Source organism: Moschus berezovskii, chromosome 14, assembly GCF_049115385.1.
Source record: "Moschus berezovskii isolate FMDL1 chromosome 14, NW_MosBer_1.0, whole genome shotgun sequence".
NCBI lineage: Eukaryota > Metazoa > Chordata > Mammalia > Artiodactyla > Moschidae > Moschus > Moschus berezovskii.
Window position 1 is genome coordinate 60,112,653 of NC_142473.1, and position 72,089 is coordinate 60,184,741.

The following is a 72,089-nucleotide window of genomic DNA, read 5'->3' on the forward strand; positions in this document are numbered from 1 at the left end:
TGGGTGCTATTTGCAACCTTGCCTTAACAGATGAGAAGACTGAGACCCAGAGAAGAGCAGCAACTTGCCTAGCCTCTCTCTCAAGGGCACAGAAGAGAAGGGAGCGTCCAGGTTCTTCTCATCAGTGCTCAGGCTTGTTCTGGGATCGATACCCATAACGAGCTGGTTAGCTGTCATGTTAGCAGTCACTTGGCCTCGGAGAAAGTGGCATTCCATGCTGTGGTGGTCAGACCATGACTGTACAATAAACACCATGACATCTGAGCTCAGAGTGGTGAAGTGGTTTGCCCAAGGCCCCACAACTCCCAAGTAGCAGCCCTCAGGCTGGGTCTCCTCACACCAGACTTCTGCCCTTTCCCCTGTTCCTATGGCCGGGTTGTCCAACCTTCTCTCACTAGTTCCAGAGATGTCCAACATCTCTCACTCTGATGTTTCCAGGTCTTGGCCAGGCCTGCCTCCACTCTCACCAGCAAGAAAGGGACAGCAGCTCTTCCAGGCACCCCTCAGAGAATGAGAACCCACCCCCCTGCTGTCACTGATGTCTCTGGGGCTGTGGTCTGGCCGTCCCCCGGCACGCACTGCCCATCAATGATCTAACTCTTCTACAGTTGGGTTTGAATCCCGCATCCAGCACAGTAACAAGCACGAGTCCCTGCCCAAGCCCCAGACTCCAAAGCAGAGGGCAGTAGGGCTGGAGGAAGTCCCCAGGTTGTCATGAAGACTGAATTGACAATGTCTGTGAAGACTCTTGGTGCAATCTCAAGTGCTACGGCAGGGTTGGGGCTGGCTGTGCAGTTTGGACAAGGACACAGGCTCTGGCTCTGGACAGACACTGACCCTGTGACTGCAGGCAAATAATGTCTTTGAAATTCAGTTCTCTCATGGGGATAAAATACCAACCTCATCAAAATATGAGTCTAAATGAGATTATACACATAAAGCATCTTACACAGTGCCTGGCATATAGGAGTCACTAAATAAATATTAAATTCCTCCCTAAGTATAAGCGTCATTACATGAAGCACAGCAGAAATCAGTACCTTAATTCTATTATTCTTAATCACGCTGACAAACCTTATGCTATGCGTAGGGACTCTAACCTCAATGAGAACTGAGATAACTAATGACTAAAGCACCAGCAGCCATCTTTGTGTTTAGTAATCTGTCTTTCAGGAGGAATGAGAAGCTGGAAAAGGAATTGCAGCCCAGAGGAAAATGCCACTATGCAATGGAGGTAAATGAACAATGCACATCTCCTTCCACACTGTTTCACAAGCAGGTTCCAAAGAGGGCAATGAAAATTATATGGGCTGTGGTTTGAGAAGGGAAGGAAGAGAAGAAAAAAACAAGGCAAAAATTACTTGACTTGGAAAGGAAGGGTAAGATGGGTGATAAACAGAAGAGTATTATATGGCAGGGGAGGGTGGGGAGTCACATGCCGAGGCTGTTATTGTGGCAGAGTCTGGGGGGACCAAAGGGATCATGTCTCAAGACTTGGAACACTTTGGAAGAAAGATTATACAAATCGCAGACACTATTAATTATGATTAACAGTGACCAGTGTGGGATTTGCCTTTGAGTTCAACCATGTTCTCTTTTTCTAAACATGCCCAGAAACTGCAGGCCAGACTTTACCACACACCTCACCTTTGAAAGGCTCCATTCCTATGGCCAGTTCACAGAGACAAGGGATTGAGGCTCAGCATCTGTTGAAGGATTCCTCTGACCAGAGGGTAACGGCCAGCTCCTAAGCAGAAATTTCAAGGGTTTTCATTGATTGGTCCCTAATTGCCTTTACATCTTTATCTCCAGTTTCTTTCCCCTCCCCTGAATCTTCCAGCCACTCTGAATTTTCCACTGATCCTAGAACACATCATTTGTGCATTCATTCAACAAATCTGGAGCACCAGCTACACGTCAGGTACTACTAAAGGCAGTGGGATACAACCACAGCAAACACTACCATCTCCCAGCCCTTGTAGAACTTATATACTAATGTAGAAAGTCAACTCATTTCTAGAAAAAGGTAGGCTAGTTTCAAAAGGGTCATCAGAGAAAGTTGCACTGTGGAGATAATATTTAAGCAAAAATCTGAATAATGCAAAAAAAGAGCTAGGAGTTAATTGGGCTAACAGCTTTCAAGGTTCAGCAAGTGTAAAGGTTGTGAACAGGCTTCTCTGAATGAGCCTGATGAGTGATCATCACAGCTGGGCAGAGTGAACAAGAATCAGACTAGAAAATTGATCAGAGGTAGGCAGGCACCAGGGCCTTAGGGTCATGGTCAGAGTCTAGATTCTGGCCTAAGACCACTGGAAGGGTCTGAGAAGAGGAGGTTCATGATAACTCTGCCTGTTACATGGAAAATAGACTTGGAGAAAAAGATAAGTGAGAGGTGATAGGGGTTTGAACTGAGGTGATAACAGAGGTCATGACAAGTAACTGGGAGCAACTGATTCGCTTGCACTTGAGCTGGAACTTGAAGAATCAGAGGTCTAACAACGGGCCACCAGGTCAATGACTTATATTTGTAGACAAAACACCTGGTATAATGCTTGTTATGATGTGTATTAAATGGAACTGGAAACGGCAACAAATATTTTGGAAGAAAAATTTTCATGTAACAACTAATCTTGAGTTTTCCATTTCAGAATGCTACACAATCCTTCAAAGATGAGAAAAATAAATATGTTGTAGAAAATAAGGAAAAGATTTAATTCCCCATAACCTCACCATCTAGAAACAAATATTAGTAATTTGATGTACTTTCTTCCACCCATCTTTTCACACCCACTCCTTTTTTTTTTTTAAAGGTGAGGATTTCCATTCTGAGAAGCAGCCTGCTCTACCAGCATCAGTTGGTCAGGATTTGACTCTCACTCCACAGCTGAATGGCCTTTTACAAGTCACTTTCAAATCTACAAAACAAGGATAGTAACACCTACTGCCTCAGGTTACTGTGAGCCTAAATAAAATGATTCATACAAAGTGCCTAATATGACGCTTGGAACATAGTAAGTGCTCAATAGAGTTGCTATTAATAAAAGGAAGTCCAAATCCCACAGGACACAATTATAAGGAAAGTTTTCAGCATCTCAATTTTTAGGAAAATGGCTTTGCAAAGCCACAATCTAACCGCATGTACCATTCCAAAGAAAAATAATCATACCAAGAATAGGAACTTGCCAAATAAGATGTAAGCAATACCAAATATTTTTAAAACCAAAATTTTACGGTAACACAAAATAGCAATGTGCCAAGAACTAACCCCAGGCTCTGGCCTGTATAATAAATCTCTCTCCTATAAAGCTGACATACTTATGGGATTACCGTTTACATTAATAAGTTTTAAGGGTGGACACTGCTCACCTGCCAAGAAACGGTTCTTTCAGGCTTTCCATCTTCAGCTTTGGCTGTGTGGCAGGACAGACCACAGCACTGTCAGGCACTTCTGCTCTCCCTGGCCTCTGCCACCACCGAGTGGTGTGATCTTAAGCAAGCTGTCCTGTTTAGTCATCTGTAAAATGAAGTGCTGTCTATACAATTCTGCTGCTGTAAAGCTTCTACAACCATGCAGATTTTAAATGTATAATACTGGTTTAAGTAAGAACTATCACTTCTTAATTAGCAATCTTGAAAACCTTATATAGCATACTGAATATCAGAATGATCATCTGGGGCTTTTTTTTTTGCCAGGGAGGAATCACATTATATGGATTTATTTCTATACTAAAATAAAATTGTCACATTTTCTTTGAGAAGTGAGAAGTTAACTTAAAAAATATTGGGGGTTATGTGGTCCCATGGTACATACCATTTTCAAAGGTGGATCTTCTCTTAGCAAATGTTACTTTCTCAGTGGCTTCAAACTTATTCCAAATGGACCTCTTATTATGTTAGTGGTCAATGTGGCTTACTTTTACATACCATTATCACTCATTAACTGGATGAGGTAATATGAGAAAATAAACGCTGCTGTTTTTGTAGATTTCTGCAAAAGCTGTTGCCTATCCTTTGAATTTCTATACTCAACGTTGACCATCTGCTCTTAGCTATATTCAGGGAGACGTGCTGGCCCCACACAGGTCCTTGCTGGGCTTAGTGGAAGATCCATCCAGGCAAACGTGAGAGGTCGTGTAAGGGACTCAACTCAGATTTCAGGGGAGGGGAAGGCCCTAGGGAAAGTGATTCTCAGCTGAAGTCTGAAGGTGATGACTGGAGACAAGAGCACATCTCACTCTCTTGTAGGTCTAGCTAGGGCATCACCTCCTCTAGCTGCTCAGTGCCCTCCCTTCACGCTGTAGGTTTTCCTGAAGCTGGGTGCCTAAGTCCTGGTTTGTTCCAGGCAGTCCTGCTCTGTCGTTCTGGCACTAACTAGTGAGAGTGACCCCTTACACTTTCAAAAGTGCCCTGGCTGGGATGATCAATGATAGGATTACCCTATCCTAGTCCTGCTCCTGGCTTGAATGTCTGGCTCCCAGACATGACTGAGCTCCCTGAGGATATGGGCTCCATCTTACTCTAAATCCATGGCATGGGCTTCATCTCATTCATCTTTGCATCCAAGACCCTAGTCTCATGCCTGAGGCTCAATTCAGATTGAACATCACAGACATTCAATACAACATTTGAAATAAGAATGAAAAGCAAATACGAAACAAAGAATTAGACTTGCAAATCTTTACATCATGTTAAAATCATGGTTACATCTTTCACTAGCTGTGTGGCCTTCTAATCCTTAGGTTTTCACCTGAAAAATTAGGGATATTACCTTTTTCATAGGTAGAAAAGTTTAAAGGAGATAATTCAGGTAAAGTGCTTGAGCACAGCACTGAAATTCAGTGAGAACTCTTGTTTGCACCAGCTGCTACCGGACAATGATGAGCACAGTTCCTGCTGCTGCAACCCTGCTCTAAGAAAATTAAACTAAAACTTAATGAGTATCCAGTAGGCACTCAAAAACTGTGCACTAAACAAATCTTGGCCATATGCTAGACCAAGCTGGCAGCAGACCAGATTCTTGGATTACAAAATGCATTAAATTACAATTTAGTGAGACTACCCCAGTAGTGGTCCAGTCGTTAAGATTCCATGCTTCCACTGCAGCGGACACATGCTTCCACTCCAGGGTTAGATCCCTGGTCAGGGAACTAAAATCCCACAGCATGGCCAAAAAAGATTTAAAAAAACTACAATTTGGAAGTCAAAAGATTGGACTCTTTTAAGTTCAGTTTAAATAATAACATAAGAAAAACCCACCTCATATCCACAAGCACAGAACATAGAATACCGAAGCACTACCTGGCCACATTTTAGACATGTTAATTAACAGCATTTAAACTTCATCTTTGTTAGAACCATGCCCTCTTTTAAAAGTTATTTGTCTGTAAGCATGCCAACTTGGATATTTGGGCCCATCTCCTCTTTTTGAACTGTCAGCCTCTCAAGTTTTATGTGATTAATGTATATAGAGAAAATTAGAAAAGGCTTCAGACTGAGTCAACAGTAGTTTTCTTGATCCCTCAATTATAATATCCTTTTTGCAGTATATCCTTGTTGAACATTTGGAATGAATTAAAACTTTTAAACTTCCAGATGTTTAAACTACTACTGTAAATTCAAACTCATTTAAAAGTGCAGATTTACTACCTCTACTTAGTTTTGAAGTCTGTTGTTCACCCTGTCCAAATAATTTATGAAACCAAATACAGTGGTAAGTACTGTATTCTATTTATATAGTATTCATGGTGAGAAATAAGGGGCATGTAAAGAGGTCTGGAAATTAACTGCCATTTTAGCCAACCTATAGATCACACTTATTGTTGTTTCTAAGCTAGTAATTGTTTCCTGAAACTGATCTAGAAGATTTTTATGCTAATCTGTACTAAAAATTGCCTTGCTTTTTCTGGCCACAGAAAGCTGGCTACAGAAGAACATTTGGTTACAGCAGAAGACAGCTGCACCCACTCTCACGAAGTAAATGGACCTGGGTCTACATCCTTTGTGGTAGTGCCTTGGCAGCCAAACAAACGTGGCAGCATTTCTACACCTAGTTTGTAAAGTCTCAGAAGTTCTGAGCTTCACTTTTTTTTTTTTTTAACAAGGAACCCATGTTGACTATAATGAGCACATTTTTAGAGATGCTGTGCTGAATGTTGGCAATGGATAAAGCAAGAACATGAAAGAAGCCCATTCCTAAAGCAAATATTTCTTTTACAAATCTTAAGAATGAAGTGGCTTTCACAATCAATTTTAAGACTGAAGGACTGGATTGAAGTACCTAGTTCTGGCATTTATTAGCTATATAATCTGGGGCAATTCATTTACCTCTGTGAGCTTGATTTCTCAACTGAAAAATGGGGACAATTCTTGCCTGAATTTTTTTTTTAGAACTTGAATGATATATAATCAAGGTGCTTTATAAGTTCTAAAATATATAAATATTAAAAAACATTCCAAGTACAATTTTTGTATGTTTAATGAATTAAACAGCACTTAAAAATTAGCTATCTCTAATATGAAACAAAAACGAGATCCAACCAAGTTACTACAGAGGAACTGGTCTCAAGAGGGGTGGGAAGTGGGGTCTCTTTCAATTATCACTTACTTCATGGGGTAATTGCTAAGAGTTAAACAAAAATTACAAAAAATTATCAACAAAGTTCTTTGTTCCCATTAATTTACAGGTAACAAATCCTATGCTAGGCTTTAACTTTTTATCCCCCAAAATAAGAGTGGATATGTCAAAAGCAAAAATTCCTCCAATTATATATGCTAAATCTTGAATATATTTCCTAGTATCTTTTAAAAATTGTTTCGATATAGAATCTTTTAAAAATCACACAAAGCTTTTATGAATACCGTGTTATTTTCTTTTAACTTGAGTAATACGATCCACTTAACTCTGTGAAGTATGTTTGTGTGTGTGTGTGCCGTTATAAGTACAACTGTAGTCCCATGGGCCAGCTCAAGGCTATAAGTTCTGTAAGAAAGTACATCTGTTATTGCCAGCAGTTAACCCAGAAGCCTGGCACACAATAAGCATTCAACTAATATTTGTGGAATAAATAGTGACTACAAAGGCTAATAGAGTTTTGTCAAGAGAATGCACTGGTCATAGCAAACACCCTCTTCCAACAACACAAGAGAAGACTCTACACATGGACATCACCAGATGGTCAACACCAAAATCTGATTGATTATATTCTTTGCAGCCAAAGATGGAGAAGCTCTATACAGTTAGCAAAAACAAGACCAGGAGCTGACTGTGGCTCAGATCATGAACTCCTTATTGCCAAATTCAGACTTAAATTGAAGAAAGTAGGGAAAACCATTCAGATATGACCTAAATCAAATCCCTTATGATTATACAGTGGAAGTGAGGAATAGATTTAAGGGACTAGATCTGATAGATAGAGTGCCTGAAGAACTCTGGACGGAGGTTCGTGACATTGTACAGGAGACAGGGACCAAGACCATCCCCATGGAAAAGAAATGCAAAAAAGGAAAATGGCTGTCTGAGGAAGCCTTACAAATAGCTGTTGAAAAGAACAGAAGTGAAAAGCAAAGGAGAAAAGGAAAGATATAAGCATCTGAATGCAGAGTTCCAAAGAAAGCCTTCCTCAGTGATCAATGCAAAGAAATAGAGGAAAACAACAGAATAGGATAAACAAGAGATCTCTTCAAGAAAATTAGAGATTCCAAGGGAACATTTCATGCAAAGATGGGCTCGATAAAGGACAGAAATGGTATGGACCTAACAGAAGAAGAAGATATTAAGAAGAGGTGGCAAGAATACACAGAAGAACTGTACAAAAAAGATCTTCATGACCAAGATAGTCACGATAACGTGATCACTGACCTAGAGCCAGATATCTTGGAATGTGAAGTCAAGTAGGCCTTAGAAAGCATCACTAGGAACAAAGCTAGTGGTGGTGATGGAATTCCAGTTGAGCTATTTCAAATCCTGAAAGATGATGCTGTGAAAGGGCTGCACTCAATATGCCAGCAAATTTGGAAAACTCAGCAGTGGCCACAGGACTGGAAAAGGTCAGTCTTCATTCCCATCCCAAAGAAAGGGAATTCCAAAGAATGCTCAAACTACCGCACAATTGCACTCATCTCACACGCTAGTAAAGTCATGCTCAAAATTCTCCAAGCCAGGCTTCAGCAATACGTGAACCGTGAACTCCCAGATGCTCAAGCAGGTTTTAGAAAAGGCAGAGGCACCAGAGATCAAATTGCCAACATCCGCTGGATCATGGAAAAAACAAGAGAGTTCCAGAAAAACATCTATTTCTGCTTCATTGACTATGCCAAAGCCTTTGACTGTGTGGATCACAATCAACTGTGGAACATTCTGAAAGAGATGGGAATACCAGACCACCTGACCTGCCCCTTGGGAAACCTGTATGCAGGTCAGGAAGCAACAGTCAGAACTGTACATGGAACAACAGACTGCTTCCAAATAGGAAAAGGAGTACGTCAAGGCTATATATTGTCACCTTGCTTATTTAACTTATATGCAGAGTACATCATGAGGAACGCTGGGCTGGAAGAAGCACAAGTTGGAATCAAGATTGCTGGGAGAAATATCAATAACCTCAGATATGCAGATGACACTACCCTTACGGCAGAAAGTGAAGAGGAACTCAAAAGCCTCTTGATGAAAGTGAAAGAGGAGAGTGAAAAGGTTGGCTTGAAGCTCAACATTCAGAAAACAAAGATCATGGCATCTGGTCCCATCACTTCATGGGAAATAGATGGGGAAACAGTGGAAACAGTGTCAGACTTTATATTTTGGGGCTCCAAAATCACTGCAGATGCTGATTGCAGCCATGAAATTAAAAGACGCTTACTCCTTGGAAGGAAAGTTATGATCAACCTTGATAATATTTTAAAAAGCAGAGACATTACTTTGCCAACAAAGGTCCGTCTAGTCAAGGCTATGGTTTTTCCCGTGGTCATGTATGGATGTGAGAGTTGGACTGTGAAGAAAGCTGATCGCCGAAGAATTGTTGCTTTTGAACTGTGGTGTTGGAGAAGACTCTTGAGAGCCCCTTGTACCGCAAGGAGATCCAACCAGTCCACTCTAAGGGAGATTGATCCTGGGTGTTCATTGGAAGGACTGATGCTAAAGCTGAAACTGCAATATTTTGGCCACCTCATGCGACGAGTTGACTCACTGGAAAAGACTCTGATGCTGCGAAGGGTTGGGGGCGGGAGAAGGGGATGACCGAGAATGAGATGGCTGGAAGGCATCACCGACTCTGTGGACATGAGTTTGAATGAACTCCGGGAGTTGGTGATGAACAGGGAGGCCTGGAGTGCTGATTCATGGGGTCACGGAGAGTCGGACGCGACTGAACTGAACTGAACTGAACACCAACTAAAATCAGACTGATTATATTCTTTGCAGCCAAAGATGGAGAAACTCTATACAGTCAGCAAAAACAAGACTGGGATGTGACTGTGGCTCAGATCATGAACTCCTTATTGCCAAATTCAGACTTAAACTGAACAAAGTAGGGAAAACTACTAGACCATTCAGGTATGACCTAAATCAAACCCCTTATGATTATACAGTGGAAGTGACTAACAGATTCAAGGGATTAGATCTGATAGACAGAGTGCCTGAAGAACTATGGATGGAGGTTCCTGACACTGTAGCAGAGGCAGGGATCAAGACCATCTCCAAGAAAAAGAAATGCAAAAAGGAAAAATGGTTGTCTAAGGAGGCCTTACAAATAGCTGAGAAAAGAAGAGAAGCCAAATGCAAAGGAGAAAAGGAAAGATATACCCATTTGAATGCAGAGTTCCAAAGAATAGTAAGGAGAGATAAGAAAGCCTTCCTCGGTGATCAATGCAAAGAAATAGAGGAAAATAATAGAATGGGAACAACTAGAGATCTCTTCAAGCAAATTAGATACCAAGAGGACATTTCATGCAAAGATGGGCACAATAAAGGACAGAAATGATACGGACCTAATAGAAGCAGAAGATATTAAGAGGTGGCAAGAATACACAGAACTACACAAAAAAGATCTTCATGACCCACATGATCACGATGGTGTGATCACTCACCTAGAGCCAGACATCATGGAACGTGAAGTCAAGTGAGCCTTCGGAAGCATGACTACGAATAAAGCTAGCGGAGGTGATGGAATTCCAGTTGAGCTATTTCAAATCCTAAAAGATGATGCTGTAAAAGTGCTGCATTCAATATGCCAGCATATTTGGAAAACGCAGCAGTGGCCACAGGACTGGAAAAGGTCAGTTTTCATTCCAATCTCAAAGAAAGGCAATGCCAAGGAATGCTCAAACTACCACACAATTGCACTCATCTCACACACTAGTAAAGTAATGCTCAATATTCTCCAAGCCAGGCTTCAACAGTACATGAACTGTGAACTTCCAGATGTTCAAGCTGGTTTTAGAAAAGGCAGAGGAACCAGAGATCAAATTGCCAACATCTGTTGGATCACCAAAAAAAGCAAGAGAGTTCCAGAAAAACATCTACTTCTGCTTTATTGACTATGCCAAAGCCTTTGACTGTGTGGATCACAATAAACTGTGGAAAATTCTTAAAGAGATGGGAATACTAGACCACTCGACCTGCCTTCTGAGAAATCTGTATGCAGGTCAAGAAGTTAACAGTTAGAACTGGACATGGAACAACAGACTGGTTCCAAATCGGGAAAGGCTATATATTGTCACCCTGCTTATTTAACTTACAGGCACAGTACATCATGAGAAATGCTGGACTGGATGAAGCACAAGCTGGAATCAAGATTGCTAGGAGAAATATCAATAACCTCAGATATGCAGATGACAGCACCCTTATGGCAGAAAGCAAAGAACTAAAGAGCCTCTTGATGAAAGTGAAAGACGAGAGTGAAAAAGTTGGCTTACAGCTCAACATTCAGAAAATGAAGATCATGGCATCTGGTCCCATCACTTCACGGCAAATAGATGGGGAAACAGTGGAAACAGTGAGAGACTTTACTTTTTGGGCTTCAAAATCACTGCAGATGGTGACTGAAGCCATGAAGTTAAAATACACTTGCTACTTGGAAGAAAAGTTATGACCAACCTAGACAGCATATTAAAGAGCAGAGACATTACTTTGCCAACAAAGGTCTGTCTAGTCAAGGCTATGGTTTTCCCAGTAGTCATTTATGGATGTGAGAGTTGGACTATAAAAAAAGCTGAGTACTGAAGAACTGATGCTTTTGAACTGTGGTGTTGGAGAAGACTCTTGAGAGTCCCTTGGACTGCAAGGAGATCCAACCAGTCCATCCTAAAGGAAATCTGTCCTGAATATTCATTGGAAGGACTGATGCTAAAGCTGAAACTCCAATACTTTGCCCACCTGATGAGAAGAACTGACTCATTGGAATTGATCCTGATGCTGGGAAAGATAGAAGGCAGGAGAAGGGGCCAACAGAGGATGAGATGGTTGGATGGCATCACTGACTCAATGGACATGAGTCTGAGTAAGCTCTGGGAGTTGGTGGTGGACAGGGAGGCCTAGTGTGCTGCAGTCCATGGGGTCGCAAAGAGTCAGACACAACTGAGCGACTGAACTGATTCATCGGAAGGTCTGATGCTGAAGCTCCCATACTTTGGTCACCTGATGTGAAGAGCTGACTCAGAAAAACCCTGATGCTGGGAAAGGTTGAAGGCAGGAAGAGAAGGGGATGACAGAGGACAAGATGGCATCACTGACTCAACGGACATGAGTTTGAGCAAGCTACAGAAGAATGTAAAGGGCAGGGAAGCCTGGCATGCTGTAGTCTACGGGGTTGCAAAGAGTCAGACACGACTGAGCACCTGAACTGAACACTAACCTCTATCTAATCTTGCAAAAATGATAATCTGTTTTCTATGGAGAGACTACCATACTCAATCTACCTTCCAAGACCAGAGTTTATGAAGATGCTTAACAAATCAGGGTTTTCAAGCTTTTTATAAATTCCCCAATTAACCTGGAGAACATACATAAATTATGAAAACATTGGTGGGCATCTTAAAAGCTTAACCAATGCTTGCTGCATGAATGTTTTGGATGAATTATTATAGCACACTGAAAACAGGGCTCTATTTTACAGTTCTGGTCATAAGATGAGGAGTCTATTATCCTTATCCCTTCTGAGCCAGCCCTGTGACTTGTCTTAACCAAAATATGTGGTGAAAGTGACATTTTGTGAGTTCTGGAGCCCATGTTTTGACGGTATTGCCTTTGTCTTCTTGTACTCGTAGACCAGAAGTGTTAGTAGCTCAGTCGTGTCCCATTCTTTGCGATCCCATGAAATTCTCCAGGCAAGAATACTGGAGTGTGTTGCCACACTGGCTTCCAGGGGATCTTCCCAACCCAAGGATTGAACCTGGGTCTCTCGCACTGCAGGCAGACTCTTTACTATCTGAGCCACCAGGTAAGTCCCTATAACCATGCCACAGCCCAAAATAAAAGACCACATGGACAGGCCCAGTTGTCCCATCTAGGCCACCAGCCAATCTGCCAACTGAATGAAGAGCCCAGATGAGACTTGCAAAAGAACTATTCAAAACTAGTGGTTTAGCTTTTTTTCTTTTCTTTTTAAGCCACTAAGTTTTTGGATACCGTTAGTCAAGGCTATGGTTTTTCCAATGGTCATGTATGGATGTGAGAGTTGGACTGTGAAAAAAGCTGATCACCGAAGAATTGATGCTTTTGAACTGTGGTGCTGGAGAAGACTCTCGAGAGTCCCTTGGACTGCAAGGAGATCCAACCAGTCCATTCTAAAGGAGATCAATCCTGGGTGTTCATTGGAAGGACTGATGCTACAGCTGAAACTCCAATACTTTGGCCACTTCATGCGAAGAGTTGACTCACTGGAAAAGACTCTGATGCTGGGAAGGATTGGGGGCGGGAGGAAAAGGGGATGACAGAGAATGAGATGGCTGGATGGCATCACCGACTCAATGGACATGAGTTTGAGTGAACTCCGGGAGTTGATGATGGACAGGGAGGCCTGGTGTGCTGTGATTCATGGGGTCGCAAAGAGTTGGTCACGACTGAGCGACTGAACTGAACTGAAGAAGTAATAGATGACTGATGATACATTACCTAACCCTCATAGCGCAGGGTGTGGTTTTACAGTTGAGGAAATATATCCAGATTACACAATCTGCCAAGGTTAAACCACTACTTTAAGTGTCCTAAGAACTAGATGCAACTATTAAAAGGTCTGCTCTGTGTCTCCTCTGTCATCCTGCCATCGTGAACCTGAAATGAACAGTTCTGTCAAGGACAGAGGCACCTCTTAGAGCTCTGGATAAGAAAAACCCTGTTAACATTTTTATAGCCTGCATGGGTAATGTGTCCTAATTTGACACATCTGCCCTGTTTGTCTACAAGAAGAAAATGCACTACTATCAGTAAGACCCAGCAATCGGCAGATACACTCTCATCCTGTTTTCTGAAGCTTAAACAGCACTAACTTATCCCATCATAAACAATTCAATGTCTCTGCAATATTCATTCATTTACATTTTAGCCAGCAACAATTATGCAAAAATTAACTATATCGGGGTCATACAACATATAATATTTTAAAAGTTAGATAAATCTTACATTTAATAACTTCACAATTAAAATGTTTTTTTTAATTCCCAAGTAGTAAACCATATACCAAAGAAAAAAGAACTTATCTTCAATGGTGAAGGTGGTATTTTTGAAAAGAGAATTTTACCACAAGAATCTGTTTTGTCCCCACCAAAAAAAATGTATCTGAACTCTACACAAAATTCACATTTTATTTAGGTTGAAATAAACTATACAAAATTGATTTTCTTCACCAAAAATAACAGCAATATTTTCTGTATTATTCCTAGATAAACTACAAAACACTTATTTTTGTAGGCTTTCTAGGCCTTGCCTGTAAATCAAGATGAGGCAGTAGATACAGTCATGGAAAAAGACAGAAGAAAACAGACAAATCAGTTTTCATTATCCATGGCCTCTGATCCTTTCTTGACCATGAAACTGAAGTGTTCAACATATACCTGCCAAAAAGCTTACGAAGACGTAGGCTCAATAAAGGAATGTAAACAGCAATAAGATGTGGAACAACAATGGCAGGCTCTCCCAATCAAATTTTAACTTGTTGCTTTAACTTCATTTGATAAAGAGAAAATCTACACTGAAATCCTTGTCTGACAAGTTTACACGTTTCTCTTATAGTCTGATAATTTTCTTAACTGTCCTTTACAGATTTTTAACAGCACACTTATAACTCCTACTATTCAAAAATCAGTCATGAGCTTCACTGTAACATTTTACAAAATGCATTCCTTCCTCCCATACCTCCTCTAATTTTACTTTTTCAAAGATCTGATAACTTAATACCTGACAATTTGATCCACAGTGATAAACGTAATGTCTAAAATCACTTAACTAAAACAATTCCAAAGTGCCATTAGCAGAGATCACATAAAACTGTAATATGGTACTTTCAATTCTATCTTCTGGAAGAACAGTTAAGTCTCCAAAGCATGGGCATTCGAACAGGCCATTTAAACAGGCAGATTATCAATGACTAATGTACTCAATGGGAGGCCTACAGGTCAAGATATTCAGTGATTAAGCGGCTTACCCTTACAACTTTTCTGTAAGATATTTTTAAATTTCTTACAAGTTTTTTTCAAATATCAAATATAAGAGAAAGTCTAGGTTAAAAGTCTCTTAGGTATTTTCAATGGTTTCTGAATTATCTGTAGGCAGCTCTGACTTACTTGTATAGAGTTTGATATATGTATCCACCATTAAATCCAAATCATGTTTTATATCAAAATTTATGTTAAGCAAAGCCAAGTTACTTGACCTTTGATCTGTCAAAGTGTTCCTCAAGTATGCTTTGAGACGCTTTCGCCCATTTTCATAGCGTTCATTCTCAACTTTCATCACAGGAAGAATACATAGGACCTTCAGCAATGCATAAACATTAGGAAAAAACTTGATGTCTGGTAGATGAAGGGCTTCATAAATAGTGGATGGAAGTTCTATATCTTTCCCTCTGTGTTTCCATTTGATTCTCCAACAATGCAGCTCAGCAGAGAGTGTGTCAGGATTAGGTAAGTCACTTCGGTACATGTCAGCATGGTGCTCCTCTGATGTATTGAATTTGAGCTGTCCCATGACAGAGGGTACCAGGGATAAGCATTTAAGAGCTTTGAGGTGCTGTTCTGAGAATATATCTTTCAGTTCCTGAATAATGTGTTCCACAGTTGGAACACTTAGAGCTTCTTTATAGTAACTCTCAGAGGTTAGCTGAGATTCCAGGTTACTCTGCTGAGCTCTGCGAAATTTCCCTGGGAGTTTCATCTGAATATCAAGTTTGGTTGCCAAATTTGTGGCTTCCTCAAACCAAAATTCATGATAAACTTCAATATTTTCCATCACTTCATTTAGTGAATGTAACACTGCAGTCAAGCTACTGGCTGCAAAAAAGACATCAGAGGTTTGCCCTTGAAGATTTTTCCCAAAGGCTCTTGTAAAAGATAAAACATTTTTAAGAACAACAATGGTAACGATGAAATCAAAATCTGTTACTGCACTACAGAGCACGAATGCTCGGCCAGCTATACAGTTATTCCATCTAACATTTGTATCACTATTTATACCATCTAAACATAAAACAAGTGCTTGTAGGAGGTCCACTAAGATTTCAAAAGCATCATGCCTGCCTGTCCACTGAGAATGGCAAATTTCCTTCAGTTCTTTGCCCCTTTCTTCATTGTTCTGAAAGAGGACAGAAATTACATTTTCAAGCTCTAAAAGCAGTTGTGGTGATCGATGAAAAAAAGAACAAACTTCCTCAATTGTTCCTAATGCAACAGATACTCCCATAACAGGCACTGATTTTGCCAACCACATATTTAAGGCACAGGAAGAGCAGAGTGTGTAGATAGCTTGGGGATATTTCTCTAAAAGTCTAGAAGCAACAACTTTCATTTTGGATGAAAATCCACTAGATACAATGTAAGCCTGGCCACGACAGTACTCCATGTTTAATCCCCATTTCTCAGTTATTGTAGTGTGAAATTTCACAGCCAAAATTTCTGCATCAGCTTCATAAGGCAGGAAGCCTACAAATTCCTCTCTCAGGTTGTGAGCTTCGTCGACAAACCTCACCAACACAGGCAGGTGCTCTTCCCCTGCTATGTCCACCACATCATCAGTGATGATGGAAAAGAAGTGAGAATCTCTCACTTCCCTGAGGGTTTCTTCCCGAATGCAGCTTTCACAGATCTCCAGCATCTGTTTCTGCTGTGTTTTGGAACAGAACAATGTGTTAACTGCTGTTGTCTCAAAGCGCTTTCTCAGAACCTCTTCACCAGAATTGATCCGGCACTCTAGCAGTGCTTGAAAGTTATCAGGAGTAAAAAGACCTTCTGGGATTTCATCAGCTTCATGTCCATCCAGAGGTATGTTTTGTTTTCCCATAAGAATCAAAATTTCAAATAAAGATTTTAAATATTCTTTGTTTTCCTTCTCTTCAAGAGTTAAAGGTAAAATGTCTTCATCCTGCTCTTCACCCGCTTCTTCTGCACTGGGATTCTGAGCATTGCTGTTGTTTATTTCCTTATGTTTTGGATCCTGTTCAGAAGTTTCATCAACTGGAAAACAAAGAATTAATTTTATAAACAGGTTCATAAGGAATCATACAAACAATTACATATTTGACTGGTTAAATATTTAAAATCCACAAATTCATTCATTCAACACTCACGAGGCACCTACTAGACCACAGACTAGGATGCAGAGATTAAATTAAGACACAGAGGGAGGATAAAGGGAGGAGGGAGGTGGGAGGGGGGTTTAGGAGGGGGAACTTATGTAAACCCGGGGCAAATTCATATCAATGTATGGCAAAACCAACCAATATAATATTGTAAAATAATTTGCCTCCAATAAAAAATAAATTAATTACATAAAAAAAAATAAAATAAAAAAAAATAAAATACTTTCCTCCAAGGAAAAAAAAATAAAAATAAAAAAATAAATTAAGACACACTCTAGTGAAGGAGATAAACACTGTGAATGAATATATATTCATTCCACATGTCAATGCTATTATGAGAGGAACAATTTCTTATAAATTTAAGAAGGCACATTACATATACAGAGTAATAACGGACAGTCCATGCCTCACAAAAAGGACAGGAAGGACTAATATTTACTGAGGCACTGTGCTGTCCTCTTATACGTAGCATACTGCTCCCTCTACAGGCATGTTATCAACCCCATTTAACAAATGAGGACAGTAAATAACTGCCAAGGTCACAGATAGAGGTGAAAATTCAAATCCAAGCTTGTGTCTGGCTCCAAGGTCCATGCTGACACTTTTAAGCAATACTTTTATATGGGAGATGAGACAATACACTACAAATTGCTGCTACTGCTGCTAAGTCGCTTCAGTCGTGTCCGACTCTGCGACCCCATAGACGGAAGCCCACCAGGCTCCCCTGTCCCTGGGATTCTCCAGGCAAGAACGCTGGAGTGGGTTGCCATTTCCTGCTCCAAACACTACAAATTATATTCATGCAATTTCTAGGGCTCTATTAGTATATTATTAATAGAAATCTCAGCATAATCTCTTCATATGTGGATGGGAGAACTGAGGCCCTGAGATTAAGGGTTCTGACCATAGTCATACTCACAACCCTATAAGTCCTGGCCCTTGTGACCCCTTTTTTAACCATCATTTTTTTAACCATCATGGGTTCGTCGAGGCTCCAACAACAAAATGAATGTGTAGTTCCCCAAATATGGCACCCTGCTTCAAGGCACAGAATATCCTTCGCTCCTTTCTTTGCCTGACTCCATGTCTCTTCATCTATAAAGGGGGAAAATAATAGTACTTACCTCAGGGCTACTGTGAGAATTACATGAATTAATATATGCAAAGCTCTTAATGACTTGGCACACAGTGAGCACTCAGTAAAAAGTTATGTTAATAATAATAGCAGTAGTAGGAAGAGATAGGAAAGGAAGATTAAAAGCAATAATTGATAAGAACAAAAACCCCTCTAGTCCTCATTCTTTGGTGACACAGCTCAGGCATCAGCACCTGGAGAACAGCTACTGTGACTCCTACTTTCCGTAAAGCCAAGTATCTCAACGGCACTTATTCTTTAAATATTTACCAAGAACTTAGTATGCGCCACAGGTTGCATGGACAGAGATTCAGCCCCTTTCCTTCCCTACAGTGAGATACTCTGCCTTGTGCCCCACCACACTGGGAGCACCCGGTGGAAAGAGAGAAGGCCACCTGCTTGGCATAGTGGTACTCAACAAAGACTAACTAAGATTTTGTCTCACAGACAATTCCAGACCACAGGACAATGCCTACCACATTCTTACATCACTCTCACAATAGGTTTTTGGACATAAAACATATTTATTAGTCCTTACCAGGTCAAGGCCTTTTAAAAAGGCATTCAGAAGTTGAGTCATTAACACTATCACTTACTTTTTTTCTGTTTCAGTGTCCTGATTTCATCTTCACTCTAAATGATAAGAAAAAAAGAAAAAATTATCTTTAAGAAAACTGAACTCCAATATATCATCACAGACTCAAGTAAAAAGCATATTATGAATCAAATTTAATTTTTTTTGGCCATGCCATGCAGCATGTGGAATCTTAGTTTCCTGACCAGGAATTGAACCCGTGCCCCCTGCAGTAGAAGTGTGAAATCTTAACCACTGGACCACCTGGGAAGTCCCAAATTTAATTATTTCAAGAGCATAAATTCTTCATGAAGAATACATTCTTCAAACAGACAGATGACAAGAAAACTAGAATAATCTGCTAATGACTCCCAGTTTATAATAAAATACTAGAAGGTAAAGAATACATCATTTAACTTACTTTATACCTAAATCATCATAATGTGGGGTTACAAGTATGTGCTGGCTAATAAAAGGCATGAACATATATGATGGCATTTGAGGTCAAACTCAAGGTCCATAAATCATGCCCCTCTCCCCCAGTCTAACCCTAGGGGATGTCATGTAAAAGGGAGTTGCTGGATCCCAGAACCTAACACAAAAGCTGTGATAAATTTCTGGGAAGCAGAAAGTGACAATGCCAAAATTGAAGAGAAAGCCAAGTGGTATATTCAGGCTTAGACTGAGGAGAACTTTCCAAATGTGTCCTTTTCTCTCTCTAACCCACTATAATTATTAGATCACAACCCACCCCATTACTATTGTAGGGCATGAAAGCAGCAGTACCAGGGACAGCTAGAGACAGCAGGGTACCTGCTGGGCAGCATAGGACATGATACTGATAAAATGTCAGCAGGTTAGCCAGTTTGGAACATTTCTGCCTTATCCTATGGGCTGTGGAGTTACAAGGATGGTAGATCTGGAAGAGTGTGCCTGCTGTAAGATATATGAGGTTCCTTGAGGGGCAGAGAACAGGAAATGATAGCTACAGGATTGAGCTCCTCACCCCGGCTTCATATTACTAAGAAGAAAGTTGATGTGCAGTGTCAGCACTCATCTATGAGAAGTCCCAGGAAAAAAACAGAGCGGAAGAAAAGCATGAAGAAATAAAAACTAAGGATTCCTCAGAACTGTACAATATAAGTCTGGATAAGAAAAAAACCTCACATTCAGATACAGTTTAGTCAAATTTGAAATATCAAATATAAAGAAAATATTTAAAGGAGAAAAATGCATTCACCTAAAAAGCAATAAGAATGAGACTGGCATTGATGTCAACAGCAATAATGGATGAAAAAAAATTACAAAGAATATCACACAGACTATACATACCCTCTATGCATCAAATATTTGGGGGCAAAAAGTTTTAAAAAATAAACCCATGTCTAGAAACTAAAAACAAAAACAATCTTATGTTAAAGAAGTAGGGGAAATTACAAAACATTCACAGTTGAACAATGAAAGCACTACATGTCTAAAATAGCAGGATACAGCTAAAATATAGACATTAATAGCTTTGAATACACATAAATAAGTTAAACATTCATGAAGCTAAAAAAGAGCCAAAAAATAAATTCTTCGAATCTAGCAGAAACCAATAAAATTGCTCATAAGTATGGCAATCAGTGATAAAACTCACTACTGCTTCTTTGAAAAGACTATTAAAGTAATTTTAGGACAGAGAAAGGCAAGCAGCCTAAAACTCTAGGTGAAGCTCATAAAGTTTTGGAAACATATAAAGCACAAGAAGAAAGAGAAACAAATAAACAAACAGAAATGGTAATCAAAATATTCCTTCATCCACCCAAAGTCCTCTAATGGTTTTACCAAGTTCAACCTACTTTCAAGAGCAGACAATATGTACCTTATACAAGTTTTTCTAGGAAAATAAAGCGAGAAAAAAAGAAAAGTTATCTAACTCACTTTATGAGGCCAACGGATCCCTGATATCATAACTGTGTAAGAATACATGAAAAGAAATTATAGGCCAAGACTTATAAATGCAAAACTGACCAACTAAATCAAACAGTATATGAAAATGAAAAGAAATATACTGCAATCAATTAGGCAAAGATGGTTCAACATCAGCAAATCCATCAATGTTATTCACTAAGCATTAAAGATGGCATCACTGACTCGATGGACATGAATTTGAGTGAACTCCAGGAGTTGGTGATGGACAGGGAGGCCTGGCGTGCTGTGATTCATGGGGTCGCAAAGAGTTGGACATGACTGAGCGACTGAACTGAACTGAAGCATTAAAGAAGGAGGAAGAAAAGAACAGATACAATAAAAATATTGATAAGTTCCATTAAGTTAAGACCAAAAAAAAAAAATCTCTGAATATGAGGACTAAAAGAAAATAAAGGATATTTCTTTAACTTGATAAAAAAAATTACCTAACAATACCAATGGAAACATCACACTTAATGGAACAAGACAAGTGTACCAGCCATGACATTACTGGGACTACTCAATACAGTACTAGAGATGATCCTGACCAAACAATAAGACAGGCAACAGAAAACATTAAAATTAGAAGACTGAAAGAAGAGGCAAATCTGTCCTTATTTATAGATGATACAATCAACTGCAAAGAAAACCCAGTAGACTATTAGAATTAATCTAAAAAAAAAAAAGTACTAACGCATATATATGGAATTTAGAAAGATGGAAATGACAACCCTGTATACAAGACAGCAAAAGAGACACATATGTACAGAACAGTCTTTGGGACTCTGTGGGAGAGGGTGAGGGTGGGATGATTTGGGAGAATGGCATTGAAACATGCATATTATCATATGTGAAATGAATCGCCAGTTCAGGGTCGATGCATGTTACAGGATGCTTGGGGCCAGTGTGCGGGGATGACCCACAGGGAGGATAAAGGGAGGAGGGAGGTGGGAGAGGGGTTCAGGAAGGGGAACTCATGTACACCCGGGGCAGATTCATGTCAATGTATGGCAAAACCAACCAATATAATACTGTAAAATAATTAGCCTCCAATAAAAATAATTTTAAAAAATAAATAAAATAAAAAATAAACTTAAATAATAAAAAAAATAAATTAATTTAAAAAAAAGGATCTTCAAAATTGGTGAAGGGACTTTCCTGGTGGCCCAGTGGTAAGAATCCGCCTTGCCATGCAGGTAGCACACGTCTGATCTCTACTTGGGGAACGAGGACCCCACATGCCACAGGGCAACTAAGCCCTTGTGCCACAACAACTGAGGCTGCACACCACAATTACACAGAGTCCATGAACCACACTAAAAGACCCCACATGATGCAATGAAGATCCCATGAGCCTCAACTAAGACCCAACACAGTCAAACAAATAATTTTTGTAACTGGTGGAAACAATCTCTTAACCAGAAAATCTTACTGTAACTTAGGAAGTAATTAAGGAAGGCTGTACACATTCTCTTCTAAAGAACAACAAAAATCCTGAAAATTTTTCAAAATTTTTACTTTCTGCACTTCTAAATTATTATAATTTTCTGTGTGTGTGTGTTTATTTACTTGGCTGCACTGGATCTTAGTTGCAGCACGCGAGATCTTTGATCTTCACTGCAGCATGTTGTTTAGTTGCTCAGTCGTGTCCAACTCTTTTCGACCCCATGGACTGTAGCCCACTAGGGTCCTCTGACCATGGGATTTCCCAGGCAAGAATACTGGCATGGGCTGCCATTTCCTACTCCAGGGGATCTTCCTGACGTAGGGATCAAACCCGAGTCTCCTGAAAATCTCCTGTATTACAGGAAGATTCTTTTACCGCTGAACCACACTGCCACATGCAAAATCCTTTAGTTGCATATGGCGTGTAGGATCTAGTTCCCTGATTAGGGAGTAAACCTGGGGCCGCTGCTTTGGAAATGAGGAGTCTTAGCCCCTGGACCACCAAAGAAGTCCTGTTTTGAAAGTATTTTAATAGTCTTTTCAAAGAACTAGTAGCTTTGTCAATGACTGCTCTGCTACTTGATTGCTATTTTATTCGTTTTTTTTTTCCATTCATGGATATGACTCATTAACATTGTAAAAATGGGTATTAATTAATTAAAAAATTAATTCAAAGTATGTATAATGAAAATCTCAACAGAATTTCTAGAATATGACAATAGGATTCTCAAATTCACATGGCAGAATAAAAGTCTACAAATAGCTAAGACAATTTTGAAAAAGAAGACTTAAGAAATCACTCTATTTGAAAATGATATAAAGCAATGTAAGGGGCAGCATCTTATCCAGACTGATTAACAGACTATGTTGGGAAAACTTGATCCCTATAAATAGAGAGGTAAATTAGATCTCTACTGGACACTACACAAATTCAAATGGATCAAAGATCTGATTATGAAAGGTAAATACAGAAGAAAATAAGGAAAATTAGACAAATGTTATCATTAAAAAGCACATAGCCAATGGACTGAAATGACGCATTAAGTACAGGAGCACGGATACAAAATGGAGGAAGGTGAGGAATGGGAATGGTTATAAGGAAAAACAATAAGGGGCTTCCTGGTGGCAATGATGACAGAAAGCCACAGTCTGAGGAGTCTGAGTAATTTCATTTTTTCATTTGAGGTCAACAAAAAACAGGTAGGTTTTAAGGATATCAAAGGTTTATAAAAACATGCACAAAGATGCCACACAGAGAGACTTAAAACCTTTTATAAACCCTGTCAGAACTTAATAGTGATGGAATCCTTATCTCTAATAAAACTACTTTCAATCTTTCCTTTTCTTAATCCCTTTGTGCCAAAATATTCTAGAAATATACCTCAGTCCCACTTTCTTTACCACAAAGGAAAAGGTGAGTTTTTTCTCCTGCTTCCCTGGAAGAAAATGATTTATTAGCCCATAATTAATAGCATGAAATTAACATGAAATTAAAAGATGCTTACTCAGAAGGAAAGTTATGACCAACCTAGACAGCATATTAAAAAGCAGAGACATTACTTTGCTGACAAAGGTCCATCTAGTCAAGGCTATGGTTTTTCCAGTAGTCATATATGGACATGAGAGTTGGACTATAAAGAAAACTGAGCGCCAAAGAATTGATGCTTTTGAACTGTGGTGTTGGAGAAGACTCCTGAGAGTCCCTTGGACAGCAAGGAGATCCAACTAGTCCATCCTAAAGGAAATCAGTCCTGAATATTCACTGTTACGACTGATGCTGAAGCTGAAACTCCAATACTTTGGCTACCTGATGCGAAGAGCTGACTCATTTGAAAAGACCCTAATGCTGGGAAAGACAGAAGGCAGGAGAAGAAGGGGCCAATAGAGGATGAGATGGTTGGATGGCATTACTGATTCAATGGACATGAGTTTGAGTAAACTCCGGTAGTTGGTGAAGGACAGGGAGGCCTGGCATGCTGCAGCCCATGGGGTGGCAAAGAGTCGGACACGACTGAGCAACTGAACCGAACTAAACTGAATTAACAGCATAGTTTGGCTCAAGTCAACAAGTATCAACTGGCTAAATTTGAGGAAGATTTTCCAAAGCAAATACTAAAACAAACTAAACATCTTAGGTCCACGCTACTTCAATAACCATGGCATTAATCCCCCATAATGCTACACCTGATATAGAAAGTAACTTGGTTCAATGTTAACATGAATGAATCTTTACTAGATTTCATAATATTATAGAGGATAGAAAAGTTGGAAGCACACTGACATACCAATTCTTTTATTCGTTTTCTGTGTCTACTATGTGGATTATTCAAATGGCTGGTAAGATCAAATATTGTTGGTATGGCATTATCTCGGAGAACTGTCCTGTAAGGACTCTGAAAAAGAAAAATGTGTTAATGCAGAAACAATCCTTAAGAATACATTACACACAAACAAAATTGAGTGTTAATGATTTCCCCAGTACTACTTCACCTCCAATTCTAAAGTGTAGAGACTTGCAGAATTGATGATGTCAGTCCAGATCAGCTAATTATTTCTAACTCTTTTTACATTTGTCCTTCTGGCAATCTTACTATTATAAATGAAGGAACTGAACTGATGATAAGCATAAAAAGTAAAATGTATTTGTATTTTATATATATTTTTCTAATTCAATCTTCCAGCTACTTTTCTGTTCTTCCATGAGCCTACAAAGCAAAGCAGGCACAGAAGTTTCTCAAATAAGCTATCCTCTTATACATTTCATAATAACTCTTCCCTCCTTTACCTGTCATTCACTTCTCTTTTGCTACTATTACTGAGAAGCATTAAGGCACTGTGAAATAATACTGACGAGGACTCAAGAGACCAAGAGCTTCCCTGGTGGCTCAGACAGTAAAGAGTCTGTCTGCAATGCCAGAGAACCAGGTTTGATCCCTGGGTTGGGAAGATTCCCTGGAGAAGAGAATGGCTACCAACTCCAGTATTCTTGTCTGAAGAATTCCATAGACAGAGCAGCTGGCGGCCTACAGTTCATGGGGCCAAAATGAGCTGGATGCTACTGAGCCACTAATACTTTCACAGAAGGCTTAGGGCCTGGTCCTTATTGTACCAGTGACTCACTCTGAGACCCTGGACAAGTACTTTTCCTTTATGGACTCAGTTTCTTCTTTTGAATAAACTCAGGTATTGAATTAGATGAAGTTATTCACACACTAATGATCAAAACGCTCACATTTCAGTGACCCAACCACCTATACTTTTTCCTAATTGACTCACTTTTTTAACAAAATCTTAAGGAATAAAAACTATAAAATAATGATTTGATGAGCTAGTTATATTTTTAACATATATTACAAAATTTAAGAAAAAAACTGATTCATGTGCCACTTGATATCACTCATATGCCACAAGTTATACACATAATCACATTTTTGCAAACACTGAACCAGGTATTTCTAAATTTCCTTCTAATTATAATATTCTTATCACTGAAGGGTGACTATTCTCTATCCTTATAACCTAATTCAATCTGACTAGAAGCTGGATGCAAATTTAGATGGTGACAGTCTCCCACAGCCAGACAGACCAGAGGTCAGGTAGGGACAAGAAGTTTATTAAGAGGTAGAGTAACAGATGAATAACTGCTACTACATTCCCTAAGCTAGTCCAAAGAAACTGCGCCTTTAATGTCTTCCCAAATTTGCACTGATAAAAACAAAACACATTTCAGTTTAAAAAGCTTCTGTGGGAGCAATGATTGTTTCAAAGCTAATAAAGCACATTCAAAGTATATGTCAAACAAAAGTAACAATCCCCATATTTTTTTAACTCAAGGAAAGAAGGTTAGGAAAATATGATGGAAAAATATATAATTAAAGAGAACACACTTAAGTTTTATCTAAAGAACTGTTAAACACATTTGGGAAGAATTTCTATTTCTATTCAATATTTTCTAGTTCAGTCACAAGCCTCAGGGAAAACACAAAGAAGAAAATCTATTTCTTAATGCCATTCAACTTCTAGTGCTGGGCCAATTATCCTCAGTCTACTATGGAGTTTGAATCAGGGATTGATATGGTACACAATCACTGAAGGGCACAAACACAGTACTATACCCTAAGTGCTTTAGCTTTCCTGCTTCGCAAACATCTCAAAAAGCAAAACCATATCCATATACAAGTCTTGATATCTTCCAATTAAATAAACAGAGGAGGGATAAAACACCGTGAAGAACTTTAAAAATACATATAAAATTAATCTTCTATAAAGCAAAGGTATTATAGACCGAAAAACAATACATGAATGAAAAACACACAATATTTTTACACCTACTCATAAGTACCCATGCCAAAAAAGGCTACATTCTATTCCTGTGCATGACAATTTTTATTCAGTATCAAAATTTAATCTTTAACTGCTGAATGAAGGCTTGAGTATAAAGTAATGATCTTACTTTAGCACCAAAGATAATATTTGGCTTTGGTTAAACTAACCAAAACGTTTACTGATGAGATCTTAAATGCCAAACGAATGAATTCAAAACTCTTACAACATTTGGGTATAAACATTAAATAATCCAGCTTTTAATAGCAATATCTTCTATATGTGGAGAATGAAAATCTCTCACATTTGCAATAACTGATTCAAGATTTAAAAATTATGTGGAGATTTAAAAAGGAAAAATAATTCCGTTCTATGCTCTGACTAAACAAGAACAGAAGTGAACTATATATTTTATATTTCTCACATTAATCTTGTTGGATTTAACTGATTAAGAAATGGTATTTATTAATAAAATCAAAATTTTAAAATGCATATGGCGTGTGTATTCAAAATAATTTGGGATATTTTTATTTAATGTCAAGAACATAAAGTTTGCCTTTTAAACATATGAAATCTTTTATTTTGATCATTACCCTGTTAACAAAGCAAGGCAAAAATATCCCTCAAATATTTGTGATTAAACTGTTGAACCGGAATAGGCTCACCTCCCAATGACTTCACAAGTATCTGCTTCAATTAATTTTGAGAAATAAAATAACCCAATCATTCTTTAGTTTTCTGATGCCTCTGCAAAATGTATCTGAAAAAAATATCAAAATAAATTGCTGCATAACAATATATAGTGTATCTTCAAATTAAGTTTATGTTTATCCCAATAACTGATGACAGTTATGCCTAAACAAGAATATTTGTTTTCATACCTAAGCAAGAATACTTAACAAAATTGTCTTCCGAACTAGTTTTTAAAGTGTTTCTAATCTGCTTCATTTCAATCAAAACTGTCTTATCTGTGCCTTTTATGAATCAAAGCAGTAACAGAATCACAGATGGTTAAAAATCTTAGATCTCAGAAATTATCTAAATTCTTCATTAGAAACTGGGGCCATGAGAGGAGAAGTGACCTGGACAAATTTACAGTTAACTGTAATAAGACTGAGAGATTCAGGTCTTGATATGAAATTGCAAATTACTGATGAAAATGTTTGTGTCACATGAACTGTAAGATTTGCTTCCTGTTGTATCCAGCACATAAAAATTAAGGGTAGGTTCTAACAGAACACACAAAAATTTGCAAAGAGCTCTATCCCTTGATGAAGATTTCACTCATATAAAAGCTCCAGAGAAGCTGTTCCAAATAAAAATGCCAAATTCACCTTAAACATATACATTTATAATAATCTAAAATTTTCTGAAGGCTACAAAAAAATTTAAAAAGTGGTGACCTTTGATAAAATGGGAATGGGGCATCAGAAATAGAAGGGTTAAAACACACACACACATATACACAAAGGTTTTTAAGAACAAAATAGGTACTATTAAGTTCCAAATCTGTCATCTTAAAGGAAAATAAAGTGGCAGGGTGTAAGGATACTCTCCAACACTAATATATAAAGATTTACATTTCCAACCAAATAGTGAGTAAAAACAAAACAAAAAAAACAAACCCTCTGCTTACTTACAGTTCTGCAGATCATAGAAGTTTCAAAGTGTTTGGCACACAATCGATAATGTTTATTTAGTTGATCAGGTGTTTTATCTTCTAAGTCTGCTCTCCTACAGTTCTCCACCCACTTCTGGCATCTACAGAAATAAAGCCAACATAAAACTATGGAATATGTGCTTAACATTTAAATTTCAGCATTTAGTTTTAAGGTAAATATCTGTTATGGATCATAGATTTCTGCTCCCCTAGACCCAAAAAATATAACATAATTTGGAGAAGTTGATTAACAACAAAATGAGAGCTAGAAGAAACCTCAGAAATCATTTAGTACATTCATTTACAGACAAGGTTAAGAAGTAACTTGTTACAGTCATGTACAAAATTAGCAGTAAAACTAGAACTTAAACTTGAATCTTTCAACTCCCAGGACATCCTAGCATCAGAGAGGACTTAATAATCAGCAGTACAAGCAAAAAACTGCACAACCATGAGGCCAATGGTTTAACATTCCCCTTAGGATTTCAACTTAAGCATATGAAAACACATTGTCACTGTAGAAAATTACTAAGTAGATGTTCTATAAATAACTAGAGTTTATTATGGAAGTATGATGGCTATATTCATTTGCTTTATTATAAACATGATTATCTACAATGATATGTGCAAACTAGATTGTAAGCTCCATGAATGCAGGGATTGTGTCTACACAATCCAGTACACAGATGGTGTTAAAAGAGAGATAGTGACTGAGACAAAGTCCATGTCCTCTTGGTGCTTAAGTATCTGTAGGAAAAAAATTAACATCATCTTCATCATAATGCTTATTACGCACTTATTAAGAGCCAGCTGCTGCTGCTGCTGTTTAGTCACTAAATTGTGTCTATTTGCGACCCCATGGACTGTACCAGACACTATTCTACATTGTTTCCAAAGAGGATAGAAATGTTCTATGCACCTAAAAGAGCAAAACTAAGCTCTTGGCAGAAATTTCAGGAAAACAAAATCACCATGGTGAAATGTTGATTATCTAACCTAAAATTGTAAAGCATTTCATTTGACCAAGAGGTATTAATTACTATACGCAGTAACTATGCCTAAGATGTCTGTATTTTAATCACATTCTTACATAGTTGTAGAATGTGATTATAAATATTTTGATTTCAACATCTAAATTATTTGGTATAAAAACTCACTATAAAACAACTGCCATATTGCTAGAGTTAAATTTGTTTTTTAATTCTTAAATTTCTGGAGATCTTCCACACAGAATATCACTGTCTGTATTATTTCTGAACCAAATTGAAATAGCTTTCTGATAAAAAGAACACTCAGATTCAATCAAGAATAAGTTGAGCAGAGGGCCCAATTAACTACACCTACTTGTTCCCCATCAAATACCCAGAAATAAATCTAATGAAAGATGTATAAGACTTCTAATAGAAAAAACTTTTAGTTTTTATTGTTTCTTTTAGAAAAAAATTTTAAATGGAGTGATACACAAGTTCATGGACTGGTACACTGAATCCTAAAGATATCAATTCTTTTCAAAATGATTTATTGACTTAATACAATCACAATCCCAACAAGTTATTTTATGCATGTCTCTTTGTGTGTGAGAGAGAAATGACAAAGATCATTCTAAAACTTTTTATACAGAAATTCAAAGGATCAGCATAGTCAAGACAATCTTGGGGGGAAAAAGTTGAAAGACTTATATTACCAGATAGACTTATTATAAAGCTTATTAAAACTGTGGTATTGGACTTCTCTGGTGGTCCAAAGGTTAAGACTCCGAACTTCCACTGCAGCGGGTGTGGGTTTCATCCTAGGCCGGGGAATTTCCACATGACTCAAAGTGAAGTCAAAAAAATTAAAAAAAATAAAAATAAAAATGCATAAATCTTTAAAAAAAAAGTGTGATACTGGCACAAAACAAAAAAACAGAACAAAATGGAGAGCTGTGGATGCTTAAGACAAAGGAATCATTGCACAGCGGTGAAGTTAAAAAGTTTTTCAATAGTCCTGAATTGGCCATCCATATGGGAAAAAATGAATCTTGACCTGCACTTTCATCTACGGAAAAATAAATTCCAAGTGAATTATAGACCTAAATATGAAAGGTAAAACAATATATAGTTTCTAAAAGATAACACAAAAGACTATCTTAATCACCTTGACACAAAGAACTCTTAAAAAGGCAAGAGAAAAAAAGTCTAGAGGAAAAGATGATTAATCAGGCTACTTTATAGTTAATAACTTATTCATTAAAAGAATCATTTAAGAGTGAAATGGCAACCCACAAAGTGGAAGGAGGGATCTGTAATATACCAATCTAACAATGAACTCATATCCAAAATATGTATTAAGAACTCCCTACAAATAATTCAGACAATCTAATATAAAAATGAGAAACTTGAATAGGCCAATACACATGAAAACAAATGCTCAGTAAAAAGAAAAATAAAATTTTTTAGAAAGCTCAATCTCACTAGTCATTAGGAAAATACTAATTAAAACTGTAACTAAATTATTACCACATACTCCTAAGAATGACTACAGTGGAAAATAAATAATACCAAATGGTTGATGAGAAGGTGAAACAACTTTGCCCATCAAGGATAGAAAGGATAAACTGTGGTACACTATTATATACAGACTACTATTTTAGCAATGGAATCAATGAACTAGATAGATCTCACAAATGTGTTGCGCAAAGTAAGTCAGGAGTACATACTATATGATTCCTTTCATATTAAGTTCAAGGGTAGGCAAAACTCATACATGGTGATTGTACAGAAAAAGAGTTATTTAACACAGCAGGCCTCAAGTTGCTATCTTCAGAAAGATTCGTTTCTAAGGCTGGTCTTTTGGCTGATGTTGGAACTTGGCTTCTCTACACTGATATAAAATTTTCCTCTAACTGATAAGGTGATGTTTAGTGCTTTGACTGTTCATGCAAACAGTATGACTTTTAATGAAAGTCTGTCATTTTTCTGGGAGTCCAGAATTTTAGCATATGCTAAGCAGAGAGTGTCTAAACCCAAAAACTTTGGGCACTGGGTCTCTAAGGGCTTCTCTGACACAAATGTCGCATTTTCACTGCTGCGGAAAAGTGGACTCTGAGTGACCAGACACGAGAGGGAGAGAACATAAGGAAGACTACACAAAGACCCTTCCAACTCTACCTCTGTCTTGTCCCTCTCTTAGGAGGCAGATGTGTGCTCTTACTACACTGCTGTAAGAAACCTTAGCTGTGAGCACGGCTATATACTGAGTATACACAGCACAGCTATGTACTGAGCTGTGAGCACAACTATATACTGAGTTCCGTGAGTCTGAGTGAATCTCTGAATATGGGGGTGGCTTGGAGATCCCCTCAACACAGTAATGATAGTGAGAACAACGGATACTTAGGGAGAGATTAACAACCAGGAGTGAGTACTTTCTGAGGGGCTGGTAATGTTTTCTATCTTGAACATGATCTGTGTATATTTACCTTACAAACATTCATCAAATTCTAGACTACCATTTTTGCACTTTTCCCTATGGATGTCATATACCAATAAAACAGCTTCCCATCACTCTTCCCCTTCCCATCAATAGCCAACTAACCTAATGTGCATGTAGTCAAACAGCGCCTACCATGGGGGAGAGTAGGATAATAACTGAAAGGACCACAAGGGAGAGGAAGTTTAGGATATTAGTAATATTCTTTTTTTTTTAATCTGGGCAAGTTTTTCAAGGACATGTTACTCTGAAAATCTAACAAGCTATATACTTATGATTTGCAATCTTCTGTGTATATATGTTTTACATCAGTAAGTTATAAAAATTACATATGACGTCTTTTTTTAACACACATACATAGATTTGTGCACATGTTAAAATGCACATACATACTTCTACAGTTCTCTCTCAACCTGTTTTTAAAACTAATGTCTTCCCTGTCCTAGCTCTCCCTGTCACTGTTCTGTGTCCTTTTTTTCCTTTGGCACAGTGGAATGATTCCCAAATCCATCAACTTCCAAACTGGTCTTACCTTTCTGTGACCTCTTCTTCAAGTGGAAAATGCTTTAAAAAACCAATTTGAGAATACTATCTTTCTCTGATTAAGATCCTTTAGTGACTTCTCTTGCCTGGAGAATCCCAGGGACGGGGGAGCCTGGTGGGCTTCCGTCTAAGGGGTCACACAGAGTCGGACACAACTGAAGTGACTCAGCAGCAGCAGCAGCAGTGACTTCTCATTACTCTTAGGATAAAGAACCAACTCATATGTCTCACAAGATTCTGTACAATCTAACCCTTGTTTTCTTTTCCCTCTTCATATCACACCACCCTTCCACTTTGCCACCTCACATGCCTTATTTCAGTTTCATGAATGCACTGTGATTCCTTTTACCATAGGGCTGTTTCCCATGCTTTTTATTCAACCTAGAATACTCTTCTTGTTGCTTTTTTTCACTTCCTTTGCACAGGAAAATCTATGCAAAGATCTGTCTTTAGACCTTCACTCAAATGTCACTTCCTGAGGAAAATTTTTCAGATTTGAAAAGAGTATGTACATCACACACACACACACACCCAGGTAGGTAAGACTATTCAACCTCCATGTATAGTCTCCCCCTTATCCATGGGGGATATATTCCAAGACCCTCAGAAGGGGCCTGAAACCACGTATAGTACTGACCCCTATATATACTATGTTTTTCTAGTACCAATGGGTAGGTAGTGTATACAGTGTGGATAAGCTGGACAAAGGGATGATTCACATCCTGGACAGGACAGAGTGGGCCGGTGTAAGATTTCATCATGGCTGCCCAGAACAGCTAAAGGTTATGAATTTCATCCTGCCAAATCCAAAGATCACTTCCTGTCTTCAACTTAATCACCCTTTCAGTACTAGTCAATCATCACTGACCACTCCTTTTTAAGGTTTGAAATTTTTTCTTTCAATGGCCTCCTACTAATGCAAGATTTCCAAAACATATTCCAAAGAACACTAGTCAAAGAATTGCTCCAATTAAAAAAAAAGGAGGTTTCATGGTCAAATTAATTTGGATAATATTACATACTTTATCCTACACTTGGGGTTTCAGATATTTCTCTGGGATCTTGAATAATTTAGCTAACCTCTCTGTGCCTGCTTTTCTCATCTGAAAGCAGAGACTATCTCAAAATTTATTGCAAGGGTTAACTGAAATAGTCTACATAAAACACACAGAATAGTGCCTGACACACAGAATATGAAGTATTTTATAAGTATTATTGTTATTATTACAATTCGCAGCATTGTTTGGAGGATTAAATAAGATCATATGAAAGGACTTTAAGACTGTATCTTATAGAAGTGATTCTCAAACATCATCGTCTCAGGAGCCCTTTACCCCTTAAATTATCGAGTAACTAAAGAAATTTTGTTTACATGCATTTTATCTATCAATATTTATGACTATACAAACTACAACTTAGAAATTTAAAAATATTAGTTCATTAAAAATAGCAATTCCATTACATGTTATCATAGATAACATTTTAATGAAATAACTATATTTTCCAAAACAAAAACCATTGAGTGAAAAGAATGGCACAGTTCACCATCTTGGCAAATCTCTTTTATGTCTAACTTTATAGAAGAAAGCTACAGTCTCACATCTGCTTTTGCATATAATCTGTTTCCATACATTGTTTTGGCTGAAGTACAAGAAAGAAATGACTTCTCAGTGATATGCAGTTTAAAAGATTATTACAATATTCCCGTTTCCTACATAATTGTGGATGCTCTTTGATAGGACACCGAAACTCCACAAGCAGTGGTTTCTTAAAGATTAGCTGCAATGTGGAATTTGAAACCAGACCAATGAGCTTTTTCATACTGTTTGATTAAAATCCACTAGTCTAACTTGCACTTTGAATAGAACTTTTATCCATGTATGTCTTTGTAAAATCATGAATTTATCAGTTTGGAAAATATTAGTTCAGTAAGTTTGGCATACTGGCTAAATGGTAACATACTTCATTATATGATATATTTTTTAAAAGTCACATTTATCAATATCACCACTGATCTCATCAGAAAAGTCTATTAGAGAGTCGTCTAGCTCAAGGTAACGAATATAAATTTTCCAAAATTCTAACTTTTCCTTGAATGCTTGGCTGTCAGTTGTTTTCCTTTAAGTGGCAGGTTTATTTTGTTCATTTCCAAGAAGATGTCTACTAAACACCTATATCTGAAGTTATACTTAGAAAATTTTATAAAACACAATATATAACTTATCTGAGTAGTGACTTCATAATGTTATAAAGTCCCTGAAAAACTCCATGGTACACTCCTGAGATAATGAGCAGAAAAAAGGCAAATAATGTCAGTGTTATTATGAAGTAGTTTTCACCTTTTTGACTCCCTGAAAGGGTCGTGGGGACCCTCCTGCATGCCTAGAAACCACCATTTTACATTTTACACATTAGGGTATATCAACTCTCAGTTAACTTTGATTAAACTACCAAAGAATCTTACAAGACCTCACTACCTCAGGGGAAAGTCAGTACTGTCTGAGAAGAAGGAAGAATGTTTCAACTGCCCAATTCACTCTAATAATAAGAGCAATTCATTAGCTCTACTTGTATCTTCACCTGATCAGTTCTACTAAGCTTGGGCAATAATCAAGCCACTCTGGGACAATCATGATTTAGGCATTTTTTTAAAAAATTTTAATTTTAGGTAACTTATCTTCCTGCCACTGCCCTAAGGTGAGTTCATTATACTATATATATATATATATATACTATGTATATATTTAAAGTGCACTAATGCTACTTTTTCTAAACCAATATGAGGTGTTAGGGTATGAAATTCCACAGAGTGCCATGTATTAATTATACTCTTGAATTTTAAGTTATTTCTAAATAGTTGTTTTTAAAAGTGTGCACAGGGACTTCCCTGGTGGTACAGTGGGTGGGAATCCATCTGCCAATGCAGGGAACATGGGTTTGCTCCCTGATCTGGGAAGATTTCACATGCCACAGGCAACTAAAGCCAGTGCACCACAACGAGTGGAGCCCGCATGCTCCAGGGCCTGCGAGCCACAACTAAGGACCCCCTGTGTCACAGCTACTGAACCCTGTGTGCCCAAGCTCTGCAACAAAAAAAACCACAATGAGAAGCCTGTGCACCGCAACAAAGAGTACCCCTCACTCACTGCAACTAGAGAAAGCCTGCGTGCAGCAACAAAGACCCAGGGCAACCAAAATTTTTTTTTCATGTGGCAATGGCAAGCCACTCCAGTACTCTTGCCTAGAAAATCCCATGGACAGAGGAGCCTGGTGGGCTACAGTCCATGGGGTCGCTACTAGTCGGACAAGACTGAGCAACTTCACTTTCACTTTTCACTTTCACACGTTGGAGAAGGAAATGGCAACCCACTCCAGTGTTCTTGCCTGGAGAATCCCAGGGATGGCGGAGCCTAGTGGGCTGCCGTCCATGGGGTCGCACAGAGTCGGACACGACTGAAGTGACTTAGCAGCAGCAGCAGCATGGAATTTATAAATATAATGAATGGGAAATATACTATTTAACAGCATTAAATATATTTATGGTTAGTTAACAATGTGAGTTAACTTTTGAATAACAGATGGGCTGGCAATGTCACCTTTTATCAACCCTCCCTACAACTCATTTACAGGAGGAAAAAAAAAAAACTATAACCACTAACCCTAAGAATACAACTATTAATTCAGTAAGCAACTCTGGAAACTATTTCTTTATTATAATAAACTCTGAGCACGGTGAAAAATTGTCAAATACAGTAGAATTTGAAATCCTATAGTACTGATTTTTGGTTCTGATACAAAGTTAAGACCTTTAATACATTAAGCAAAATTTGACAGACGTAAAAGGACTATTACTGTGTGACTGACTTAGATAATATGAGTATAAAGTACCTAAAACAGAAAAATTAATGAAGACTGAAAATGGACTGGGGTAAAAAGTTACTGCTTAATAGTTAAGTTTTTGCTCAGGATAATGAAAAAGCTGTGGAAGTAGACAGTGGTGATGAATGCAGAACACAATGAATGGTAACTAATGCCACTGGATTATACACTCAAATATGCTTTAAAAAAATGATTAAAATGGCAAATTTTACACTACTGCCATTTACATAAGGGACTTGAGCATATGTGGATTTTGGTATCTACAGGGGTTTCCTGGGAACAATCCTCTACAGGCACCAAGACACGCCTACATATTTTTATCAAAAAAACTTTAAATAGCCTGATACACCAAAAATCATTTAACTGCACATTTTAAAAAGGTGAATTGTATGGTATGTGAATATCTCAATAAAGATGTTTTAAAAAGAGTTTTTAAAAAGCTCATAATTTGGTCATGAAATACTCAAAAGGCTCTTACATACAGGTTGGTGCAAAAGTAATAGCGGTCTTGCATTGTTGAACTTTGCTGTTTGATAGTGGAATACATTCTTATATAAATGTGGTTATACATCATTTTAATGCTACCCATGTGATCCACTACAGCTTTCTGAATCCTGGTGAAACTATTACATCTGAGAAATATGCTCAGCAAATCAGTGAGATGCACCAAAAACTGCAATGCCTGCAACCGGCATTGGTCAACAGAATGGGCCCAATTCTCCTCCACGGCACATCACACAACCAATGCTTCAAAAGTTGAACAAACTGGGCTACGAAGTTTTGTCTCATCCGCCATATTCACCTGACCTGTCATGAACCAACTACTACTTCTTCAAGTATCTGGACAACTTTTTTGCAGACAAAACGCTTCCACAACCAGCAAGAGGCAGAAAATACTCTCCAAGAGTTCCTCGAATCCAGAAGCACCATTTTTTGTACTACAGGAATAAACAAACTTATTTCTTGTTGGCAAAAATGTTTTGATTTTAACTGTTCCTCTTTTGATTAATAAAGACGTATTTGAGCCTAGTTATAATGATTTAAAATTCACGGTCCAAACAGGGCAGAAGCAGTGCCAGTCCTTGACAGTCCAGTGGTTAAGACTCTGTACTGCCACTATAGGGGGCACGGGTTCAATCCCTAGTCAGGGAACTAAGATCCTGCATGTCACAAGGCCAGGCCAAAAAACAAATTAAAAAACAGATAAAATAGGACACAGCTTTGTTCATTGTCACCTGAGAACAAAAGTAGGACCTCCAAAGCATAAATTATAAGGGGGAGGCACATTTCCACTCAATACAAGGAAGAAACAAGTTAATGCTGTCCAGAATCCTCAAGTATCCCCTCACAAAGCAAAGGAACTGACACAAGAGGTATGTTTTAGCAAAGGCCCACCTGTCAGAAATGTGCAGAAGCCTCTTAAGGGTCCATAAATAACTTGATATGAAATCATGTCTATGTCTTTTCTTAACAGTCCTTACATTAGATTCTCAAAAGGAAAAGAGACCCCAAAAAGTTTAAAAGCCACCACTCCTGAGGGAATTCCAACACTTCAAAGGATACTGCACTAGATCTACAAACTCCTTCCAAATCTGACTATAAGCCCCTACAGGCCATACTCCTCAACTATGGAGTATAATAAAGAGCATTCGCTACCTATAAAGATTAACAACCTGTGGCCCAGAATTGACTAGTGGTGCCTTCATTATACTGGAGAAGGAAATGGCAACCCACTCCAGTGTTCTTGCCTGGAGAATCCCAGGGATGGGGGAGCCTGGTGGGCTTCCGTCTATGGGGTCACACAGAGTCGGACACGACTGAAGTGACTTAGCAGCAGCAGTAGCAGCAGCCTTCATTATGCAAGTAAAATATACTTCCAATTGGGCTCAAAGGAAGATAATGCTTAACAGAGCAAGGCCCAGTCAGACTAAGATGCTCCTCTCTCTGCTCCCACAGAACCCAGTGGCTATTCCTCACTCTCCTGAACTAGTAGTTCCTTCTTATCTCACTGAACTTTAAACACTAAGAATACTCCAGGGCTCAATCCTCAGACCTAGTCTACTTCACTTATCCAGTTCCATGGTTTTAAATACCCTCTATAAACTGAGAAAGCCCGTATTCACAATCTCCAGTCTGGAAGTCTCTAAATTCCAGACCTGTATATCTTTTAATAGTTTTGGTTCTTAAATATTTAGGTCACTGATCTAAATATGGACAATTTTGAGTTCATTTATGGATATGTATGAAGAAAGACATCTATTCCTGAATGTCTATGAGGCCTCTCAAACTTCACAAGTCCTAAACCAAATTTTTTATAGTCCTCCACTGAACCTGCTCCTCCCAGTCTTCCATAGCTCAATAAAGGCTCAGGTTAAAAATCTTAAGAGTCATTCATCATACAGATGGCCGACAGGCACATGAAAAGATACTCAAAATCACAAATCATTAGAGAAATGCAAACCAAAATCACAAGGTACCACCTGAGTCAGAATAGCCATCACTAAAAAACAAATAACAAATGCTGAAGGGGGTGTAGAGAAAAGGGAGCCCTGCTACACTGCTGGTGGGAATGTAAGTTGGTGCAACCACTATAGGAAACAATATGGATGTTCCTCAGAAAACTAAAAACAGAGTTACCGTATGATCCAGCAATCCCACTCCCGGTCATTTATCTGGACAAAACTGTAATTCAAAAGATACATGCACCCCCATGTTTATAGCAGCACTATTCATAATAGCCAAGACATGGAAACAATCTAAATGTCCATCGAAAGATGGATAAAGAAAGTGAGGTACATATCTATAATGGAATAATACTCAAGACATAAAAAAGAATTTAATAATGTCATTTGCAGCAACATGGATGGACTTAGAGATTACCATACTAAGTAAGTCAGAAAGAAAAAGACAATACCATATGATATCACTTATATGTGGAATCTAAAACATGACACAAATGAACCTATCTACTAAAGAGTTAACAGACTCACAGACACAAAGGACACACTGTGGTTGCCAGCAGGGAGTGGTGGAGGAGGGTTGGACTGGGAGTTTGGGGTTAGCAAATATAAACTATTATACATAGAATGGATAAACAGCAAGGTCCTATTGTGTAGCACAGGGAACTACATTCAGTATCCTGTGATAAAACATACTGTAAAAGAATTTTCAAAAGAATGTATGTACTGGAAAAAAATTTTTAAAAGAATGTGTGTATATATATAAAACTGAATCACTTTGATGTATAGCAGAAATAATACAACATCGGAAATAAACTATACTTCAATTTTTTTTTAAAGGCAAAAAATCCTAGTCATTCTTCACTTGTTTTTCTCTTACAACCTATATCTACACCATTTAAAATCCTGCTGGCTTCACCTGCCAAATAAACCTCAAACACAACTACTTACCACCTCCACCTCTATAAACTTAGATTACTGCAATTAAACCTGGATTACTGCAACTGCCTTTAACTGGTCTTTCTGCTCTCACCTTTGCTTCCCTACAATGTACTCATCAAGTTAGTCAGTGATTCTGTTAAACGTATAAGTCTCTCTCTTCTAAACCCTTTGATGACTTCCTATTTCACTCAGGATGCCACTGTGCTTTCCACAGCCTACAATAACCTACACAATGTGCACCTACCACAAACACACAGACATTCTTCTGGTCTCATCTCTTCCTCTCCCACATCCCTTTGGGCTTCCCTGGTGGCTCTGAAGGTAAAGAATCTGCCTGCAATGGGGGACACCACGGTTTGATCCCTGGGTAGGGAAGATTCCCCTGGAAAAAGGAATGGCAACCCATGCCAGTACTCTTGCCTGGAGAATTCCATGGACAGAGGAGCCTGGCGGGCTACAATCCATGGGGTGGAGAAAAGAGTCACATGCGACTGAGTGACTGACCTTCCTTAAATCAGCTTGAGGACTCCTGCTTGTACCTCTAACAAGCATGCCCTGCCTTTACATTTACTGTTTCTACAGACTGAAATGTACTTCCCCTGGATACTTCCACAGCTGACTCCCTTACCTACTTCGGGTCTTTGCTCAAATAGACTTAGTGAGGCCTTCTCTGATAATCCTATTTAAAATAGCAACTGTGCCTCCCCTACTACTCCTATTCCCCTACCCTCCCAGCCCCCTCCAGTCAAACATTTGCTTTTTCTCCATAATATTATGACCAACTTAGATAGTATATTGAAAAGCAGAGACATTACTTTGTAACAAAGGTCTGTCTAGTCAAAGCTATGGTTTTTCCAGTGGTCACGTACGGATGTGAGAGTTGGACTATAAAGAAAGCTAGGTGCAGAAGAATTGATGTTTTTGCACTGTGGTGTCAGAGAAGACTCTTGAGAGCCCCTTGGACTGCAAGGAGATCCAATCAGTTCATCCTAAAGGAGATCAGTCCTGGGTGTTCATTGGAAGGACTGATGTTGAAGCTGAAATTCCAATACGCTGGCTACCTGATGCGAAGAACTGACTCATTTGAAAAGACCCGATGCTGGAAAGATTGAGGGCAGGAGGAGAAGGGGACGACAGAGGATGAGATGGCTGGATGGCATCACCAACTCAATGGACATGGGTTTGGGTGGACTCTGGGAGCTGGTTATGGACAGGAAGGCCTGGCGTGCTGCGGTTCAAGGGATCACAAGGAGTCGGACACGACTGAGCGACTGAACTGTTTCATCACCATCTGATACACGGTGTATGTACTTATTTTCCCCCACTAGAACGTAAACTCCATGAGAACAGAGTCTTTGTTGTATTTATCTATTCTCTCCCAGTACTTAAAACAATGCCGAGTACATAGTAAGCCTTCTATAAATATTTGTAGAACAGCATGCTATATTATAAGCGCCTACTTACATATATAATATATCTACCTCCTTAAATGGATTGTAAGCTTTCTGCAGACAGGAACGCTATCTCATAAACTCTGAATTTCTGGACCAAAATCACTGCGGATGCTGATTGCAGCCATGAAATTAAAAGACGCTTACTCCTTGGGAGGAAAGTTATGACCAACTTAGCATATTAAAAAGCAGAAACATTACTTTGCCAACAAAGGTCTGACTAGTCAAGGCTATGGTTTTTCCAGTGGTCATGTATGGATGTGAGAGTTGGACTGTGAAGAAAGCTGAGCGCCGAAGAATTGATGCTTTTGAACTGTGGTGCTGGAGAACTCTTGAGAGTCCCTTGGACTGCAAGGAGATCCAACCAGTCCATTCTAAAGGAGATCAGTCCTGGGTGTTCATTGGAAGGACTGATGCTACAGCTGAAACTACAATACTTCGGCCACCTCATGCGAAGAGTTGACTCACTGGAAAAGACTCTGATGCTGGGAGGGGTTGGGGGCAGGAGGAGAAGGGGACGACAGAGAATGAGATGTCTGGATGGCATCACCGACTCTGTGGACATGAGTTTGAGTGAACTCCGGGAGTTGTTGGTGATGGAAAGGGAGGCCTGGCGTGCTGTGATTCATGGAGTCGCAAAGAGTCGGTCACGACTGAGCGACTGAACTGAACGTTAGTGCCCTGACACACACAGTAGGTACTGACCTGAAATGAATGAATCAACAAGACATGCCAAGGAAAAATCCTCAGACTTTATTTTCAAATACAGTTCCTACTCTATCACTAAGTTGAGAGCGGGTGTGTTACCTCAAGGAAGACGTTTGTATAACAACTACCAAGCCCTCTCGCGTACCCCGTCCTCTCCCACGCCCGTTATCCCCACATTAACCAAGTGAGATAATGAGTAACGGTCAGAAACAGAATGTGAACGACGAACAAGTCCGAAGGAGGGAGCAGTTGTGACTGAAGATCAAAGGTGGTCAGACTCCAAAAAGAAACATCGTCCCAGGGGTAGAAGGGCCCCGGAGACCACAACCACAGATTCCAGGTCCCTCTTTTGACAGCTAGGCTAACTAAAGCCCAGAGAGGAAAGCGGCTTGTCCGAGGTCACTCAGCAAGCGAATCAGGGCGAGAACCCACCTTACCCACTCGCGCCGCCCAGCTGCCTCTTATTTCGGATGGTGCCCAACACGCAGAGCCCCGCGGACGCACGTGCTCCGAGGCCCCCGGGCGCCCGCCCGCCCACCGCTCGAGGCCCGCTCCCCACCTCGGAGCCGGGTTGGGGTCGACAACTGTGTCCCCCCCACGCCCCTCTTAGCCCCGGAGCCTGCCCAGGGCCGGCGGCTGGCAGCGCGAACCGCGGACGAGGGCCCGGGCTGCCAGCTCCGCGCCCGCCGCTCACCTGGCGGGATCCCGCGGGAACCTGAAGAAGGCCAGGTCCGACTGCGTGCTCTTCCGCGTGCAGTTGGGGGCCGCGCAGAAGTTCGGCATCGTTGTCTGCCCGCCGGCCGACCCAGCCCTCCCCTCCCCGCCTCCTCAGGGCAGCGCGCCCGCCCGTCGGGGCCGGGGAGGGGAGCCAGGCCGGCCGGCCGGCTCGCCAGGGCCGGCTCGCCGCGGGGGAGGGGCGGGCGAGAAGCCGCGAGGGGCAGGAGGGGCGCCGCGGTCCGAGGCCGGGCTGGGGACGCGGCTCCACAGTGCTGTGAGCGGCCGGGAGGATTTACCGCCGCCGCCGCCGCTGGTGCACCTCCCGCCCGCCCGGGACGCTGCCGCCTCCTTCCCACAATGCACCCTGGCGCCCGGGGGTGCCCTCTCTTCCCTCAGCCTTCCTTCCCCGCCCCCTCCTTTCCGCCGACTTCTCCGCGGGCGGGTACGCGCAAGGAAGCGCGCTCTCTCGGGTGTGGCGAGGCCGAGGCGGGGCCTGGCGCAGGCTGCCGCAGTGCGCCTGCGCGCGGCCTACCCGCGGAGGGAGGGAATGGCGCATGCGGGCGTGTCTCCAGGGACTCTAGAGCTCCGGTAGGTTTGGCGTGCACGGGTTTCCGCAGATCTGGAGCGAGCCTGCACGTTACAACACCGATGCGTCGTTTCTTGCTTGTTTAAATTGCCACCACGTAGGCTTCTACTGCAGAAATTGCCTTAGACTCTTCAGAGCCGCGGTCAACGGGACGATCTTGGTAACTGATTTGCACACACCCCCCCATCAGATCTTTGTGCCCGAGTTGGACACAGACGTGGGTTGTAAGAGATTTCATTTTCCCCAGCTTTGCAGCTACACTGTGACCCCGTTAGCTTCTAGATTGGAAGCCCCAGGGGCTAAAATTCAGAAAAGCGATTACTCTTACCTCATGAGGCTTCCAGAGGAGCAAAAATAGCGGCATAATAGCACCTGCACCCCTATAGAGATTGGTCCCTCTATCTTTTCTTCACAGTTGTGGCGTTTTAACGTTCTTGTGTTGCTTAAGCCCCAAAATGAGTGACCGATATCTAGAACAAAGGATTAGTATCAAATTTTGCGTGAAACTGAACAAATCTGCAAGTGAGACTCACCATCTTTTAAAAGAAGCTTACGGGGATGAAGTCATGTCAAGGGCCAGAGTTTTCGACTGGCACAAAAGGTTTAAAGAAGGACGCGAAAACATTCGAGATGACGCCCGAAGTGGTCGTCCTGTCACCCACCGGACGGATGAAAATATCAAGAAAGTCAAGGACTTGGTCTGTTCCAATAGGCAGTTAACCGTGAGGATGATGGCCGAAGAGTTAAATTTAGATAAAGAAACTGTTAGGCTCATTCTGAAAGAAAACTTGAATATGAGGAAAGTATCTGCAAAAGTTATATCGGGTATTTTGAAGGAAGAGCCTAAACCTCGAAAACTTGACTTTTGCTCTGTTCTTTCAAAGGAAACTAGGAAAAACAGCTCATGTGTGAGGAAAAAGGTAAGGAGTTCTGAAGGATGCAGTCCTCTCCAGTGAGAAGCTGGTGGGGAAATGCCTCTGCCTGTATCCCATCCCAAAATCCGTTCCCCTGCCAGCCAGCTGCTGCAGACTTCGTCTTCAACCAGCCTTCCCAGCAGGACAGCTCAGGATTGGTTCACACCCTGGTGAAAGGAATGTGGAGTGGCTGAACCCAAACTGGAAAGCTGCCTAGTGGTTAGGCACCTTCATTTGCTGCTCATCTATTTTCAGCTTCTTTACTGCTCCTCTCTGTATGTCATATCTCTGCTAGTTACTCTTTACTGAACTGTTGGGCCAGCTTCCTTGCTGTTTCTCCACAACTTTGAAGAACTTTTGGCTATTGACTTCTGATCCCTGCTTGTGCTTGATTTTTTCCCCCCTTAACAAGTTTTTTCTTCACTGACCAGACCTTAGCTTGATGTGGCTGACCTCTTCCTTTGTTCTCAGTATTCTGCCTCGAGATCATACGAATGAAAGGTGGGAGCATGACCTGTTGGAGTCTCTCTCTCTCTGTCCCCAGGGAAGCATGCTCTGCTGGGAGGACCCTGAAAGAAGGCCTACAGTTCCAACTTGCTTCACAGTCAGGGCCTGAGGTATGGTACAGAAGGCAGTGGTGTGCTGACATATGGAGCAATGCTAAGGGCCTGTCCAGCCCAAATGACTCAGAGAGAACCCCTCAGAAGTCAGACCTTCCATCCCGACCTTCTCACAGACCTACCCCTCGCAGAAGAGCTGGGTTTGTTTCATTCTAGTCTTGTGCTTTGGATTCCCCTCCACCCACTTCATTTGGGTGTATCCTGTCTCATGGAGAAGGAGGATCTGGTCCTGAAAAATATAAACCAGAGGATTCAGGTCCAGGCTGTGATGTGTATAGAGTGAGAAAAGGTAACACTCTAGACCTTGAATTCTGGCAGTCTTTTGCCTCTGCTGATTCCCACATATCAGCTGTTTTTAGTAACTAATACCAACATTGTCAAGTATTTTTTCGATCACCTGCAGTGTTTAGAACACTGCTGAGCATTGACAGTGTGAGGTTATTAAATAAGACCACCAAGGGCTGGGTGGACTTCATGCATGAGGTGGTTCCTGGACTGGATCCTTAGGAAATTAGGCACATTTCCAGGCAGGTAGAACAAGATGAGGCTTCGAACCTCTTGTCAGTTGGAAAATGAGGGCACTATTGGCTGAATTAGCAAAGTCTAAAGAAGAAGATAATAGTGTTGTGCAGAAGATGAACAATTTGAGATAATTTGCTTCCTCTCCTCCTCCCCAAACTCTGCTCTAATAGTTTATAAATTGCTTCCCCCTGAGTCTGTAGGCAAGTTTGTAATAGCCCACTTATTTGATTATCTAATTTTCTCATCAAACCCTCAAAAAAAAAACAGTCTTTACTAGTTTAGACTCCTTTATCTCTTCCTGTCTCTCTGCCAGGATTTATGGAGTGGCACTTTTCCCAAATGGGTTCCAAGAAATACCGAATAGACTGGAAACATCTCAGAATGCCTGGTGGAGGAGTGTGTGTGTGTGTGTGTGTGTGCGTGTGTGTGTGCGTGTGTGTTGGGTAGAGGTGGGGATGGTTAGTAACAGCATTTCACAGAATTGGCCAATGTCTATGTTTTAACCCAAGAGTTTTTACATATAATAGCTCCTATTATTTAACTGGTGAGTTAGTAAACAATACTGGTTGATGGTAGAGGCACAACATTTATTCAACACAGTTGTTTTTAGTTCTTGCACTCTCACCTTCAAAAAATTACAAGTTTCCAACTAATACCTGTCAGTTTTGAAGCACCCTGAAAACTCGACCTTATCTCGCAAATAAGATATTTTTCAGGAAAATTCTAAGCAACAGCTCAGACTCCTGCCTGCAGACCAGCTTCTAGGCATTTCATCTCAGGATCATTACATCTTCCTACATCAGATAAAGCCCTGGGCTCCCCATAAGGCCTTTCCAACAAGGACAATGCACTTCTAGGAAGAAAACCCCACAGCTGGCAACCAGAAGCAGGTAATCAGGAGGGTGAATTCAAATTGTTCCAAGTAGCTGTAATGAAGACTTATTTATTACCTACCTTACCTTAGATCATGTCCTAGGCAGTAGTCAGGTTGAACTATATCACCTGAACCCATTACCCTTTTGCAAGGTCTCTCAGAAAGTAGTCAATAAGATCATAATACACTCTAGAAAGCCTCAAGTTTGGAGGGAAATAAAGATAGTCGTGCAGACCAAATCATTCACATACGGCTTCTCAGGATCTCTACACCCCATTTTAGAGCATAATCTCTAAGGAATATCCCCAGACAAGAGGGTTCTCATGTAACAGTACCCCTTTTGGGTCCACCCGTCAAACCTGTTTTATTTCTGACAAGAATTTTGCCTGGCCTGCACCTTGCTGCCTAGGCCCCTTGAGCTTTTGATTTTATAATCTCAGGGATCCACCCATCATCAAGCCCCAGGCCCTTGGCCTTGACTTTTCTCAGATATTGCTCAGTTAATTCTCCAATCTATTCATGCTCTGCTTCCCTGGGCTTTGTTTTCGAGTTCTGGACCACACCTTCCAGTAGCTGCTTTTGGCCTCTATGGTATGCTGACCTTGAATTCCCCTTTTGGTCTTGATTTTTCACTCAGCTGTAGCTCTTCTGTCTTCTAATTTTTAGATCCTTCTTTGGCTCCCTAGTTCAGCCCTATAGTCTTTCATTTTTATTTTTGGTTCGTTTGTTTTTGGCCATGCCATGAGGCTTGTGGGATCTTAGTTCCCCAACTAGGGTTTGAACCTGGGCCCTTGGCAATGAGAACAGAGTCCTAACCACTGGACCACCAGGGAATTCCTGGCCCTATAGCCTTGAGTAAAGAAATTAGTCCATCCCTGGCCCCAGATTGCCTTCCCATCCTCAAGAAGAGGGGTAGGGGAACATGGGGAAATGTGATCTTTTTTGTTTGTTTCTAGCCACCTGTTACCCTTAGCCACCAGGGGTTCCACTCCCCAGAGGCAATCAATATTACTAGTTTCTCAAGGCAATTTAGGTACCTCTTGTACTCAGAAATTGTAAAAGGATTTCAGAGGTATAATATGCAAATCCATTCTCCCAGCAACAGTATTTTCCTGGGCAGGAGAAGCTCCATTTAACCATAAGAGATGAAGCCTGACTCTCTATAGGTTGTCAGGAAGAGAGCTGGCCATCTGCAAACCTTGAGTAAAATTCTCAAGCTCAACACACAATCAGGGAATCTCTTTGGCTTTCAGGCTGATCTTCCCCATCCCTATTATGGTTCAAAATCCACATGGAATGTTATATATGTTATATGTATGTATGTTATATACCATGGCTGCAAGTCTGGGAGGAAGAAACACTTTCCAGGGCAGATCATTCTATCATTGAGTTTATCCAGTTTTTTCTTCCATTATCCCACTTTCCCTCCACCTGTCCCTCTGGTACTGGGACAGAAAGAATAAAATATTCACCAGTAAGTTCTACAGTCTTCTGAATTCTGCTCCCAGCTCTGAATTCTCATTGGAATGTCATTGTTTGGGAAGAATGTGTGCCTGGGACCTGCTTTCCATAATCTTCCTTTCAGATCCATTTCTTAGCATTCAGACTTGCCTTTGGAGATGCCGAAGCAAATCTCGATACGAATGACTTGAAGATGTCTAATACAGGAATGGGGTACTATTGGGAACTGTCTGTCACTATCACATGTACTAATCAGCCAGCCTGCTATCTGCAGATATCATTGCCAGCAAGTCTCACTGGGCTCATTGCAATCGGTTACCAGGGTCCTGTGTGGCTCACTTTAAGAGTCTTTTTTGCTGCTGGGATTGTATATGTAACCCTGCATTCTCCAACTGTTCCTTAGTTGGATTAGACCTCTCAGATTTTATCAGGCTTTTGTATCCTATATGAGGCAACACTCATGTATTTATCTTCTATGGTCCTGCCTTGTCAGGTCCTAACAAATCTGTCCCAGTTGCATCACGCCTCTCTCAGTATTAATATCCTGGAACAAAAATTCTGTAGGGAGAAACTTTAATACCTCCAAGGACATACTTGGATTTAATGAAGAGATCAACAAACTTCTGTGAAGGAAATGTCTTAGGTTGTGTGGGTAACTTTCTCAACATTTTAATGCAAAACCAGACATAGCTAATACGGAAACAGATGAGCATGGCTGTGTCCTAATAAGACTTCGTTTATGGATGATTGAGCCTTTTCCATCAATAACATTGTTAATGTTAAGTTTATCTGGCAATTTACTACTATAGATATGGTGGAATATTGAAGGGAATCTTTATGGTGCCAGGAGAGTGAACCTGAGCTGAATGATTGACTATTTTACCTTGACCATATTTTGATTCACAAAATAAATTTTATGCCATCCTTTACTAAAACTCACAATATACAAACTACTACCTATATTTTGCCCTTGTGATATCTCAAAAAAAAAACATTGGCAATACTGAAAATGGTGCCAAGTTACAACCAGTGATAACAGAATGAACTGAAAATAATTCCAAAATTGCCTTGACCATGGATGGCATTTGAATAAGTTTGTTATCAGGAGGTGACAAAACTCATTGAATTACATTTTTTGCATGCTTGTAAAAAAACTGTATATATAGTTATATATATATATACTTGCAACTGATACTAAGCTGTGTCCTCTCAGATGTGTTTACTTGTTTTTCTCCCAAAGAGAGCCATATTGTGTCCCCTTCATTTAAACTGATTTTCCAAAGTTGAAATAGAATCTCAGGATTGAACAGACATTTGCAAGGGTGTTTAATCCAACCAGTCATGTTTCCTTTGAATCCAGGAGTGGCTAAATACTACAGCTGCTAAAAAACTGCATCTGAAAGAAGATTCTGTGTTAATTCAGCAAATTTTTATTGAGTGGCTCTGTGTGCCAGGCACTGTCCTGTGTGCTGGGGTACAGGAATGGACAAAGCAGACACAAGCCTTAGATTTCATGGTCTGAAATCTAATTATATTACTCTTCACTCTTGCAAAACTTCTGTTCCATGTGCTCATACTAACTCCTTTTCAATTGCATACCTGGAGAAAGGTATGACCTTTGCCACAGGCCTCTCTGCTGTGGTCATGATGCCTCTCCAGCTGCATTAATAATTTAAGGAATGTATTATATTTTATTATCCTTTAGACCAATCTCTATTGGTAGAAAAACACGCTGGCAATGTTGGAAGTGTAAATTGGCAACAGCTTTCTGAAAAGCAATTTGGCAGTGTCTATTAGGAACTTTAAAAATGTTTATATCTTCTGATCCTCTAGTTCCACTTCTGGGAATCTGTCCTAAAGAAATAGTATAAAATGTGGGCAAAATTTATGCTTTAACAATCCAGAAGTCCAACAGTAGAAGGTTGGTTAAGTAAATTACAGTATGACTATACAGTAAACTATTATGCAGTCATTGTAATTAATATTTGAGTTAAAACAGCATGGCAAAATTTTTAGAATGTTAAGTGAAAAGAGTGATACACAAAATTACATACATAAATCCAAAAGTATTTTTCTAAAATATTATTACTTTTATTATCAGAATAAAACAGTAGCACCAAAAGTTGGCAACGGAGAGAGTCAGGCCAAACCATGAGTTTGGCCCAAGAACTGTTAAACTGGCTGGGTGCACATAGAGACTGTTTGATACTAATGTGTTGGGTAGCAGGAGTGGAACAGAAGTGAAAAGGGCCTTTCCGAAAGGAAAAGGTGACCAGAATCCCTACAGAAATCCCAGGTGGCATGAGAAGACACCAATGGCATGGTCCTAGGGAGGTAAGGAATACATATGGATCAAGTGTCTTCTGACAAATGGAAAGGATTTGAAGTACTCTCCTTGGTAAAATTAACCTCATTCTTGCATTCTGTCATATAAAATGAATATTCTTGAGAGATTTTATAATAGCTGATTCTCTGAAGAATCCTTGAGCCATCCGTACAATTTATTTAGGACAGGAATGACTTTCCATGTGCCAACTCTACCTCCCCCCATACTGGGATACTCAACATGGATGTGCACAAGAATATTGGATATTCTGCACGGAGAATACCACACACATATTAATAGTCATCTTCATGATGTAATTTACAAACTCTGAGGCTTACAGATATTTTTTGATGGTGTCCAGAATTATTGTGCTTTTATTTATATCTGAAGAGTAACCGTGTCATGGTATTTTCAAATGAGAAATGATGTCGATAATGTCATAGAAGAAATGTTCTGTTGGGGAAGTGTGTCTTTCATTGTTACTTTAGCAAAATGTTTATCATTAAAATTCCAAATACATCTTGGTGAATTTCTAATTTTCATGTGAGTACACAAGGTATATATGTGTTTTATAAGCATCTAGGTTACAAATTTGTCTGTCTGGAAGGGTTCTTCAAGGTCTAAGTCTCTTGGTTTATAGAAAGAACAAAAGAGTGAAACTGGGGTTTTAGTCCTCCTTAACAAGCCATGTGACTTTAGGCAGTTCATTTGCACCGCTGGAGCGCTGCAGGTTATTCATCCATGCTGCTGCTAAGTCACTTCAGTCGTGTCCGACTCTCTGCAACCCCATAGACAGCAGATCACCAGGCTCCCCCGTCCTTGGGATTCTCCAGGCAAGAACACTGGAGTGGGTTGCCATTTCCTTCTCCAATGCATGAAAGTGAAAAGTGAAAGTGAAGTCGCTCAGTAGTGTCCGACCCTCAGCGATCCCATGGACTGCAGCCTAGCAGGCTCCTCCGTCCATGGGATTTTCCAGGCAAGAATACTGGAGTGGGGTGCCATTGCCTTCTCTGATTCATCCATAGAAGGAGAATAATAAAACCTACTTCGTGGAGGTGTTCATTTGGTTCATTCAGTTCAGTTCAGCTCAGTCGCTCAGTCGTGTCCGACTCTCCGCGACCCCATGAATCACAGCACGCCAGGCCTCCCTGTCCATCACCAACTCCCAGAGTCCACTCAAACTCATGTCCACAGAGTCGGTGATGCCATCCAGCCATCTCATTCTCTGTCGTCCCCTTCTCCTCCCGCCCCCAACCTTTCCCAGCATCAGAGTCTTTTCCAGTGAGTCAACTCGTCGCATGAGGTGGCCAAAGTATTAGAGTTTCAGCTTTAGCATAAGTCCTTCCAATGAACACCCAGGATTGATCTCCCTTAGAATGGACCGGTTGGATCTCCTTGCAGTACAAGGGACTCTCAAGAGTCTTCTGCAACACCACAGTTGAAAAGCATCAATTCTTCGGCGATCAGCTTTCTTCACAGTCCAACTCTCACATCCATACATGACCACGGGAAAAACCATAGCCTTGACTAGATGGACCTTTGTTGGCAAAGTAATGTCTCTGCTTTTTAATATACTATCAAGGTTGGTCATAACTTTCCTTCCAAGAAGTAAGCGTCTTTTAATTTCATGACTGCAATCAGCATCTGCAGTGATTTTGGAGCCCAAAAAAATAAAGTCTGACACTGTTTCCACTGTTTTTCCATCTATTTCCCATGAAGTGATGGGACCAGATGCCATGATCTTTGTTTTCTGAGTGTTGAGCTTCAAGCCAACCTTTTCACTCTCCTCTTTCATTTTCATCAAGAGGCTTTTGAGTTCCTCTTCGTTTTCTGCCATAAGGGTGGTGTCATCTGCATATCTGAGGTTATTGATATTTCTCCCAGCAATCTTGATTCCAGCTTGTGCTTCTTCAAGCCCAGCGTTCCTCATGATGTACTCTGCATAGAAGTTAAATAAGCAAGGTGACAATATATAGCCTTGACGTACTCCTTTTCCTATTTGGAACCAGTCTGTTGTTCCATGTACAGTTCTGACTGTTGCTTCCTGACCTGCATACAGGTTTCTCAAGAGGCAGGTCAGGTGGTCTGGTATTCCCATCTCTTTCAGAATTTTCCACAGTTTATTGTGATCCACACAGTCAAAGGCTTTGGCATAGTCAATAAAGCAGAAATAGATACTTTTCTGGAACTCTCTTGCTTTCTCCATGATCCAGCGGATGTTGGCAATTTGATCTCTGGTGCCTCTGCCTTTTCTAAAACCTGCTTGAACATCTGGGAGTTCACGGTTCACATATTGCTGAAGCCTGGCTTGGAGAATTTGAGCATGCCTTTACTAGCGTATGAGATGAGTGCAATTGTGCGGTAGTTTGAGCATTCTTTGGCATTGCCTTTCTTTGGGATTGGAATGAAGACTGACCTTTTCCAGTCCTGTGGCCACTGCTGAGTTTTCCAAATTTGCTGGCATATTGAGTGCAACACTTCCGCAGCATCATCTTTCAAGATTTGAAATAGCTCAACTGGAATTCTATCACTTCCACTAGCTTTGTTCGTAGTGATGCTTTCTAAGGCCCACTTGACTTCACATTCCAAGATATCTGGCTCTAGGTCAGTGATCACATTATCGTGACTATCTTGGTCGTGAAGATCTTTTTTGTACAGTTCTTCTGTGTATTCTTGCCACCTCTTCTTAATATCTTCTGCTTCTGTTAGGTCCATACCATTTCTGTCCTTTATTGAGCCCATCTTTGCATGAAATGTTCCCTTGGAATCTCTAATTTTCTTGAAGAGATCTCTTGTTTTTCCTATTCTGTTGTTTTCCTCTATTTCTTTGCATTGATTACTGAGGAAGGCTTTCTTATCTCTCCTTGCTATTCTTTGGAACTCTGCATTCAGATGCTTATATCTTTCCTTTTTTCCTTTGCTTTTCGCTTCTCTTCTTTTCACAGCTATTTGTAAGGCCTCCTCAGACAGACATTTTCCTTTTTTGCATTTCTTTTCCATGGGGATGGTCTTGGTCCCTGTCTCCTGTACAATGTCACGAACCTCTGTCCAGAGTTCATCAGGCACTCTTATCTATCAGATCTAGTCCCTTAAATCTATTTCTCACTTCCACTGTATAATCATAAGGGATTTGATTTAGGTCATATCTGAATGGTCTAGTGGTTTTCCCTACTTTCTTCAATTTCAGTCTGAATTTGCCAATAAGGAGTTCATGATCTGAGCCACAGTCAGCTCCCGGTCTTATTTTTGCTAACTGTATAGAGCTTCTCCATCTTTGGCTGCAAAGAATATAATCAATCTGATTTCGGTGTTGACCATCTGGTGATGTCCATGTGTAGAGTCTTCTCTTGTGTGTTGGAAGAGGGTGTTTGCTATGACCGGTGCGTTCTCTTGACAAAACTCTATTAGCCTTTGCCCTGCTTCATTCCGTGCTCCAAGGCCAAATTTGGTTCATTCAGCAAATATTTATTGATTGCATATATGTATCTGACTCTCTTCTAAACATTGAGACAGCAGTGAACAAGACAAAAAAAAATGTTCCTCTTTATGAGCTTACCTTTAAGTAGGGGAGACAGACAAGAAATAAGATAAATGAGTGAAAATATGGTATGTTAGTGATTATTAGATGTGAGGCTTACATTAGAGTAATGTATGTGAGGTGCCCAGCACAAGATCTGGTGTGTAGTAAGTATTCAATAGAGAGTAATTTCCTTTGCTTCTTCAGTCTTCCTAACAGCTCCTCAATTAGTCTGTAGCATGGTAGTAATCAACAAAAGGCCTGACCCAGTGCCTTCTACCTCTTGCCAGTTAATAAAGCCTATTTTGTTTAAGAAGACAAAAGAATTCTTACAGATGTGTTTTGCACTTCCTGTGTGGCAGGTTAATCAAGGCGGTGCCTAAACACTGTTGATAAATGTCCTTTTCTGAAACCAGTTGGCAAAGGCCCTTGCCTGGAGCTAGATGGCATTTGTCCACAAAGACAAATGCATAGTGTCTTTGCTCTTTAAGCAAAATGGACTAGGAAACTATACTGGCTGTTTCTCTTAAAGAAAAGATGTGTGACCTATATCCTGTTCCAACATTGGAGAACTGGGCAAAGTTTACATTATTTATGGGAAACCAGGGTATTGGCTAAAAGCTAGGAAAAAGAAGGTTTAATACTTGTGGTTTCTATATATTTTTTGCCCATTGTAGAAAATTTGGTGAGTTAAGAAATGTTTAAAAAGGCAGCCAAAAGTTCACCTGTAGGGTTCAGAAATTTCACCATTTGCAGTGGCTTCTCTTGTGGAACACAGGCTCTAGAGCATGGGCTCAGCAATTGTGGCACATGGGTTTAGTTGCTCTGTAGCTTGTGGAATCTTCCCAGACCAAGGATGGAATCCATGTTCCCAGACCAGGGATCGAACCTGTGTCCCCTGTATTGGCAGGAGGATTCTTATCCACTGCACCACCAGGGAAGCCCCCGAGTTCCTTCTTTAGGCCTGCATCTGTACTAGGCACAGAGGGTATAGCCCTTGCCCTCAGGCGGTACCAGCCTTGTGGGGTAGGGAAAGGCCAGATGTGGAGAGACCCCGGAGAATGGGCTCCTGCCTTAGACTGTCAGGCTTTTCCCACAAGTCAGGTCTAGAACAAGCTTTTGTAAAGAATTGGGAACAAAAGTTGGAATCGTCACACTGAGGGTGATTGTGGGGATGAGAAAGGGGAGTATAAAGAGGCAAAACACAGAGAGCAGTGGTAACTGCCCGACTGGCATTGACATCCTCAGCTCCTCTTGTGTAAAAGGGCCTTCAGTTCTGTCCTAGGATGTTACCTCTCAGAAGAAACCGGACATCAGGCTATGGGCCATCACTCCTGTGACTTGCTTTAAGAACCTAATAAGTGAAAAATCAGAATTACAACCCAGATTAGATGAGAAAATTGGCCCAGGGAGGTTGAGTGGATTTTCTTGACTCACACATCTAGTTGGTGACAGAGCCAGGCTAATAATGAAGGACCCTGAATTTCACTCGGTCCAGTGACTTTTTTTCCATTACTCCATTGGTAATAATTTCCTTCACTAAAGTGTACATTCTTCAGATAACTTTAAAATAATGGTCACCCGTGCATTTGATAAATAACTGATTTACATGCAATTTGGGGAGAACATATTTATGGCATAGAAGGTGGTAAAAAGGTTTTTCCAAGTTTTCCTGGGATGTCTGGGCCCTCTCCTCCAAGAGGTGTGTATTCACAAGTAAATGTTGGCATCCTGTCATTCATTTTTTTCCCAGATGTTCTTCCTAAGTAGTGTGTTAATGTTTTGTGTTTTTAATATTTATCACATTTTTAAAAATCTGGGCACATAAATCTTAATAAAATTCTCAACTATCTCCTCTCTGCTGTCTGAAATCTCCCGGTGTATTTATATTCATGACAGTATCTGAAAGTATGAACACTGTCACATCATTAGGGCTTATATTCCTAAACCCTAGATTTGTGTTTCTAGTTGTTCTGAAAATTCTTTTTACTTCACTTGTAAGTGCCACTATCCTGCGCCATGACATTTCCATAGTAACATATTTCAAACAAGAAAACAGAAGCCCAAGAAAAAGGGAAGGAGGTCTCAAATACAAAAAAAAATTAAAAGTAGACTACATGAGATGGGGAGGAGTACAAATTCTAGTTTGATGTCCCATAAGAATTGAATGTCCTGCAGGCCCACTTTAAGGACTGGCAATTTCCACTACAAACACTTCCACTGGAGTCACACTTCCTTTGACCCTCACATCCTGTCAAGTCCAGGTCATTCCCCTAGCATGTCTTAGTGTCACATACTGCAACCAGACAGGGGTGGTCACCTGCTTGTCACATCACTGTTCTGAAGTCCATTCTCTGCAATGCTGCACACATCCTATTTAGTTTGAAGTTGGCTTTTAAAAAAAGCCACAGGCTTTTTGTTGCCAGCTTTTCGGCTTGGTTAAGTCATACCCTCTGCCTGGCATCCATCCTTGCTGCCATCCATCTGGCAAACTCCTATTCAGCATTCAAGCTTCAGCCTTACCATTGCTGTCCTCCACCCCCTACTTCTTGGTAAAGCAGACCCCACAATGTACAGTGCCCATTCTTAGGTCCAGGAAACCGTAACACTTATCTGAACTTAATTGTTTGCAGAATATTTTTCCTCCCCTACCAACCCATGAACTTAAAAGCCAAAACCACATTTGATTACTCTCTGTATTTCTTGCATCCAGAATAAAGCTTGCCTGGAACTGTTCAATAAATGTTTGATAGATGAATGAAAGAATAGACTTTTATGGAAATTGCTTTTGTGTGTGTGTGATTAAAATCACCATTTTAACCAAAGTGTGCATTTCAGTAGCATTTGGCCCATTCACAGTGTTGTTTGATCATCACCACTGTCTAGTTCCAGAACATTCCAAAAGCACATTTTGTATCCATCAACTATTCACTCCTCATTTAACCACTTCTGCAGCACCTAGCAACCACTAATCAACTTTATGTCTATGGATTTGCCTATTCTTGGCATTTCAAATAAACGGAAGCATGCAATATGTGGCCTTTGTGTTGGCTTTTTTGACCTAGCATAATGTTTGCTGATTCATCCATGTTGTAGCATGCATCAGAACTCCACTACTTTTGAGGACTGAGTAATAGTCTTATTGTATTGATATACCACATCTTCTTTATCTATTGATGCTTAAATGTCTGATAGACATTTAGGTTGTTTCCACCTTTTGACTATTATGAATAGTGCTGCTATGAACATGTATGTACAAGTTTTTGTTTAAATATTTGTTTTTAATTTTCCTGAGTATATACCGAGGAATGGAATTGCTGAGTAATATGGTATTATATGTTTCACTTATTAAGGAACCACCTGACTTTTCCACAACAATTATACCATTTTCTGTTACCACCAACAATGTACAAGGTAAGGGTTTCAATTTGTCCATATTCTCTCCAACACTTCATTTCTTACTCTATCCATGCTAATGAGTGTGAAGTGGTATCTTTTGATTTTGATTCCCATGTCCCTAATAACTGATGATACTGAGCATGTTTTCATGTATTTTTTGGCCCTTGTGTATATTTTCTTTGGGGAAATGGTAATTCAGGTCTTTTGCCCATTTTATTTGGGTCATTTATCTTTTTGTTGTTGAGTTGTAAGAGTTCTTTATATATTCCGGATACTAAATGCTGATCAGGTACATGCTTTGCAAATACTTTCTGCCATTTTGTGGATTGTCTTTTTATTTATAAAATTTATTAATTTTATTTTTTTGGTCACGCTGCATGGTTGTGGGATCTTAGTTCCCCAATCAGGACTCAAACCAGTGCCCCCCTGCAGTGGAAGAGCCGAGTCCTAACCACTGGACCACCAAGTAATTTCCATGGATTGTCTCTACTATCTTGATAGTGTCCTTTGATGCACAAATTTTTTTAATTTTGATGAAGTCTTCTGCTGCTGCTGCTGATCTATTTTTTTCTTGGTTGCTTATGCTAAGAAAACATTGTCAAATCCAAAGCCACGAGGATTTACCCCTATGTTTTCTCCCAAGAGTTTTATAGTTTTAGCTCTTATATTTAGGTATTTGATCCATTTTGAGTTTGGTTTTGTATACAGTGTGAGATGAATGCCCACCTTAATACTTGCTTATGTGGATGTCCAGTTGTCCTTACACCATTTGTTGAAAAGACTGTTCTTTCCCTATTTTCACATTTGTTTTTAAAAAATATTTTCAAATTATAAGTAAACAATTCTTTTTTTCTTTCTTCCCATATTTGAAAGATTTTGTTTCACTATCTTCTGGGTTAATTCTTACCTTTGTTCCTCTATATGTACTGTTTTCTCTCACACTGCTCTTCAGACTTTATCATGGACCTTAGCAATTTTATTAAGATATACTCTGGTGTAGTTTTCTTCATGTGTCTTGTGCTTGAGGTTCATTGGGATTCTTGAATGTGTGGCCCTAAAGTTTTCATCAAATTTGGAAAATTTATGTCTATCATTTCTTTCAAAAAAATTTTTGCCCCTCCTTCCTTTAGGGTCTCTAATTACATGTATATTAGTCCACTTGAAGTTGTTCCTTAACTCAATGATGCTCTGTTCAATATTTTCTGTCTTTTCTTTTTCCCTCTTGTGTCTTTTTGTATAGTTTTTATTGCTATGTCTCCAAGTCTATGAATCCTGTTTTCTGAAATACCTAATTTATTTTATTTCATTTAATGCATTTCTCATCTGTAGTTTCTATCCCTAGAAATTTGGTTTGGGTTTTGTTTGTTTAAGTAGCTTTTTAGTTTTGGAATGATTTTAGAGTCATAGAAAATTTGAAAATCATTCTACATGCCTCTCATCCAGTTTCAGTTTCTTCTAATGTTATTTTCTTACATTACCATAATACACTTATCAAAACTAAGATATCAACATTGGTGCATTAATAGTAAATAATTAACACATTTTATTCAGATTTCAACACTTTTTCCATTAATGTCTTTTTTATGTTCCAAGAATCAGCTGAAGATGTCACATTTCATTTAGTTGTTATGTCTTCTCACCCACTACAGTTTCTCTGTCCTTTTTTTTTGTTTGTTTTTAATGACTGAAAATTTTGAAGCGTACTGGTCATGTATATTATAGGCTATCCTTACTTTGGATTTGTCTGATGTTTTCCTCATGATTAGACTGGGGTTGTGGATTTGGGGAAAGAAGAACATAGAAGTGAAGGGTCCTTATTATTACCTCAAATTAGAGGGCACGTTATATCCACATTTCATCATTGGTGATGTTATTTTAATCACTTGGTTAAGGCAGTTTTGCTAGATTTTCCTACTGTAATGTTACTATTCTTCTCTTTCCATACATTGTTCTTTAGAAGCAAATCACTAAGTTCAGGCCACATTCAAGGAGAGGGGAGTGATTTAAGTTCCACTTCTTATGGTGGGGGATAGTATCTGCATATATTATTCAGACTTCTATATGGAATAGTTATATTTTCTCCCCAATTTATTTGTTTATTCAGTGACTGGTTTATATCAGTTTGGACTCATGTACTTATTTAACATTTTGGATTATAATTCAATACTATTTTATTTATTTTATTGCTCAAATGGTTCCAGCTTTGGCCACTGGATGCCCTTTAAGATTGATTTCTGTGTCTCTTTGACATGGTTCATCCTTTTGTTTTCTTAACACTTCCTTACTTTCTACTATTACATTATGCTCCAAGATCATCTTACATTTTTCGTATTCCAGATCTGTAATCAACCATTCTTCTAAAGTGCTTTGGTTCCTTTTATTGGAGAATGGTGTTTTGAAACCAAGATATGGGCACTGGTTGTAGGGAAGTCCCTGGGTCTTTTTTTGTGTTGTCCACATCTCTATTATCAAGCCAACTCTTTTCTCTAGTTTCTTGATCATGTGGAATATAATTCAGATCAGATCAGATCAGATCAGTCGCTCAGTCGTGTCCGACTCTCCGCGACCCCATGAATCACAGCACGCCAGGCCTCCCTGTCCATCACCAACTCCCGGACTACACTCAAACTCATGTCCACAGAGTCGGTGATGCCATCCAGCCATCTCATTCTCTGTCGTCCCCTTCTCCTCCCGCCCCCAACCTTTCCCAGCATCAGAGTCTTTTCCAGTGAGTCAACTCGTCGCATGAGGTGGCCAAAGTATTGCAGTTTCAGCTTTAGCATCAGTCCTTCCAATGAACACCCAGGATTGATCTCCTTTAGAATGGACTGGTTAGATCTCCTTGCAGTATAAGGGACTCTATTTTAATGTCCTTATCTACTCATTCTACCTTTCTTAATCAGTTTTAAGTGACTGATTTTTCTCCCCTCATTATGGGTCCTTTAATATGGGTCCTTTGGCTTTTGGAAAAGAGATTTTGGCTGTTATTTTTAAGCTTTGTTAGATGGGACTAGAGCAACTAAGTTATCCTAGGGCTAAATTTGCCCCATTATTGTGACGAAGCCCATCTGATGCCTTGTGATTTATGCCTTGCCACTCTTAATGTTGGGACAGGCACTGGACCTCTGTGATATTCAAGAATTATTCCTTCTAATTCTTTTGGATGATTCTTTTTCTGGATTCAGATAGTTTCCTCACATGCATGCTGAAGACTCAAGGTGGACCCTCAGCAGATAGCCAGAGCTTCCTTTCTGTTCACCTCTCATCTTTTTGGCATTCTTCTCTGTGAACTCACCACCTTAACCACCCCAGATTCCCCACTCCATCTCCTCAACTCAGGGAAACTATTGAGTTCTGCCTGGGTTTGCTCTCTTGGTACCAAGGCTAGGAAATCCTTTCCAGGAGGAAAGCAGAGATAATCATAGGGCTTACTTCACTTATTTCCTATCTTTTAGGAATCACTATGTTTAATTACCTGATATCCAATGTCTTAAAAATCATTGTTTCATATATTTTGTCCAGAAATAAGTCTAATCCCTATTACTACCTCTTGACCAGAAGCAACAGTATAAACACAGAAAATTAATAGAGCTAGGGCTTGTAATTAGGAGAAGGCAATGGCGACCCACTCCAGTATTCTTACCTGGAAAATGCCATGGACAGAGGAGCCTGGTAGGCTGTGGTCCATTGTGTCGCTAAGAGTTGGACATGACTGAGCGACTTCACTTTCACTTTTCACTTTCATGCATTGGAGAAGGAAATGGCAACCCACTGCAGTGTTCTTGCCTGGAGAATTCCAGGGACAGTGGAGCCTGGTGGGCTGCCGTCTATGGGGTCGCACAGAGTCGGACACGACAGAAGCGACTTAGCAGCAGCAGCAGGGCTTATAATTAGAAGGCAATGGCGACCCACTCCAGTACTCTTACCTGGAAAATCCCATGGACGGAGGAGCCTGGCAGGCTGTAGTCCATTGGGTTGCTAAGAGTTGGACATGACTGAGTGACTTCACTTTCACTTTTCACTTTCATACATTGGAGAAGGAAATGGCAAGAACACTCCAGTGTTCTTGCCTGGAGAATCCCAAGGATGGCGGAACCTGGTGGGCTGCTGTCTATGGGGTCACACAGAGTCGTACATGACTGAAGCGACTTAGCAGCAGCAGCAGCAGGGCTTATAATTAGCTCATGGGCATGCATACCATAAAACTTAAAGATGTAATATATATAGTGGTTAAGAGTTTGGATTCTGGAAAAAGACTACCTGGATTCAGATTCTGGTTTTCCATCTTACTAGCTATTGTCAGCTACAAGTTGGCACTTGCTGTCTACACTGATTAAATCATGTGCTGCAGCAGCTGCTGATTTTCAGCACCCCCTGAAAGTAGCTCAGAGTGGGGAGCAGACATGAGGCACTCTGGGAAAAACTGGCAGAACAGGTCTTCAAATATTGGATATTTTTAGGAGCTGATTTTATGAGCCCAATTCTTATATCTCCTCATTTCTAGAAAAACACTGAAATCCTTCATGGTGATGACTTCTCGTGACTAGCAAAAACCTTCTGCAAAAAAATACGTGCTTGATTGTATGTAGTTTCCCTTCACCAAAATCACATATATATTGACCTTCCCCTCTACCTCTCTGGAGCAGTTTCTCAGAGTTATCTGAGATGCTGTCTCCCAGGTGATAGTCCTCATTTTGCCCCAAATAAAACTTGACTCACAACTCTAATGTTGTGCATTTTTTTTTAAGTCAACACGATAAACCCTGGGCCAGTTATATAATCTTTCTGGGTCTCAATTTCCTCATCTTTAAGGGAGGATCTTAACAATACTATATCATTGGAATGAGATGAGGGTTAAATAGGTTAGTACATGAAAAGCATTTGGAACAGTGCTAGGTTCAGAGCAAGCATTCAATAAATATTAGATATTATTATTCTAAATACAGTAGTCTCCACTCTTATTTGCAGGAATGTATTCCAAGACCCCCAGTGGATGCTTGAAACCACAAGTAATGTGAACCCTGTTTCCCTATACTTACATATTTGTGATAAAGCTTAATAAATTAGGCACCATAAGAGATTAACAACAACAATGAATAACAAAATAGAACAATTATAATGAGGCATTAGAAAAATTATGTGAATATGGTCTCTCTCAAAATATATTGTTGTCCTGTACTCACTTTACTTTTTCCTGTGATGGTGTGAGATGATAAAATTTCTGTGATGAGATTAAGTGAGGTGAGTGAAGTTGATATTGTGATGTATCATTAGGCTACTACTGACCTTCTGATGCGTTGATGAGAATCATCTGCTCCAGGAGATACTGGATCATTGAGAACTATGACAATGTTGATGGTTGGATGTCAGGAACGAATAACATTATGGTTGGGGATCCTGGATAGAATAGAGCAGGCAGCATGAGATTTCATCAAGCTACTCAGAATAGAATGCAATTTAAAACTTATGAATTATTTCTAGAATTTTCCAGTAAATATTTTCTGATTATAGTTGACCATGCAAACAGCAGATAAAGGAGAACTACTGTAGTTATTAAAAGTAGCCAGCAAGCTTGGCTGTGAGTTCTCTACTGACCCTAGTAAAGTGGAAATATTGGTTACTTGATTTAGTGTTCATAAAATACGTACAAACTCTTGTATAAGAGACATACAGATTCCAGAATATTTCCTCCCAGTATTCCTCACAAAGAGGTTACAGTGTGTGCCTGGAATAATATACCAGCCAGAAGGACCTTCCCAGGATTCTGTCTTTACCATCCCTCCAAATAGCTGATAACCTCACACCAGAGCTCAGTTCAGTAAAAATAATTCCACTGGGACTGAAATATTGTAGTACTTTTGGTCTGGTTTAATCCAACAATAAAATGTGTCAACATGAAACTCCTAAATCACATATCATCTGGGCAGTGCTCCATAAATATAGGTGGATCAATTAGGAACCAAATACAGTGGTTCAGGCAAAACAACTGAAGCCTGAACCAAAGAATTAACTCCAGGATGAAAGGGTGTTGGCAGGAAACCAGCCCACTTTACAGTGAGAATTCATAAGGCTTGGCAATTAACTCAGTGTAGAGCTACAGGAAGGAGGAACTTTCAAGTCCCAGGAATGGAAGTATGGAAAGATACAAAAAGTGATTTTTGTGTTGCTCAAATCTTCTACAGCCTTACAAATATTTTGTCTTCTTACTTTATCAGCTACTGAGGGAGCTGCTGCTGCTAAGTCACTTCAGTCGTGTCCGACTCTGTGTGACCCCATACACGGAAGCCCACCAGGCTCCCCTGTCCCTGGGATTCTCCAGGCAAGAACACTAGAGTGGGTTGCCATTTCCTTCTCCAATGTGTGAAAGTGGAAAGTGAAAAGTGAAAGTGAAGTCACTCAGTCGTGTCTGACCCCCAGCGACCCCACGGACTGCAGCCTACCAGGCTGCTCCATCCATGGGATTTTCTAGGCAAGAATACTGGAGTGGCTTGCCATTGCCTTCTCCGTAATGAGGGAGATGCGTCAAAATCTCCCACTCTGTGGATTTGTCCATTTCTCCTTGTAATTGTCTTATATATTTGGAAGCAATATTTCCAGTTGGAACAAATATGTTCTGGTCATTATATCTTCCCGATGAACTGTCCTTTTATCATTAAGGCATTTGACTCTATTCCTAACAATGCTTTTTGACTTAAAATCTATTATTGTTGCATTATTTCATTTTGTATTTGCCTAGTATATCTTCCCCATCCTTTTAACACTTCTGTGTCCTTAACTTTTGAATGCATTCTTGTAACCAACATACAGCTGGATTTTTTAAAATCTGATCTAAGAATCTTTGTCTCATAAGCATGTTTACATTTCTTCTCATTTTGATATATTGGAGATATTGTCCCCCTTTGTTTTATCATTTGCCACGTGTTTTATTTGCTTTATTCTCTTATCCTGCCCTCTTTTACTTTGGTTATTTTCTTTACCCCCTTTTTAGTCTCACTAGTGGTTTGGAAACTATACTTTCTAATTATATTCCTTCAGTGGATGTTCCTCCATTACTAATGTGCATACTCAACCTAACATTGTTAAGTTAATCACTAGCTCATTGTGAAGATTTAAGGAACTTTAGAATTCTTTCATTCTGCTCTCCACCCCCTTCTATCTTCTAGGTAATTTGGTTTTCAGCATTTTGGTTCTAACTTAACTTTTAACCACTCAACTCCCTCCATTAGATGTTATAACAGCCGGTATTTATTTAGATTTACAAACACACATACCAATTTCTCTGCCTACCTTTCTTTATTTCTTTCTCATTTTAACTTTTTATTCATGTTGGTGTATAGTTGGTTAACAATGTTTTGTTAGTTTCAGGTGTACAGCAAAGTGATTCAGTTATATATGTATCTAGTCTTTTTCGAATTCTTTTCCCATTTAAGTTGTTACATAACATTGAACAGAGTTCCCTGTGCTATACAGTAGATCCTTGGTGGTCATCCATTTTAAATATAGCAGTGTGTACATGTCAGTCCCAAACCCCCTAACTACCCCTTCATCCTTCCCCAAGTCCTTTCTTGCATACAATAAAATTCACCCTTTTACAGTTACAATTCAATACTTTTTAGCATATTCAGAAGATTGTGCAGTCACCACTATCCCCCAAAGAAATCTCATACTCATTACTGGTATTATCCCCTACCTCCTATCCCTACACCCTCAGTTCAGTTTAGTTCCGTTGCTCAGTTGTGGCCAGCTCTTTGCGATCCCATGGACTGCAGCACGCCAGGCTTCCCTGTCCATCACCAACTCCTTGAGCATCCTCAAACTCATGTCCATTGAGTCAGTGATGCCATCGAACCATCTTATCCTCTGTCCTCTCCTTCTCCTGCCTTCAATCTTTCCCGACATCAGGGTCTTTTCCAATAAGTCAGTTCTTCGCATTAGGTGGCCAAAGTATTGGAGTTTCAGCTTCAGCATCAGTCCTTCCGATGAATACTCAAGGCTGATTTTCTTTAGGATTTACTGGTTGGATCTTCTTGCAGTCCAAGGAACTCTCAAGAGTCTTCTCCAGCACCACAGTTCAAAAGCATCAATTCTTCCGTGCTCAGCTTTCTTTCCTTAGCCCCTGGTAACCATTAATCTACTTCCTGTCTCTACAGATTTGCCTATTCTGGATATTTCATATAAATGGAATCATATAATATATGGCTTTTTGTGTCTAATTTCTTTCATTTAGCACAATGTTTTCAAGATTCATTCATGTTAGAATATGTACTTCAGTACTTCATTCCTTCTTATGCCTTAATAATACTCCATTGTATGGATAAGCTACATTTTATTTGTCTGTTCATTAGTTGGTGGACATTTGACTTATTTCTACTTTTTAGCGATTATCCATAACGCTGCTATGAACATTTGTATCTTGAGTATTTTTGTGGACATATGTTTTCAGTTCTCTTGGACATATACCTAGCAGTGGAAAGCATTATTTCTTATATTCAGCAGTGTGTTGATGCATGCTAAGTCACTTCAGTTGTGTCCAACTCTTTGTAACCTACTGGACTGCAACCTCCAGGCTCCTCTGTCCATTGGGATTCTCCAGGCAAGAATACTGGAGTGGGTTGCCATGCCATCCTCCAGCAGATCTTCCCATCCCAGGAATTGAACTTACATCTGTCTGTCTCCTGCATTGGCAGGCGGATTTTTTTATCAGCAGTGACACCTGGGAATCCCCACTGTGCTGATAGATAGTAACAATCAGCTCTCATGTGGTAGGGAGTAAGGGAGTCTTTTTTTCTTTTTAATTCGTTTTGGCTGCACTGGGTCTCCTTGCTGCATGCAGGCTTTCACTAGCTGCGGAGAGCAGGAGCTACTCTAGTTACAGTGCACTGGGCTTCTCGGTGTGGTGGCATCTCTTTTTGCGGAGTATGGGCTCTAGGGCTCCCAGGTTTCAGTAGCCGTGGTGCACGGGCTTAGTCGCCCTGTAGCATGTGGAATCTTCTAGTTCAGTTCAGTTCAGTCGCTCAGTCGTGTCCGACTCTCCGCGACCCCATGAATCACAGCACGCCAGGCCTCCCTGTCCATCACCAACTCCCGGAGTTCACTCAAACTCATGTCCACAGAGTCGGTGATGCCATCCAGCCATCTCATTCTCTGTCGTCCCCTTCTCCTCCCGCCCCCAACCTTTCCCAGCATCAGAGTCTTTTCCAGTGAGTCAACTCGTCGCATGAGGTGGCCAAAGTATTGCAGTTTCAGCTTTAGCATCAGTCCTTCCAATGAACACCCAGGATTGATCTCCTTTAGAATGGACCGGTTGGATCTCCTTGCAGTCCAAGGGACTCTCAAGAGTCTTCTCCAACATCACAGTTCAAAAGCATCAATTCTTCGGCGATCAGCTTTCTTCACAGTCCAACTCACACATCCATACATGACCACGGGAAAAACCATAGCGTTGACTAGACGGACCTTTGTTGGCAAAGTAATGTCTCTGCTTTTTAATATATTATCAAGGTTGGTCATAACTTTCCTTCCAAGGAGTAAGCGTCTTTTAATTTCATGGCTGCAGTCAGCATCTGCAGTGATTTTGGAGCCCAAAAAAATAAAGTCTGACACTGTTTCCACTGTTTTTCCATCTGTTTCCCATGAAGTGATGGGACCAGATGCCATGATCTTTGTTTTCTGAATGTTGAGCTTCAAGCCAACCTTTTCACCCGCCTCTTTCACTTTCATCAAGAGGCTTTTGAGTTCCTCTTCACTTTCTGCCATAAGGGTAGTGTCATCTGCATATCTGGACCAGGACTCAAATCCGTGTCTCCTGCATTGCCACCTGGAGTCTCACCCATTGTCCAAAGGGAGAAGTCCAAAGGTAGTCTTGATTTGTAGCATTTGTTGATCTCTGAGGTGCGCAAGCTATACTCAAGCTAGCAGTGTGACGTCACTGAAATCTAGAGAAAGGGAAAAGATGTCCAGCAGCACACCATTACATAGCATTTCTACAATAAGATATGCAAGATATAAATAACCTCAAGAGCATGGATAATAGCAAAGTTGTAGTAAAATAATTAAAAAGTGATACATTGTGAGGATTTTAAACCTTTATTTTAAAGTAATTCATTTAAGTGTAAGTTTGTGTGATTTAAGACTTTTAGCAATGACTCTTTAACATCCAGTTCTCAAAATTCCTGAAATTTTAACAGTCAGCTCTTTGGGGTGATGTGAGCTGACTCTAGTGCCTTGCTTGCATCCCCCTCCTTATATCTAACTTATTTTTCTGGATTGAATTATTTTATTTTTACTGAAGTATATCCACTCATATTCTTTCAGCAAAGTTTGTGTAAGGTAAACTCATCATCTTTGCTTGTCTGCAAATGGCTGAAAATTTGATGTCACTTATGAATTTAACTTGTACAAAATTGTAGTTTAAGGTTTATTCTCTTTCCACATTTTGAAGACATTATCCTCTTGTATTTTAGTTTCCATTGTTGCTGATGAAAAGGCTGCTGTCACAGTTAACATCCCTTTTGGTAATCTGGCCCTTTTCACTGAAGGCTTTTATAGATTTCTCTTTTCCTTGTGGTTTTGCAGTTTCATCAGGGTATGACTAGTTATGAAATTGTTGGTTCTGTTTCCCTGGAGAACCCTGACTTATATAGCTGTAATATTTTTAATAATGATTTTCCATCATTGCCTCTATTAAATCTTTCTGGAATTCCTATTAGACATCTGCTTGACTTTCTCTTTTTATCACTCATATCTCTTAAATTCTTGTTCAGGTTTTTTATCTCTTTCTTTTTATTTTGTTTTGGGTAATTTCCTCAAATTTTTCTTCTAAGTCCCTCTTCAGCTAGATCTATAGGTAGTTTAATATCCTTTAAGTTTTTAATTTCAGTGGCAGTGTCTTTCATTTCATGAAGTTCTACATGGTTGTTTTTCAAATCTCCCCACTCTTTTCCTCTTACACTATTCTGTTATTTTATTATGGCTTCTATTGCATCTCATATCTATTTTAATCATCCTAATTCGTAGTCTCTTTCAGATGGTTCTGTTTTTACCCTTCTTTCTAGTTTGTTATGTTGATTGACTCTCCATTCTGCTCTTTTCTTTCCTCATGGGGTTGATACTTTTTGTGAGCATCTTCATCGAGGATTGCTTGTTCTAGTGGATCTGCAAGCCCTGGATTGTTAAGCATCCTGCAGAGCTATTTTGAATTTGCTTCAGCCTAAACCTAAGAATTTTAATAGGTCTTACTTCAGCCCTAATCCAAGAATTTTATGTTAACTTATCTCAGTAGCTGTTTTCACATACAGGTAGAATAAATTTAAACCCCCCATAAGCATTTGGCCATGATTAGCATTTCTGTTTCTCATGAGTGCCATTTTTTTCCCTACCCAAGGCCTCATTAGACATAGCTTCCTTGAACTTCTCTGACCTTGGGATAGAGTTTTGCTAGTCTCCTTTTCATGGAAGAGGACAGAGCTTCCAATGTCAGGGCTTTTTGCAGCGGGCTCTGTTCCAACTTTCTTACTTGTCCGAGACTGAAGCTCCATCTCTACTCCTTAGTGTACAGTGTAACCCTGGCCTGCAGCTCTCAGGATCTATAACTAAGTGTGAAATCTCTGTGGCAGCTCAGGCACATCACCTGTGTCCTGTTCTGGCTCTGAGTTTTCCATTTCTTATATCTAGAGATTTCTTTTTATATTTTTTTCAAAATTGGCAATAAAAATATAACTTGTCTGTTATAGTTCATACAGCATCTCCACGAGTCTGTAGTTGGCGGGGGGGAACCCATCTATGTTAGGATAATTGGTCATGATTCTGAAGTTTCTCAGATCAGAAACAATCATCCTATGAGGAAGACATTTATTGTCTCCATTTTGTGGGTGAGAAAACTGAAGCTCAGAATGGTTGTCTACATTGCCAAAGCCATAAAACTTTAAATGGGATTTTTGTCCAGTCTGTTTGCAAAATCCCATGCAAGATATCTAAGCATCTCCAAGTTGACTTGGTACCACTTGCTTCTCTCCATTATTAACTTTTATGGATAATTCATCTCTGGCATTTTGCTGAAGCGAATACTCTGTAAAAGATTCTTCCTGCTTCTTTAGGTAAGGCTGTTTAGAAGAGAAGGGAAGGGAGTAACAGTGCAGGTCGTGGAAGCTGGGCTGTCCTGAGCCTGAGAGCTCTTGGTAGGAGCATTTGCCTAGGAGGGGGTGAAAGCCAACAGGCATTTCTGCCGCCATCCAGAAGCACTCCCAAACTCACTTGTGCAATGGGTAGTGAAGGGGACATACCGAGGGTCCTGCACATTCTCTCTAGCTTGCCTCTGGAAAAGGGAAGAAGCCCAGGCAATGGCAAGACTCACCTGTAAGTTTTGCTGAGTTTAGGGATGCCTCAGCAGAGACCATCACACTCTGAGGCTTTTTGCTTTGCTCCTTAGACTAGCACACCTCTTGCCCTGTGCATCCTGCGCAGAACCTGGCCCTGAGTGGGTGCCCTAAAAAGGTGATATGGATCAATGAGTGAACTGAGGAAAAAGAGGACATGTCAAATATTTACAGTGGAGGGACCCAATGAAGTGGACTGGTTACAGAGGTGATAGGATAGGGGGTGGAAAGGCAGCCCAGAGTGTAGGGAAACCACTGCTATCCATAAATCAAAGGGGCAGAGGGAGGAGGCAGTCTCTCGGGGGATGGGGAGCCAGGAGATAGAAGCCAGGAGTCCTTCGGTCAGAAGCTTGAACCCTAACACTGGGAGCAGGAGCCATTGAAAATATGCAGCCAGAAATGCCACTGAGGCAGATGGTGGTGGGGGGCAGGGGGCAAAAAACATCCCAACCTCTTCCTTCCTACCCCCACCTACCCCCAATCTCCTGCTAGTATGATACTTCCCCTAGGCCAAAGTCAGATGTGTTGGAGCCTGGATTCCCAGCCTGAATGGATCAACGTCCCTGCATTACAGAGCACAACAGAGCAGAAGAAGGCTGAGGGGTGAGTCTGAGAAAAACAGGCCCAGGGTTGGCATAGAAGGAAAGACGGAAGGAAAAGGGGAAAAAAAGAAAAGAAGACAAGCCTATGTGTAACATATGAGCATTCTAAAATACTTTTTAAATATCCTTTTGCAATTGAAAAGGATTTTTCACATAAAAAGTTGCCTTCCTTACAGAGTTATAAGGAACAAATGACAAAATGGGTGTGAAAATCTTTTGAAAATTGCCAAGTGCTACATAAATATGAGATGATCATCATTCGTATCATTAGTTCTCTGAATGGAGAAACTGTTTGAATATGAGTATCAATGGAAACACTTTAGAGGGCATCTTATTATGTGTGGATATCTTTTATGCATGTGTATTAGGATATTATTAGCTGCAAGCATTAACTAGCAGTGACTCAATCAAATAGGTAGTCACTTTCTTATATAACAGAGGTGCTCCTTTGGTCTTTCCATAGAGATTACAAGATGGTTGCGATGCCCAACCTTTACCTCCAAGATCAAGGCAGGAAAGGGTAGGGGTGGGAAAACAGCTCAGACTTAGCAGTCCTGTTTCCTTAGGAAAGCAAAAGCTCTCCCAATAACTCCCAGGAGAGTTTTACCTAAATCTCACTTGCCGGAACTGGGCTACACAATCACCCCTAAAGAAGTAGCAAGAGAGAAACAGCTTCTAGGTGGTCAAACAGCAGTGTTGGCCACCTGCATATAAAGCACAGTCCTGGGCAGAGTAAGCACTCAATACATGTTAGCTATTTTGTGTGACTGTGCATCTGTGTACGTCTTTGTTGGTGTGGTTCTATGCAGTTCCCGTTTCTAACAATCCTGTGAAGTAAAGTCATCTAGGTGCCTGCTCAGTCTCTCATCATGTCTGACTCTTTGTGACCCCATGGACTGTAGCCTGCCAGGCTCCTCTGTCCATGGAATTCTCCAGGCAAGAATACTGTAGTGGGTTGCCATGCCCTGCTGGAGGTGATCTTTCTGACCCAGGGTTAGAACTAGTGTCTCTCACGTCTCCTGCATTGGTAGGTGGGTTCTTTATCACTAGTGCCGTCTGGGCGAGGTAGCCGAGTGGTTAAAGTGACAGACTGCTAATCCATTGCGCTCTGCACGCTGTGAGTTTGAATCCCATTCTTGAATGCTTGCTGCTTCTGTGGCCCTTGTTGTTTTCTGGGGGCTTCCCAGGGGTTGCTAGCAGTAAAGAACCCTCCTCCCAGTGCAGCAATGCAGGTGACACCCTCCCCCTAAACTGGCCCTTTAAGATCTTGGCCTTGGAGTCACATCAGGGCCAAGTGGGCTCGATGAAGAGAGAAAGTGGAACAGGACCAGCTCTGAAATGAATTGACTCCTGTACCTGGGGCTATAATGATGAAGTCCTGGGTAGACAGACCATATACGAGCTAGACTCATGCCTCCTCCTGCTTGTATTCACTTTGGAATGGTCCTGTAGGGAGGCCTGGCACTTGTTATGATGATGCCACTTCTGCCCAAGAACTCCTGTGGGACTCTTCTTTACAAGTCACAAAAAGACCTCAACCTCATTACTGTAAAATTACACCTCATTTCTGATTCAAACCCAGCTGCAGCTCCTCATCTCATTTGCTGTAAGTTCCAAATGGCTTCTGATGGTTGCTGAAAATAAAAAATCATTCCCCAAAGACAGAATTATATTGCAATTAAGGTGCAAAAGAGTGAACTTTCTGCTCTTTGGGCAATTTTCAAATCAAAATTATAGAAATATTTACAGCAGTAAAAGATCTGTCCAAACAAATATACCCTCCTTAGGTTAATATCTCAGGAGAAGACAACTCTGTGTGGTTGAATAATTTTTGCTGTGTTTAAGAAAAATTACCCACTCTAAGGGAAATTGTGAGAAGATCACTGTGGTTGGTAAAGATTCCAATGGGATAATACTAAATGTAGGTGAGGCCACTGTAAGATGGGCACACTCATGCACTGCTAGAAGTGTAAATTGGTTCTTAGAGCAATTTGGCAGTAAGCATCAAGAACCAGCTTAAGGAGTTTAAACCAGTTGACCTAGACATTCTGTTTCTAGGAATCTCCCTGAGGGAAATAGTCAAAGATGTAGATAAAGACTTATGTATACAGCTACTCATTTTATTTGGAAAAGCGGTAAAAAGAAGTAAGTAGCCTAAATGTCTCTCAGTGAGGAAACTGTCAGGTAAATTGTGGTAAACTCATTAAATGAAAAGAATGATGCTTTTGAAGAATTGTCAATGATGTGTTTATGTTCACAATAGAAAGACGCTAAAGCCAAACTGTGAAACCCCGTGCATTATATACTCCATTTTTGCTTTCTGTGTGCTACAAAAAGGCTCAAGATATATTAAACATGTTACCAGTGATTTTATCTGGGTGATGAAATTATAGGTGATTTAAATTTTTCTTCATTATGCATTTATATATACAATTTTGATCATTATAACTATAAATATTACTTTTACAATTAGAAAAATATGTATGATGAAAAGTACTTTTTAAGAAAGAAATGTTTAACCAGGAGAGAAGATATCTGTCATCAAGAAGTTGATGGTTTAATGAAGGAAATGAGACACATACACAAATTCATTACAAGGTAATAAGGGGCCTAATGGACGCTCTACGAAGTGTGGAGGGAAGGGTTAGCTCTGCCTGGGAGAGTTGAAGGTGAATGAAAAGAGGTGCAGGGTCTTGAGGGATGAACCGGAGTTCTCTAGGGCTTTGTGAATTGTTGAGCACTGTGTATGTATAAGTTAGTTTGGGGCCTTTATTATGACTGTCAAAGCTTACCTCATACAAAGCTGTCTTTCTTGTCTCTCTCCCATGCTCCCTAAAGCCCAGCATTGCTGG

General features: G+C 40.0%; 2 protein-coding genes and 1 long non-coding RNA gene across 3 annotated transcripts in view; 1 reads left to right on the top strand and 2 right to left on the bottom strand.

Moving 5' to 3' along the window:
- The window catches only part of LOC129554694 (uncharacterized), an 8,400-nt gene extending 4,707 nt beyond the window's left edge, over window positions 1-3,693 (bottom strand). Inside the window, exons 1-2 of the long non-coding RNA XR_008685638.2 lie at window positions 3,367-3,693; window positions 1,648-1,747 (exon numbers count right to left, since the gene is read on the bottom strand). This is a non-coding gene — a long non-coding RNA (uncharacterized LOC129554694). The remainder of the gene's footprint in view (window positions 1-1,647; window positions 1,748-3,366) is intronic.
- Window positions 3,694-13,769: 10,076 nt separating this feature from the next.
- THAP12 (THAP domain containing 12) lies at window positions 13,770-42,399 on the bottom strand. Its single transcript, XM_055423720.2, has 5 exons — window positions 42,020-42,399; window positions 27,853-27,973; window positions 24,175-24,282; window positions 18,513-18,549; window positions 13,770-16,656 (listed from the first exon to the last, which is right to left on the bottom strand). The coding sequence occupies exons 1-5, from the start codon at window positions 42,106-42,108 to the stop codon at window positions 14,723-14,725; spliced, it is 2,289 nt and encodes a 762-aa protein (XP_055279695.1). The 5' UTR covers window positions 42,109-42,399; the 3' UTR covers window positions 13,770-14,722.
- A 179-nt stretch (window positions 42,400-42,578) lies between these two features.
- Window positions 42,579-49,864, top strand: GVQW3 (GVQW motif containing 3). The gene is made up of 2 exons (XM_055423721.2): window positions 42,579-43,548; window positions 44,087-49,864. Exons 1-2 carry the CDS (start codon window positions 43,084-43,086, stop codon window positions 44,156-44,158), a joined length of 537 nt encoding a protein of 178 aa, XP_055279696.1. The 5' UTR covers window positions 42,579-43,083; the 3' UTR covers window positions 44,159-49,864.
- The last annotated feature ends 22,225 nt before the right edge of the window (window positions 49,865-72,089 follow it).

Coding starts and splice junctions, on each gene's coding strand:
- THAP12 (XM_055423720.2), bottom strand. CDS start 42,108: ATGCCGAACTTCTGCGCGGCCCCCAACTGCACGCGGAAGAGCACGCAG. Junction 24,283..27,852: donor CTTCTATGATCTGCAGAACT/GTAAGTAAGCAG, acceptor TTTCTTTTTCAG/AGTCCTTACAGGACAGTTCT. Junction 18,550..24,174: donor GAAAACGAATAAAAGAATTG/GTATGTCAGTGT, acceptor CTTATCATTTAG/AGTGAAGATGAAATCAGGAC.
- GVQW3 (XM_055423721.2), top strand. CDS start 43,084: ATGAGTGACCGATATCTAGAACAAAGGATTAGTATCAAATTTTGCGTG. Junction 43,549..44,086: donor GCTCATGTGTGAGGAAAAAG/GTAAGGAGTTCT, acceptor CTCTGTCCCCAG/GGAAGCATGCTCTGCTGGGA.